Source organism: Piliocolobus tephrosceles, chromosome 16 (assembly GCF_002776525.5).
Source record: "Piliocolobus tephrosceles isolate RC106 chromosome 16, ASM277652v3, whole genome shotgun sequence".
Lineage (NCBI taxonomy): Eukaryota > Metazoa > Chordata > Mammalia > Primates > Cercopithecidae > Piliocolobus > Piliocolobus tephrosceles.
Window position 1 is genome coordinate 37,119,826 of NC_045449.1, and position 64,238 is coordinate 37,184,063.

Consider the following 64,238-nt stretch of genomic DNA (forward strand, 5'->3'; position numbering starts at 1 on the left):
CTTCCTCAATTTCCAAAGGTCACTGATTTCAAAGGTCTTGGCAAGTCTGCCCTGAGCGCCTCTTTTCCCATCTGTGGGTTTCTAGCTCCTCCTAACAGCAAGAGGGATTTGTCTCTGAAGGTTGCCAAAGGGAGTGGCAAGAACCTCTCAGAGAGCAATTACATTGAAGAGCCCTCCCTGGAGAACAGGCTCTTTCTCTTCCAAATTGGAAAATCCTCACATTGTGCCAATTAGTCCAGAGGGAACTTGGAACTTTACCAGCCGAAACACTCACAACTCTTAAAGGGAAAATGAGCAAGGAACAAAGGCAACCTTCAAGGGGCCGTGGCAGGAGCCAGGTGGCTTTTAAAGAAAAAGCACAAGGTAAGAACGAGCTGTGACCCTGGTGGAACACAGCGTTAAATCCATCTCAGAAACAACCATCACTGATTAAAGTTAAATTCGGGGCTTTTTTCTCCTGAGAAAGTGTAGATTTCATTGCCAAATGCTACAGCCAACCCCAGTACCCTGGAGGTGAAATGTCTATTTTGAAAAAAGATATAACATCAGAAACATCTTGCTGCCCATAAGTGAAGGGATTATATGACCCACTGAAGGTTAATTATTTATTATAGTAACAGGATAGCCCCAGCCTGGACAACATAGAGAGACCCTGTCTCTACCAAAAATTTAAAAGTTGACTGGGTGTAGTAGTGCTCACCTGTGATCCCAGCTACTTGGGAGGTTGGAGGATCACTTGAGTCCAGGAGGTCGAGGCTGCAATGAGCTGTGATTGTGCCACTGCACTCTAGCCTGAGTGACAGAGCAAGATCGTGTCCTACCCCCCCCCCCAAAAAAAATGACTGTTCAGGCACTGCACAATGACTCACCTCTGTAATCCTAGCACTTTGGGAGGCTGAGGCCGGTGGATTGCTTGAGCTCAGGAGTTTGAGACCAGCCTGGACAACATGGTGAAACCCCATTTCTACAAAAAATACAAAAAAATTAGACGGGCATGGTGGCTTATGCCTGTATTCCCAGCTACTAGAGGGCTAAGGTGGGAGGATCCCTTGAGCTCAGGACGCAGAGGTTGAAGTGAGCTGAGATTGCGCCACCGTACTCCACCCTGGGTGACAGAGTGAGACCCTGTCTCAAAAAAAAAAAAAAAAACAAAAATGGCAAACATGGTTACATGTTCCTTTTTAATCATATTGGCTTTGGGATGCTGTGTAAGATTTATTTTGAAATATATTTGCTGCCTTTCTTACACTTAGCCAAAGACAACATCCAACTTTGTTTGCTGTCCCCAGGTGAACAGTAGCTGATTGACTGGAGGAGTCTGAAGGTATGCAGGCTGGCAGAAGGAAGCTGGCTTGGATGAACATCTTGCCATATGGAGTCACAAATTGAATGGCCCCTTTTCAGCTTGGTTGAGAGCAAGCTCCTGAAGCTTCAATCTGGGGTCAGTTTGGGGAAAAGAAGAAATTTTACAGAAACTGTCCAGGACACATCACATGTAGGTTGGAAGAGGGACATTGACAGGGGCAATCTAGTCCAGGGTGAGCTCTGTATGCCAGAGGACACCAGACCAAGGTATGTCATTGATGATACTATTTAATTTCAGAGGGAGTCAGTCGGATGCAGCTCTTGCTTTTGAGTTTAGCCCTAATGTTCTCAGCTGACAAATTTCTTTTTTTTCTTTTGAGGTAGGGTCTCACTGTCACCCAGGGTGGAGTGCAGCAGTGCCATCACAGCTCAGGCGGTCCTCCCACCTCAGCCTCCCAAGTAGTTAGGACTACAGGCATGCACCGCCGTACTTGGCTAATTTTTGTATTTTTTGTAGAGACAGGGTTTCACCGTGTTGCCCAGGCTTGTCTATAACTCCTTGGCTCAAGCAATCCTCCCACCTTGGCTTCCCAAAGTGCTGGGATTATAGGCATTAGCCACGGTGCCCAGCTTGGCTGACAAATTCTAATGGCAGAAAAAACGAAATACCAAGATTGTTTGTAAACATCACAGCAAAATATTGCATTTATTTCACTGCCCCCTGAAGTGACCACGTTTTTGTTTTGTTTTGTTTTGTTTTGTGACAGGGGTCTCACTCTATCACCCAGAAAAACCTTAAAGAAAAATCACCTTAAAGAAAAAGCACAAGGTAAGAACGAGCTGTGACTCTGGTGGAACACAGCGTTAAATCCATCTCAGAAATAACCATCACTGATTAAAGTTAAATTCGGGGCTTTCACCCAGGTTGCAGTGCAGTGGCATGATCATAGCTCACTGCAGCCTCAACTTCCTGGGCTCAAGTGATTCTCACCCCCCACACTCTTAAGTAACTGGAACTACAGGCATGCACCACCATGCCCGGCTATTTTTTTTATTTTTATTTTTATTTGTAGAGATAGGATCTCGCTATATTGCCCAGGCTGGTCTAGAACTCCTGGGCTCAAATGATCCTCCCACCTCGGCCTCCCAAAGTGCTGAGGTTACATGTCTGAGTCATTGCACCCAGTCAGTGACCACTTTTGAGAAACAAAAAAACAAATTCCCAATCCTAATGTATCATGGATCTGAGCCCCAAAGCATTGTGTCTTCAACAGATTTGATTTACTTTAACTAAGTACATTCTTAAAAATAAATAAATAGAGAGAGGGTCTCCCTATGTTGCCCAGGCTGGTCTTGAACTCCTGAGCTCAAGTGACCCTCCATGTTGGCCTCCCAAAGGGCTGGGATTACAGGTGTGAGCCACTGCATCTGGCTTTAATCAAGTACATTCTAACACAACTTCTTTTAATTTAGGGTTTGGGGTTTTTTTTTTTTTTCTTTACTTTTTTACATTGGTGTATTAATTTTTAAATATTTTCTCAGCAGTTGCTTTTTCCTAATTCAGATGAAAACAGGACCTGGCTTGGGCTTTAGCAAATTAAAACAAGTTATGCTTCTACGAGCAGAGTTAAATGTGTTCCCAGAGAGTTGCCAGTGCCACTTTATTTTTGGTTACAGTTCTCTCAAGCTTACCTTTTAATAGCTCTTGAAGTAGGGGCAGTAATCCTTGGGAACAAGACAAACCAGTTTTCTCCCCTCTACCCCACAACTCCCTTTTGCCTTTACCTGAAACAACTGAATTAGAAGCTGAATGTCATGAATCCTATAGTTTTACTTGAAATTTCCTGCTGCTGACACTGATGTTTTCTTTTTTGTTAGAATCAGGAACACTTAAAAAGTCAAACCTCCTCATGACCTGATCTCAAAGTATATTTGAATTTTTTTTTTTTTTTTTTTTTTTTTTGAGATGGAGTTTTGCTCTTGTTGCCCAGGCTGGGGTGCAATGGCGCAGTCTTGGCTCACTGCAGCCTCTGCCTCCCAGGTTCAAGTGATTCTCCTGCCTCACCCTCCTCCTGAGTAGCTGGAATTACAGGCACCTGCCAGCACACCCAGCTAATTTTTGTATTTTTGGTAGAGATGGGGTTTCACCACGTTGGCCAGGCTGGTCTTGAACTCCTGACCTCTGGTGATCCGCCCACCTCAGCCTCCCAAAGTGCGGAGATTACAGGCATGAGCCGCTGCACCCGGCCTGTAATGTTTTTTTCCCATGGCAATATTTCTCAGCTACTCTGGGCTTATGAAGAAGAGTATAACAATGCCTTTCCCAGTTTTAAAACCACATTATATTTAGTCAGAATTAGGCAAGGCTGTGAGTGATAGAAAACCCAAACCAACGGTAGCTTAAGACAGAAATTTATTTCTCTCCCGTGTAAAGCAAGAAAAGGAGTACAAAGGTGGAATGGTGGCTCCAGTCCTCAAAATCCTCAGGGACCTCGGCTCATTCTAGCATATCTTCTTACCATGATCCCAAATAGTTGCATTCACATTACAGCCAGCAAAATAAAAGATGGGGAAAGGGAACAAAAGGCACACCAAAGGGGACGGTTTCCAGCTGCTGCCAGAAGAATACGTCTGTTTATATCCTGGTGGCCAGAACTTAGTCACGTGGCCACACTTAACTGCTGGGAAATGTAGTATTTTTTTTTTTTTTTTTTCTGGATGGCTGTGTGCCCAGTTAAAAATTCTACCTTGGCCGGGCGCAGTGGCTCATGCCTGTAATCCCAGCACTTTGGGAGGCTGAGGTGGGCGGATCACCTGGTCGGGAGTTCGAGACCAGCCTGGCCAACATGGAGAAACCCCGTCTTAACTAAAAATACAAAAAATTAGCCAGGCGTGGTGGAGCATGCCTGTAATCCCAGCTACTCAGGAAGCTGAGGCAGTAGAATCGCTTGAACCCGGAAGGCAGAGGTTGCAGTGAGCCAAGATCATGTCATTGTACTCAAGCCTGGGCAACAAGAGTGAAACTCCATCTCAAAAAAGAAAAAGAAAAAGAAATGGGACTGGCACAAGTGCCTCTTGCCTGTACTCTCAGCACTTTGGGCAGCTGAGGTGGGAGAATTGCTTGAAGCCAGAAACTCGAGACCAACCTAGTCAAAATAGTGAAACCCTGTCTCTACAAAAAAAAAAAAAATTTTTTTTTTTTTAAAAAGAAGTAGGGCCGTTAGGAGTGATTTGTTCATGAGGGTGGAACCCTCATGAAAGGGCTCTCACCAGACACCAAACCTGCTGGCTTCTTGGTTTTGTACTTTCCAGGCTCCAGAACTGTGAGGAATAAATTTCCATTGTTTATAAATGCCCTAGTCTAAGGTAATTTTGTTATAACAGCAGGAAGGGACTAAGACACTATGTAGCTTCATGACACCCGACACAAGGCATTTAGAAAAAAAGGGTTTTCTTCTTCACAATGAAAGGAAAAACTTAGTACTTCGCTTGTGACACCGGATGTGTGTGTGTAGCAGGGGTTCCTATGCCAAGCAATTCTCCAATTCCCTGGAGACAGCAGCTGGGTATCCTACAATTCAATTCAATTCTGACATGATCTATCTGAGGTTAGTACCAACCCCACAGTTGGTTGCCAATCAAAGGTCCAGGTTGTCACCTGGTGTTTCTGACAAGCTATGAGTCAGAGGGTTCCATGATCCCTTTCTTGAGTTTAATCATTTGCTAGAACAGCTCACAGAACTCAGGAAATGGTTGTTAATCCATTCTCACATTGCTATAAAGAAATACCCGATTGGGAGGCTGAGGTGGGCGGATCACGAGGTCAGGAGATTCAGACCATCCTGGCTAACACGGTGAAACCCCATCTCTACTAAAAATACAAAAAATTAGCCGGGTGTGGTGGCAGGCACCTGTAGTCCCAGCTACTCTGAAGGCTGAGGCAGGAGAATGGTGTGAACCCGGAAGGTGGAGCTTGCAGTGAGCCGAGATTGCACCACTGCACTCCAGCCTGGGCGACAGAGCGAGACTCCATCTCAAAAAAAAAAAAGAAAGAAATACCTGAGACTGGGTAATTTGTAAAGAAAAGAGGTTTAATTGGCTCATGATTCTGCATGTTGTATGGGAAGCATGGTGCTGGCATCTGCTCAGCTTCTTGGGAGTCCTCAGGAAACTTACAATCATGGTGAAGGTGAAGGGGGAGCAGGCACCTCACACGGCCAGAGCAGGAGCAAGAGAGAGACTGAGGTGCTGAGAAGCGTTTGAACCAGAGCAACTCCATCTCGAATAGGGACTGGATGAAACAAGACTGAGACCTTCTGGGCTGCATTCCCAGGAGGTTAAGTCATTCTTAGTCAGAGAATGAAATAGGAGGTCAGCATGAGACACAGGTCATAAAGACCTTGCTGATAAAACAGGTTGCAGTAAAGAAGCTGACCAAAATCCACCAAAACCAAGATGGCAACAAGAGTGACCTGTGGTTGTTCTCACTGCTACAGTCCCAGCAGCATCATGATAGTTTACAAATGCCATGGCAATGTCAGGAAGTTACCTTATATGATCTAAAAGGGGGAGAAACCCTCAGTTTTGGGAATTATCCATACCTTTCCCAGAAAACTCATGAATAATCTACTCCCTTGTTTAGCTAAAAATGGGCAACCAGCAGCCCTCAGGGCTGCTCTGCCTATGGGGCAGCCATTCCTTTATTCCTTAACTTTCTTAATAAACTTGCTTTCACTTTACGCTATGGACTCTCCCCAGATTCTTTCTTGCATGAAATCCAAGAACCCTCTGTTGGGGTCTGGATCTGGACCACTTTCTGGTAACATCTTTCTGGCAACCACCAAGGGACTATACTGAAGAGACCCCTGGCCCACAGGAAACAGACTGCAGCACCAATTGGCTGACTTTGGGTAAGTGATGGAGTACCCGACAATGGATGGGACTGGGTTAGAGGCCCAACTTAGGGGAGTTTGAGTCTCTCCTAGGACAGAGAGGGTTAAAGGCCCCTCTCAAGAAAAGGTAAGGACGTTTGACCGGACCTGGGTTCGAGGCCCAAATTAGGAAGGTTAGAGTTCTTCTTAAAATTTAGGTGGTAAAGTGCCCCTCAGCTAAGTACAGGTTTGGCGCTATGGGATGTTAACTGCTCTTCTATTTGGATTAATCTGCCTTGCACTCTGCTGACAGCTGTGGGTGACAGGATTAGGCATGCACAGGACCATGGGACATGGAGAACTATTTTTTTTCCCCAAAAGGGGAAACTTGAGAGCTGATGGGACTGCTGGAGAAGTTCCCTTCATGACTAACAAGCAGCCGCCTGAACTTTTGGGTCAGTGTTGCTGCAATGGATAGATCTTCTCTGGCCTCCCTTATTGCCTCACCTTCCCCACCCTGCTGCCACCAACGCTTTTCTCGCTTTCTCACCCTTTCCTATCTTTTCTGTTACTCAGGGTGATCATCTTGCCAGACCACATATGGAAACTCCTGGTCGGAGGTTAAATTGAAGATGACAGGGCCCAACCCGGGGCAAGTTTGAGCTTTGCCAGTTCAATGTTGGGTGCTAAGCAGAGGGGCTAATGTCTATGTTTTATCACACATATTTTACTCTGGCTGGAATGAAAAATGTTAATTCGAGTCCCCTGTGTAGCCGATTGGATGGCAACTTACAATATTGAGAGGCTTTTGCCTGTGGTTCCATGATTTTCCTTTGTGTTGCCGCTTGGCCCCCAGGGCTTTGATGCAGCAAGCAAGGTTGCTAAGACTACTCAGGGGACTGCTCAGGGAAAGAAAATCCAGAAACCTGATGATGCAGAAGTTAAGAAGAAATTACTTAGGCAGATAGTGAGGATACAGAAGTCCTCAGCAAGGTTTTCCTTTTAATGAAAAGCAGTCCCAAATCATTTTCCTTTCTAACAAGGAGAGTCTATAAAATCAAGCTGCAGACGTAGATGCCGGCAGTCATGCCAATCATGTTCAAAATGGCGGCTCCCTCTTCCCTTCCCTGCCAGCCATGTGTAGGTTAAGGAGCAGACAAGATGGCACCGACCAAGAGGAAAGTTCACTTACATAGTAAGATTAGGGTGGGGCAGTCAGCCTTCCCAGTGCACTATGTAAACATCATAACTGACAGAACCAATTTGTGAGTCCTGGTAAATCAGACATCACCTCCTCAAACCTGATTATAATATCTGGCGCATCCACCACCAGCCAGTCTCTCACTAGAGAGAGAGCTGTTTTCCTTTTTCTTTTTTTCCTTTCTTTTGCCTACTAAACCTTTGCTCCTAAACTCCTTGTGTGTGTCCATGTCCTAAATTTTCTTGGTGCGAGATGGTGAGCCCCAGGTATTTACCACAGACAACATCACCACTTCACTGACATGTCAGCAAAAGGGTAAGGATTTCTTACCAACCTTCTGGCTTCTCTGTGGGTGTGTGTGCAAACTGGTTGAATAAATGGTAAAAATCAGTTTTTTTTTTTTTTTGAGACGGTATTTCACTCTTATTGCCCAGGCTGGAGTGCAATGATGTGATCTCGGTTCACCGCAACCTCTGCCTCCCGGGTTCAAGCAATTCTCCTGCCTCAGCCTCCCATGTAGTTGGAATTACAGGCATGCGCCAACACACCCAGCTAATTTTGTATTTTTAGTAGGGATGGGGTTTCTCCATGTTGGTCAGGCTGGTCTCGAACTCCCAGCCTCAGGTGATCCACCCATCTCGGCCTCCCAAAGTGCTGGGATTACAAGTATGAGCCACTGCGCCCAGCCCAAAATTCACTGTTTATTGCCTCCACAGTTTTAATTAATGAGAAAAAGGATTCACGAGGCTAGTCTTAAGCTGTAGCAAATCTGGTATGCTTTGTGTGTTTTTATGTATTGTTCTGTCAGAAAGAGGGGCACCTTAGCATGGAACACAGGCCTAGGAACCCATAAGCCCACTGTTCAAGATGATTCAGCAGATTGGTTAGTTATGTCCTTGGGAGCTTGACCTTGTAACCACATGACAGTACTTTTTCTTAGTTTCTGCCATCCAGGGAACAAGAAGTTTTGAGGTTCATGTTATAGTTAGCCCTAGAAATTATCTTGAGCAGTTAAAAGCTTTTGCAGGCTCAAAATTGGCTGCTCTGAGCCGTTCTGGGAAGTGTAGTGGAAACCACCCAGTCCTATAGCTCAGCAGCTAAGGCTTTGCCGTTTTACAATGGCAGTCTGGGTTCAATTCCCGGCTTAAGGAATGAGTCCTGTCTGGTTTGATATCTGCATAACTTTCACCGTTTGTTAATTCTCTTCCCCTCCATGAACAGCCTTGAATTTTCCTTTCTCTAAGCACGCAGGAGGTTACCTTTGGTAAAGTGCAAAAATCAGAAATATTGGTTGTTTTGCCTGGCTAGAGTCTGGTAATAAAAGATTTATAACAACCTTTTATTTTACTTTTAATTTTATTTTTTAATTTTTTGAGATGGCGTTTCACTCGTTGCCCAGGCTGGAGTGCAATGGTGTGATCTCGGCTCACTGCAACCTCCGCCTCCTGGGTTCAAGCAGTTCTCCTGCCTCAGCCTCCTGAGTAGCTGAGATTACAGGCATGTGCCACCATACCCGGCTGATTTTGTATTTTTAGTAGAGACGGGGGTTTCTCCATGTTGGCCAGGCTGGTCTCGAACTCCCGACCTCAGGTGATCTTCCTGCCTTGGCTTTCCAAAGTGCTGGGATTACAGGCGTGAGCCACCACACCCAGTCAAAACAACCTTTTTTAATTTGTATTTTTTATTTATTTATTTTTTTAAGATAGAGTCTTGCTCTGTCACCCAGGCTGGAGTGCAATGGCACAATCTCGGCTAACTACAACCTCTACCTCTCAGGTTCAAGTGATTTTCCTGCCTCAGCCTCTTGAGTAGCTGGGATTACAGGCACCCACTAACCCACCTGGCTAATTTTTGTATTTTTAGTAGAGACAGGGTTTCACCACGTTGGCTAGGCTGGTCTTGAACTCCTGACCTCGGGTGATCTGCTTGCCTCGGCCTCCCAAAGTGCTGAGATTACAGGCATAAGTCACCACGCCTGGCCCAAAAACAACCTTTTTTAAAAAAGAGAACTATGGTTAAAAGTCAGCTTAATTAAAAGTGGATATTCAAGCTCTAACAGCCTATTCCTTAGGAAAAATAGGAGGCACCACAGACCCCATTTTGGGAAAAATATCTGTTGTCTTCATGGAACCCCAGGAAATAAAATTGGATAGATTCCTCTCAAAATCTAAGGCTTTATCCTGTTTTGCATTGCCTTATCTGATGTTTTTAACTTTTTGGGGTATCAGAAATTACTTTGCATTATGAGAGAGCTTTGATGTATAACAACTAGGTAGGAATATACTTTTGGGGATAGCTAATGGCATTTTTGGGGGAATACGTGTCTGTTTGCATGTTTGGATTAGAGAAGCATGCTCTTGGCTACCTAGAAGGTATGGAAGTGACCCCACCCCCACTGAGAGAGAAGACTCCCATGGGAGATGGACTGATTCTCTCTTTTGGGGATCCAGGATCTGGTATAAATATGGGATCCTTAATTTTTGGGAATCTGTTTTGCTTCCAGCTGTGCCTGCTTATTAGGCTGTAGAAACTGCATGCTTTCCTGGCTGTGTTCCTCCAAGGGCTCCACCCTGAAGCCAGTAATCCAATTAAGAAATTGGCAAATGAAAAATCTTTCAACTACTGCATCTTCTTTGTATTTGTATGTGTTATGTGTATAATGTTTCTATATGAAAGAGCTTTGATTAATTGGCTTAAAATAATAAGTGCTTAAATCAAATATTTTGTCTGAAAAATGAAAACTGTAATGCCTTTTGGTTCACATGACTTTAGTAAGTATTGGGAAACACAGTTTTAAAAATTATTGGTAAAACCAAAATGTTTTCAAAATTTAGGCATTTGGTCTAAATTATGCAGGTTAGATATTAGGTTTGCTAAATGCTTTAAGATCATAAACTGCTTCTTTGACTTTCAAAAATTGTTCAATTTGCCTACTTTGGAGCATTAAGTTCTAGATAAAACCTGGGGACATGTGGAACTAGCCATACTCCCTGGCTATGCTGAAAAAAGTCAGATCTTATTTGTACTTCTCTCTGGGTCCTAGGCTCCACACACACCTGGTACATAATTAAATCACTTATTGGCCGGGCACGGTGGCTCACACCTATAATCCCAGAACTTTGGGAGGCTGAGGTAGGTGGATCACTTGAGGTCAGGAGTTTGAGACCAGCCTGGCCAACATAGTGAAACTCTGTCTCTACTAAAAAAAAAAAAAAAATTTGCTAGGCGTGGTGGTGGGTGCCTGTAATCCCAGCTACTCGGGAGGCTGAGGCAGGAGATTCACTTGAACCTGGGAGCTGGAGGCTTCAGTGAGCTCACATTGTGCCACAGCACTCCAGCCTGAGCAACAGAGCGACACTCTGACTCAGAAAATAAATAAATAAATAAATCACTTATTAACCAGGTTTTTCACCAAAAGTAAAAGTTGTTAAAAGTTAACATTGCAACATGTAACTAAGACTACTGAAGAAATAATTTTGCATGTAAGGTGTATAAGGAAAGTAAAATGTACTTTTGGTAAAAGATTATAAGGCATGAGAATGTGGATTTTTCTGCCAAGATTAAAGCGTTAAAGGATTGTATTAAATTAGGATAAATCTAAAGGTTTGGACAAGTTAACGAAGGTTTGTGAAAAATTATTCTTGTAAAAGAAATTCTATGTGTGAAAATATTGGCTAAAGTTAAAGGGATATTATTCAGTTTTTCCATAAATTGAACATTAAAATAAAATCACAATGAGATTTTCTCTCAGAGGATTGATCTGCTCTTTAGCAAAAATTGTAAAGGTTATAGAAAAGATCTATGAGAATCTTACCTTATGGTCAGACATTAAAATTGGATAGATTTGTCTATAAGGTTTTATTAAGAATTGGGTTTGACATCAATAATGCACTAATGCAATGGTAAAGTGCGGCTCATTTGGTATAAAACCATGCAGGAAACAATGTCAACTATGAAATGGTGTTTGGCTTTCTTTGGGCTGTATATGTATAAATATGTTATCGGTATGTGTTCAAAAACTATGCAATTCTAATATAACAGTGCATGTTATTAATAGTTATAATTGTTATGTAAAATTGTTTATGCCATAGAAGTAACCAAATTTCCTAGTCAGTTGTGGCTTTAACAGTGGCTGTCCTAAGATGTTTCATCATCCACAAACAATTGTGGTCTTGTTTTGATCCTCTTTAAAAGGTGGTTTGTAATCAGCTATAGGGCCCTAACAGGTGTTCTTGAATGCAAGTTTCTGGTATCTTTGGAGATTGTGACATTAGAATAGAGGAAAAAAACTTTCAATGTTCATGGAGAACTGAAATGTTCATGAATATCAAGTAGAACAGAAGTTAACTGCATGGACTGAACTAATAGAAGAATGAATTAACCTTCTTTGACTTTTTGCTTAAAATGTTGCTGATCCTTTGTTTTGTTTTTCAGAGTTAAGGAGAATTTTCTTTGGATCTGTTTATAGCTTTTAACAATTGAGTAAAGAATACCTGTGAACAAAATTTGAAGCATATTTGTTTCTCTCTACCTGATTTATCCAGAATTTAGAAACTATTTGTTGAGTATTCTTAATTTGTGGCACTATAGTTATCTGCATAAGTGCAATAAAAATTTGTTTTCTTTTATAACAGGACACAATTGGAGATACTGGTTATTTTACCAAGGCTTTGACTGGAATGGTGTACTTTCCTTTAAGTAATCAAAATTGACTTATAAAGCCAATAAAGTCCCTTGGGAAAACTGGCCTCATACCTTGCCTACATAGTCCCTGTACAGGGTTCCTGACCTGTGGTAAGTGAAGAATGTCACTTTCGTACAGGTCCAGGGGCCCCAAGTTGTCTTGGGACCTCAAGAGGAGAGGAATTCACCCAACTCATAGGTATTTGAGGGTATAAACACATGGCTGGGCTTGACTTTTAAAAAAGTCTTATCTGAGATTCCTGATAGAACAAAGTCCATTAAAGCCCATTTTAGTTCAGACTCCATGGCTCACACCTGTAATTCCACACTTTGGGAGGCCAAGACAGGTGGATCACCTGAGGTCAGGAATTCGTGACCAGCCTGGCCAACATGGTGAAACTCTGCTTCTATTAAAAATATAAAAATTAGCCGGGTGTGGTGGCAGGTGCCTATAATCCCAGCTACTCAGGAGGCTGAGGCAGGAGAATCATTTGAACCTTAGAAGCAGAAGTTGCAGTGAGCCGAGATCATGCCACTGCACTCCAGCCTGGGCAACGGAGAGACACCTTGTCTCAAAAAAAAAAAAAAAAAAAAAAAAAAAAAGCCAGTTTTAAAGCCTATGTGAACAATAATTCTTCTTGTTGCTCTTTATAGAAATAATCAGGCCAAGTATAATAAAGCAAATTGGTCTTGCTATGATTTATTTTTAATAAAAATGGGAGACTAGAGAGAGAAAAATTACATTTCAAAAAATTGTTCTTAGATTCTAGTCTCATCAATTATTTTTTAGATTTTTCCTGCGATTTAGACTAACCCTGCTTATTTCTGTGAACCAACCAGTGATCTCTGGCTGCAGTTCAGAAGAAACAAGAGGGATGGGTAATGTAAAAATCTGGATGAATATTCTAATTCTGTTCACATATTGGAATCAGTTAATGTCCCCATATCAGCTTGGTTTCAACAGTTGCCCAGTTCATGGAAAGTCTTCTTATTTAGTTTAATGAGATAATTTTACTTATTTTGCTTTGCTGTTGTGGAACATATTGTGGTTATACTCTTTGTGTAGAGATGCAGGATAAGCTTACTTAAAGTTTTCTTAAATTGAACACTTATTAATTTTCCAGATATCACTTTTTCTCAGGGTTATGAATGGGCCTCACCTTGCCTATGCTTTCTGACTGAGCGCCTCTCTACCCTGGATGCAAAAGACCCTAACAGCCATATCATTGCCTCTATTCAGCCTTAAGAAGTTACAGAAGATACATCTTTATCCCTCACAACCCTTAGGATTAAGTGTTCTCTTATAAAAGGGAGAGGAGAAATATATCAGAGGCATTTGAACCAGAGCGACTCCATCTTGAATAGGGGCTGGGTAAAATAAGGCTGAGACCTACTGGGCTGCATTCCCATGACTTAAGGCATTCTAAATCACAGGATGAGATAGGAGGTCAGCATGAGATACAGGTCACAAAGATCTTGCTGATAAAACAGGTTGCAGTAAAGAAGCTGGCCCAAACCTGCCAAAAATAAGATGGTGATGAGAGTGACCTCTGGTTGTCCTCAATGCTACACTCCGACCAGCGCCATGACAGTTTACAAATGCTATGACAATGTCAGGAAGTTACACTGTATGGTCTGAAAAGGGGAGAAACGCTATGTTCTGGGAGTTGCCCACACCTTTCCCAGAAATCTCAGGAATAAACCACCCCCTTGTTAGCATATAATCAAGAAATAACCATTAAAAATGGCAACCAGTAGCCCTTGGGGCTACTCTGTGCCCCCAATTTATTTTATTTTCTTTTTTTTTTCTGGAGACAGAGTGAGTGCCATGTCATCTCATTGCAACCTCCACCTCCCAGGGTTTAAGCAATCCTCCCACCTCAGCATCCCAAGTAGCTGGGATTATAGGCATGTGCCACCATGCCTGGCTACATTTTTTTATTATTATTTTGGTAGAGATGGGGTTTTGCCATGTTGGCCAGGCTGGTGTCAAACTCCTAGGCTCAAGCAATCTGCCCACTACAGCCTCCCAAAGTGCTGGGATTATAGGCATGAGCCACTGCACCTGGCCTCATCCCAAATTATTTCTTGCAGGAGATTCAAGAGCCCTCTCTTGGGGTATAGATGGGGACCCCTTTCCAGTAACAGTGCTACCCAGTTTTAAACAGCCAAATCTTATGAAAAGTCACTCATTATGATGAGGACAGCAACAAGGGGTTCGTGCTAAACCATTTATGAGAAATCAGCCCCCATGATCCCATCACCTCCCACCAGACCCTATCTCTAATACCAAAGATTACAATTCAACATGAGATTTGGGCAGGGACACATATCCAAACTATATCACTCTTCATTTGCTAGATTACCAGATTGTTATAAAAGGATACGACTCAGAAACACCCAAATGAAAGAGATGTATGGGGCAAGGTATGTGAGAAGGGGTGTGGGACTTCCATGCCCACTCCAGGCATACTACTCTCTTGGCACCTCCACATCCTCACCAGTCTGGATGTGGCCCTTTTGGGTGTTTATGGAGGCTTCATTATGTAGACATGACTGATTAAATCATTGGCCATTGAGATTAACCTGATCTCCAGCTTCATTTCCCCTCCCCTAGAGATGGGGGTGTGGTGTGGGGCTAAAAGTTGTAACCCTCTAATCACTTGGTTGGCTTCTCTGGCAATCAGTCTCCCACCCAGAGGGGGTTTCCAAAAGTCACCTAATTAGCATAACCTTTAGTGTGGTTGAAAGAGGCTTGTTAGGAAAAACAAGATGCTTTTTTCACTCTTACCACTTAGAAAATTCCCAAGGTTGTAGGATCTCTGTATCAGAAATGGGGTTGAAGTTCAAGTATACATTTCTTATTACAAATCACAGTATCACACAAGGTGATCCAGAATAAATTCTAATAAGGGCATTGCTGACTTTCCCCTGCTTGCTTTGTCAATAGCTTCAGGATTTGCATTGTGCTATGATTTGAATGTAGCCCCAAAAAGCATGTGTTAGCAATGTAATCCCCCAATGCAACAGTGTTGGGAGGTGGGGCCTAATAAGAGGCAACTAGGCCGTGAGGAATCTGCGCTCATGAATGGATTAATGCAGGAGGGGGCTCCACATAACAGGATGAGTTCAGTCACTTTATTGCATTCTCTGTCTCTCAATGTCTCTTCTCCTGTCACAGGCTGACACAGCAAGAAAACCCTCACCCGATGCTCATCCCTTAGTCTTGGACTTCTCAGCCCCTAGAACCATGAGCCAATAAATTTCTCTTGATTATAAATAAATATTATAAATAGAAAGTCTCAGATATTCTGTTATAGCAGGACAAACTAGGTGCTATTAAAACAACACGACTAAGAGAAGTCATTTTTCCTGCTTTAGTAAAACTATTTATCAAGATTCTAAAGAGGCCAGACACAGTGCCTCATGCCTGTAATCACAGCACTTTGGGAGGTGAGGTGGTTGGATCACTTGAGGTCAGGAGTTCTAGACCAGCCTGGCCAACATGGTGAAACCCTGTCTCTACTAAAAATACAAAATTAGCCGACCGTGTTGGCATGCACCTGTAATCCCCACTACTTGGGAGGCTGAAGCAGGAGAATCCTTGAACCTGGAAGACAGAGGTTGCAGTGAGCCAAGATTGCACCATTGCACTCCAGCCTGGATGACAGAGAAAGATTCTGTCTAAAAAAAAAAAAAAAAAAAAGATAATGAAAAAAAAAAATGTAACCCAAGATTTTCAAGTAGACCAATGCTAATGTCTAATAGACATAACTCTTTAGATGATACAAGGAATATGCTGCATCTGGCAAGAGTTCATCTAATGTCTCAGAGTGATGCAAGAGACAGGTGAACCATAATTTATTAAGATAGGCTCATCAATATCTGGGGTGGATTGCATGGTGAAAGGGATATCTCATATCACTTAAGTCCCAAAGGAAACTGGATGGAAACCATTAACTGGAAATGCATTTCTCAATTTCTTAGTCAAGCTCCAGGTTCTCAGTGTGATACTCCCAATTTAGTTCAGTTCGACAAATATTTACCCAGTGCACTGGACCAGATGCTAGAGATGTAAAGCTGAGTAAGACACATTCTGCTCTTGGAACCAAACTGCCTAAGGCCGGTTCCTGGAATTCTTTAAGTGAAAGGCATGGCTCAAACATTACGGCATCAGTGAAGTAGTAGTATAGGTTTTGTGATCAGTGAGGACGCATGAAATAATGCTCTAGTGGGGGTGAGCTGAAGCCCAGCCCCATTACTACTCTGTCTCATTCCCCACTGAGAGATTTCACTCTCCTTATTCTTAAGGAGAAAGGTCCAAAGATCTCATCTTCTGAAGCTACTTCCTGCTGAAGTTACTTCCTACCTAACCTTGCAGGGCATGGAGATCTCTCCCTGACTGCTCTAAAAACCTGTAGAGACTAGGCACTGTTGAAACCTGGAAGACATAAACTTTAACTGTCCATACTCCTATTGAATATAACAAACAATTATTTTAAAAAATTAAATAATACCCAGTGATAATAACATGCTTACGCTCAGTTTGTTAATTCTTGTAAGAGATCAGATGCCATTAATTTAAGTGAATAGGCCAGAGAACCAGTCTCCTGTTGCCTGAAATATAAAGCAAACAGATTTTTAATAAGAGGCACTTCCAAAAAATGGAAGAAACAGAAGAAAAACAAACGTTAATAGTGGGCATAATCCATCCAGATGTTAGACTCAAAGTATCTTAGTTACAGAGGAGGAAGGCAGTGACAATCTGACATGTTCTTATCACGTGTATCATAAGGAATAAGCTTCAGCTTGTAGGGCCTTCGGAAAAAGGTAGTAGCAATGCTACTGAGTTTGTAAACCAAAAAGTATCTGAGACAGGTCTCAATCAATTTAGAAGTTTATTTTGCCAAGGTTAAGGATATGCCCGGAAGAGAGGTCTGCGCCTTTCTCCAAAGATGATTTTGAGGGCTTCGATATGTAAAGGAGAAAAATGGACTGGAAGGGAAGAGGGAGGGTATGGTCACATTACTGAATCACATGTTGCAAGAGAAAAGGAGCAGGTAGGGGAATAATCAATTAGGTATTTTTCTTGCACTCAGTAAGACAGAACTTTGCATAAGATAAGGTGAACATAGAGTAGCGACCTATGGAGATACTTAACCTTTTATCTGTAGCTCTCTGCTTTGGAACAAAAGGAAAGGCAGTTTCTTGCATGACTCAGCTTTCAGCTTAACTTTGTCCTTTTGGTATAGTAAATTGGGGTCCCAAGGTTTTATTTTCTTTTCACAAGTTTAAGTTAGAAAAATGGAAAAAAATTTCCAAACATTAGTTGGGAGACTTGTAGCCCTGAAAATATTTAAGATCCAGTTCATATTATAAAAATCATATTTAAAAAACTCAAAAATAACAGAAAAGGCTAGAACCTAATAGCAGGTATATTATAATATTTTTCTCCAGTCTTTCATTTTTAATCAAAGACAAGTCATGGTAGGACTAATGTGTTTGCAAAGTAAGTTTTAGTCATATTATACTTGGCCTGATTATTTGCATAAAGTGCAGCAAGAATAATTATTTGTCATATAGGCTTTTTAAAAAATTGCCTTTGCTAAAACTTTGTTCCATAGGAATCTCAGATTAGATTTTTTAAAGCCTGGAGCCTAGCCATGGATTTATCTCTGCCTGCAAATTCCTGTATGAATTGGGTGAATTCTCCTTTGGAGGTCCCAGGATAACTTGGAGCCCCCACACTCAGTCCCCACTGGGGCACTGCCTAGTGGAGCTGTGAGAAAAGAACCACCCTCTTCCAGATCCTAGAATGGTAGATCCACCAAGAGCTTGCACCATGTGCCTGGAAAAGCCCCAGGCACTCAACGCCTGCCAGTGAAAGCAGCTGTGGGGGCTGGACCCAGCAGAGCCACAGGAACGGAGCTGCCCAAGGCCTTAGGAGCCCACCGCTTGCATCAGCATGACCTGGATGTGAGCCATGGAGTCAAAGGAGACTATTTCCCACCTAGATATTACACACCAGTGCTAAAAATTTTTTTCAGGCCGGGCGCGGTGGCTCAAGCCTGTAATCCCAGCACTTTGGGAGGCCGAGATGGGCGGATCACAAGGTCAGGAGATCGAGACCATCCTGGCTAATACGGTGAAACCCCGTCTCTACTAAAAAATACAAAAAACTAACGGGGCGAGGTGGCGGGCGCCTGTAGTCCCAGGTACTCGGGAGGCTGAGGCAGGAGAATGGCGTAAACCCGGGGGTCGGAGCTTGCAGTGAGCTGAGATCCGGCCACTGCACTCCAGCCTGAGCGACCGAGCAAGACTCCGTCTCAAAAAAAAAAATTTTTTTCAGAATGCAAGGCAATTTTTGATGCCCCCAAGAGTCAAGATGATCCAGGTAATGCAAAGCAAAATGAGCAAAATGAGCAGATTTTGAGAGGGATCTGTCCAATTATAATTTTGGGGGTTATGTTAGGGAAATAGGAGCATAGCAGAGCCAGGGTGATGCCATTTTGAGTTCAGCTCATCTTGAGACTAACAAGGCGCATTTCATGCTTGTCACAACCCACAGTCATGAGATATTTACAGTTCAGGAAATAGCTTGAAGATCCCTGCAAAAGACACATTCTTACAATGATGGAAAGTCCAGATGTTCCAATATTCATAACAATACATGCTTTTAAGATTGTTATGCTTTGGCAGGGCGCAGTGGCTCATGCCTGTAATCTCAGCACTTTGGGAGGCCAAGGCAGGTGGATCTCTTGAGATCAGGAGTTCGAAACCAGCCTGGCTCACATGATGAAACCCCATCTCTACCAAAAAATGCAAAAATTAGCTGGGCATTGTAAGTTCAGCCGAGAGAAAGGACAAGAGAGAGAGACCCAAGTTCAGGCAAGTAAGTTTATTGAACCTGCTGACTGCTCCATTACAGAAAGAGGAGGCAGCCCTGAGTTTACAAAATGAGGGGTTTGGCCGGGCGCGGTGGCTCACGCCTGTAATCCCAGCACATTGGGAGGCCGAGACGGGTGGATCACGAGGTCAGGAGATCAAGACCACCCTGTGGTCTAACACAGTGAAACCCCGCTCTACTGAAAATACAAAAATTAGCCGGGTGTGGTGGCGGGCACCTGTAGTCCCAGCTACTCAGGAGGCTGAGGCAGGAGAATGGCGTGAACCCGGGAGGTGGAGCTTGAAGTGAGTGGAGATCACACCACTGCACCCCAGCCTGGGCGACAGAGCGAGACTCTGTCTCAAAAAAAAAAAAAAAAAAATGAGGGGTTTATATTGGGGAGAGAGACCCCGGGGTCGTTTGTTGGTTAACTCTGCCACATATCACCTTGTGATGTTTATGGTACTGGAAGGTGTAGGTAAAGTTTGTTTATGCTTCCCACGACCTCCCCCTATGGGGTCCGGATGGTTTGTAATTGGGGTTTGCTTTATAGCAGCAATTCCTGATAGGTAAAGTCTGCTGGGTTCACTGCAGTGCCTCGGAGAAAGGCTTAGAAATGTAAAGAGGCTTGGGGCAGCATGGAGAGGAGTTGCAGAGTAGGGAGGGGCGGGCAGCACCAAGAAGCTTTTTAGGGCAGTTTGTCTCTAACAGTCATCATGGCAGGATTGGAGCGGGAGCTAACAGCAGGGAGAAGCCTGGCAGAGGGGCAGGCACTTTTGAGCTTAAAAGGGCAGGGAGGCCTTCCTGAGCCCCCGGGAGTGGGGACTTGTGGTGCCTCTTCTGAGTGGGCCCGTGGACCAAGGACCAATCGGCATACACTTCCTCCCCTCTGAGATCCATAAAAGTCCCGGGCTCAGCCAGAGCCGGGCAGAGGATGGAGAGATGATGGGATGACCAGTTGCAGAGAGGAGCTACCCACTCTGCTAAGAGCTGGAGATGACAGGATGATCAGCTGCAGAGAGGAGCTACCCTCTCTGCTGAGAGCACAGACTTCAGGACGACCAGTTGCAGAGCGGAGCTTCCCTCTTGAAGGCCTCCTCTGTGCTGAGAGCTGAACACCTGAAGAGATGACATGTCTATAGAGGAGCTACCCACTGCAGGTCTCCTCTGAGCTGTTGTAACACTCAGTAAAGCTCCTCTTCATCTTGTTCACCTTCCACTTGTCTCTGTACCTCATTCTTCCTGGACTCAGGACAAGAACTCAGTCAAAGGGGCCACCAGCCACAGAGGTTTCCAGCCAGAAAAGTGACACCCCGAAGATCCCATAACACTATCTCAGAATCACAGGCCAAAGCCTCTTAAATGTCTTAATTTTATAGTTAGTTAACGGTTTGTGTTCTGAACTTTCCTCAGTGTTTAGAAAACCAATACAGACCATCACACCAGACCTCCCTCCCTGGTGCCTTCCTGTGAAAGAACACATTCCTCCATATATCATAGCCTTGAGCCCGACACATCACATCCCCCCATATGCCTCCACTTCCTGGGCCCGACACAAACACATTCCTCCATATATCTCAACTTTAGAAGAAAAACAACACCTGGAGAATCTCCGATAAGGTTACAACCGTTTGTAAAAGCGCAGGAACCAATAAGAAAACTGCTAAAAGTATAACTTAAAATGTAAACCAATTGTAATGCTGTAACCAGAAGAATTCCCTTGTTTCTCTGTAACTTTACATATCCTGTTTACATCCGGCTATAAAAAGCGAGCGCACGCATTGTTCGAGGCCCTCTTGTATGTTGTGGAACGGAGGGACCGAGTTCGAACTTGCAATAAAGATCCTTGCCGCTTGGCTTTGACTCTGGACTCTGGTGGTCTTCTTCGGGGAATAAACGGTCTGGGCATAACACCTGAAAGCTATCTGGGTGTTTCTGGCACCCTGTCTCAGGCAGTCTCCCCAAACCAGCAGGACTACACATTCGGACAGACTCCCAAAGAGAGAGAGAAAGATTTTCTTGGGACTTAAACCCAAATCAACTTAGGCCAGGGGATGGGTGTAACTCATCCCACTGCCTGCTGGGTTGACCAGACCCGGATGGTCAACCCTTTTAATTCGTCCTGTGTGGATGTTTATTCAAGTGACCCAGACCAGTAAATCAGGAAAATCACGTCAACCCATCCCTTATGGATGTCTAATAAGGCCACCCAAACCAGTAGGGGTTAGAAGAGGAGGGGCAAAGCACCCCAAGTGACAGAAAAACTAGAAAAGGGATAGGAGAGAAAGACAGAGAAAAGGGAGAAAAGTGTTGCCTTGTGGGGTGGGCGAGGAGTTCCAAGGGGGTGGAGACTGATCTACTGTGGTGACATTGATTCAAAAGTTCAGGTAGCTGCTGTCAGCCACTAAGGGATATTGTCCAGCAGTCCCATCAGCCCTCAAGTCTCCCCACTAGCGGGAGAAAAATCTCCCCAATTCCTCTGATCCCAGATGAGCCCTCAAAGAACAACTTACCAACCATGGGTTCTTGGGTTCTCAAAGCAATAGAAATTGACCTGAGCCTGAAAAAGGTTTCCCAGACAAGGTCTCCTTGGAGTTTCTGTCCTGAGGTAAGGGAGGCATAGAGAGCCAGTAGGACTTTTGTTGTTGTTGTTGTTGTTGTTATGCAAAGCATGAGGATTGACAGCAGGGTAGGATATGCAGGCAGGGCTGAGCAAAGCCCTTGAGGGGTGGGGTATGCAAGGCAGCATATCTAGGCACGATGACTATCTTGAGTAATGGGCCACCTGGTGGTCTGGCCTGCAGCAACAAGGCTGCAAATCAGTTGTTCAGCATCCCTTTCCTAGGTGGGACACTCCGCAACCTTCATTATCTCCTAAGACGCATGCTGGGATTCTCTTTTTGTTTTTGTTTTTTTTTTGAGACAGAGTCTTGCACTGTTGCCCAGGCTGGAGTGCAGAGGCGAGATCTCGGCTCACTGCAAGCTCTGCCCCCTGGGTTCACGTCATTCTTCTGCCTTCGCCTCCTGAGTAGCTGGGACTACAGGCACCTGCCACCACGTCCGGCTAATTTTTTGTACTTTTAGTAGAGACGGGGTTTCACCGTGTTAGCCGGCATGGTCTCGATCTCCCGACCTCGTGATCCACCCGCCTTGGCCTCTCAAAATGCTGGGATTACAGGCATGAGCCACTGCGCCCGGCCCCATGCTGGAATTCTTTAAGTGAAAGAGGAGTGAGGTAGTGGTATGGGTTTTGGGATCAGTAGGGATGCATGAAAGAATGCTCTAGAGCAGGTGAGCTGAAGCCAAGCCCCATTTCTACTCTGTCTCAAGAAGACTGAGGATTACAAAGTACAGGTAGAGTGCTTAGAGAGTGAGCAAAAGGGGGTTCTACCTTGGTCTGGGGGATCAGGGAGGGCTTCTTGAGAGATTTGTATTTATTCTGAGAGCTGAAGAGAAATCAGAAAGTAGCTAGGTGGAAGGGGCAGGAGGTTTCCAGAAAGCTGGGCACATGGAACATTCAGTGTTGAGGGTTGAGGACCTGGGAGAGAAAAGATTTCTTCCCCTTTTCTTGCTTCTAAAGAAGAGGCAAAAGTGATAAGATGTCACTTCTGAGATTTCATTATAAAAGATCGTGACCTTTACCTTGCACATTTGCCCATGCTCTCTCTCTGGCTCTCTCACTCTTTCTCTCTCTGTGTCTGTCTGATGAAGCCAGCTGCCATATTGTGAACTGCCCATGGAAGGGTCCACGTGACAAGTAATTAAGGGAGTCCTGCAGCCCAATAGCCTATGAGGAACTGAATTGTGCCAATAACCTCATGGCTGAACTTGGAAGCATATTCTACCCTAGTTGGGCCTTGAGATGACTGTGACCCTGGTCAACCCTTGATTGCAGCCTTGTGGAGATCCTAAAGTAGAGGACCCAGCTAAGCCACAGCCGGACTCCTGACATACAGAAACTGTCAGATAATAAATGTTGTTTTAAGTCACCAAGTTTCTGGGTAGTTATTTTATTTATTTTAACTTTTAAAAAATTAATAGGGACAGGGCCTTGCTACATTAACCAGGCTTGTTTTGAACTCTTGGCTTCAAGCAACCCTTCTACCTTGGCTTCCCAAAGTGCTAGAATTACAGGTATGAGCCAGCAGGCCTGGCTTTCTGTGTAATTTTTTACACAGTAATAGATAACCAATATATTTATCAAATAAGGAGTCCCTGGATTTCTCACGGACTTTGCATCTTACTAAAGTTTTGGGTTCATCCTGAAGCTGGGAACACAACAAATTCTGAGCACTCATGTCATTAAGAAGGAAACAGTCCCTAAGTCTTAAGGGACACAGGAAATAAGTTCCCAATAATTATTATCCAAGAGCTGGGCATTCACCGCCCTTAGGCCTCTGAAGAGCTGTGAGGACCATATAGCTCCATCACATCCAGACTTCCTGAATAAGAATTAAGTGGACAATCTGAAAAATAACCAGATGATCAATTAGATGATTCTATAACTGCCCTCATTCAAACATACATACACATAAAAAAGCAAACACATAAACATGGGGAAAAAAACACCTGCAACTAAAATGGAGGAAATTAACACAAAGTACAAAAGATAAATGAGGGACATTCCTTGAAAGCTTTGCACTAGGAAACTACAGATACTTTTCTCCCTCTCAAGGAAATTAAAGCAAACCAGGAGCCTATGAAATAAGAAATGTAAATGAGATGAAGAGATAAGGTGAAACAGCAGCTGGCATAACTAGGGAAAATAAGTTAGGGAGAAAGATAATTATAGAAGTTAAGAATCTTTTAGAAACTCAAAGTCTGGCCGGGCGCAGGGGCTCACACCTGTAATCCCAGCCTCCACGGGCAGACCACAAGGTCAAGAGATCAAGACCATCCTGCCCAACATGGTGAAACCCTGTCTCTACTAAAAACACAAAAACCAGCCGGGTGTGGTGGTGGGCGCCTGTAGCCTAGCTACTCAGGAGGCTGAGGCAGGAGAATTGCTTGAATCCGGGAGGCGGAGGTTGTAGTGAGCTGGGATCGTGCCACTGCACTCCAGCCTTGGTGACAGAGGGAGACTCCATCTCAAAAAAAAAAAAAAAAAAGAAATTCAAAGTCTAGAGTGACATTACCGAAAAGGAAGTAATGATGTTGGTGGGAGTCTAGAGAAAAAGTATCTAGAATGAAAGCTAAAGGACAACAAAGTGGGAAAAAGATCTTAAAACAATATTCAAATAAATACTGGAAAGCATTGCTGAACTGAAGATCAGAGCCTGGGGATCCAAAAGCTCACGACACATCAGGCAAAATTAATTAAAAACTAAACATCAATGTAACCATCAGAAGTTCCCGATTTACACAATTTAACAAAAAGATTTACAGCATCCACTTATTAGACTGGTTGGCCAGGTGCAGTGGCTCACATCAGTAATCGCCGCACTTCGGGAGGTCAAGGAGGGCGGATAGCTTGAGTCCAGGAGTTTGAGATCAGCCTGGGTAACATGGTAAAACCCAGTCTCTACAAAAAATACAAAAAAAATTGCTGGGCTTGGCAGCAGGCCCCTGCAGTCTCAGCTACTTGAGAGGCTGAGGTGGGAGAATCACCAGAGACCTGGAGGTTGGGGCGGCAGTGAGCCAATATCATGCCACTGCACTCTGGCCTGGGCAACCAGAGTGAGACCCTGTCTCAAAATAAATAATAAAAAAATAAACAAAATAAACTCATTATTTACAAAGGTGAAAAGAGGCGAATTGGTTTCAAATTTCTCAGCAACATTAGATGGTAACACTAAGAATGATGTGACTGAGAGTTCTGTATCTGATCAATTGATGCTCACAAGTATAGGCAACAGAAAGACATCAAATATGCAGATTCCAATTGTGGAGAATTTTGAAGCCATTAAAATAATAAAGCTTTGTATCAATCAGGATTCAATCAGCAGCTGAGCACAGTAGTTCCTGCCTGTAATCCTAGTACTGTGGGAGGCTGAGGTGGAAGGATTGCTTGAGGCCAGGAGTTTGAGACTAGCTGGGCCAACATAGCCAGACCCTGTCTCTACAAAAATAAAACTTAAAAAAGAATTAGCTGGTGGCCGGGCACAGTGGCTCACACCTGTAATCCCAACACTTTGGGAGGCTGAGACAGGCGGATCACAGGCTGGGAGTTGGAGACCAGCCTGGCCAACATGGTGAAACCCCATCTCTACTAAAAATATGAAAATTAGCTGGGCATCACAGCACGTGTCTGTAATCCCAGCTACTTGGGAGGCTGAGGCAGGAGAATCACTTGAATCTAGGAGGCAGAGGTAGCAGTGAACCGAGATCATGCCACTGCACTACAGCCTGGGTGACAGAGTGAGACTCTGTCTCTAAATAAATAAATACATAAATAAATTAGCTGGGAGTGGTAGCACCCACCTATAGTCCCAACTACTTGGAGGCTGAGGCAGGAGGATGGCTTGAGCCCAGGAGTTTGAGGCGGCTGTGATCGCACCACTGCACTAAAGTCAGATAATCCATGGAACTGGAGTGACAAAGTAAGACGGTGTCTCAAAAATAAAAAAGAATTCAATTAGAGAAGCAGAACAATGTGTGTGTGTTTGCATGTGCACAGCTGTGTGTATTGGGGAAGGTGTACCAGGGATTTGATTTATGCAGTGTGGAGCTGGTTAAGAAGTCTTCATAAGGCTTTTGTCTCCAACTCTGATGCTGGAGATTGAAGTACACAGGGCAAGCAGTCAGGAAGGAGCAAGGAATGTAAAGTGGAGAAGGACAAGAACAATGTGAATCCCACAAGCAAGAGATGGAGTCCATGGTACAGAAACACATGTCAGTTCTTGGGTCCCTCTTCACAGTGCTAAGCACACTCACCTGGCCCGGGAAGCAGGCATGCTCTAGGAGGATCTGAGGGAAGCGGGAGCAGCTGAGCTCAGCTGAGCTGAGCCAGCAGAAAAACGACAACATGCATGAGTGAAAAATGGTTGCTGCTTCCCTTCACCTTCCACATTTTCCCAAGAATTTCTCTTGCAGACCACCCTAATCAGAAACATACAAGAAAGGTAATTCTGAAAAACTTAACTCAGCTGAGGCGAGTTGAAACATTACAAAAACACTACAGTCCACCCCTTGTCAACCTGGCACCCACAACACTGCCTTAAACCATACTTAATCTCCAAATGAAGTCAATAACAAAGTCATACTCTGCTTACCATGACACAATTGTCCCTCCTACACTCAGAAATACACATCTTTTTCCCCAGAAGAGCATCAGAGTCCATTTTTCATCTTTGGATGATGTTCATTCTTTTACTAGCTGTTTCACATTCCTTCCTTGACATCTTGTAATATAAATATTTACATATAAAGTTAGGTACAAGCATTTTGGGAGGCCAAGGCAGGAGAACTGCTTGAAGCCGGGCATTGAAGACCAGCCTGGGTAACACAGCAACACCCTGTCTCTCAAAAAAAAAAAAAAAAAAAAAAAACCCAGGCACAACGATGTGCACCTGTGGTCACAGCTACCTGGGAGGATCATTTGAGCCCAGGAGATGGAGGCTGCGGTAAGCCATGATTGCACCACTGCACTGCAGCCTCCGTGACAGAGCAAGACCCTGTCTTAAAAAAGAAAAATAAAAAAGGTTAAATACTATTAGCACATCAGAGATGAAAAAGGAATGAGAGATAAAACCAAAAATATTTGGTTCACCAGATGTGGTGGTGGCTTACGCTTGTAATCCCAGCATTTTGGGAGGCAGAGGCAGGCAGATCACTTGAGCCCAGGAGTTTCAGACTAGCCTGGGCAATGTGGTAAAACTTCATCTCTACAAAAAATATAGAAATTAGCTGGGCATGCTGGTGCATGCCTGCAGTCCCAGCTACTGGGGGTGCTGAGACGGGAGGATCACTTGAGCCCTGGGAGGTGGGGGGGTCAAGGCTACAGTGAGCTGTGATTGTGCTGCTGTACTTCAGCCTGGGTGACAGAGCATAACCCTGTCTCAAAAAAATTTTTTTTGTTGTTAATATTTATTAAAATAGATTCACATCAACAGAAGAAAGAAATACTCATAATTATTACAGTCCTCGTTCCTACAGTGGGTCACAAGGTCAGAGTACTTATGACTGCCCTCATCTATGATTTATTCCATGTATCTTTTGGCCTCGGCAAGCACTTCAGTTGGTCTGGCTTTTTGCCTGATGGAATGACTTAAATCTTCTTTTGTGAAGGGTCTGGGCCATTAGCGGTCTTAATTGGGTTGTTGTAGCGCTCCATTGATCTTGATCAGAGAATATGGCAGTACTAGGGGGTGCCCCAAAGGATCTCCTGCATTCTCCCTCCTTACGTCCATTGTGTAGGAGTAAACCCATTTCCTCTTGATAGTCAGGATCAATCGCTGCAGACAGCACTTTGCATGTTGATGCAGTGCCCAAAGAGGCCAGATGGTGGCTTCAAGCTCCAGTTCCATGGATTATCTGCTGTGTCTCCTAGAGAAAACATTTCTCCTGTTGTAACTAAGACGTCTGGACCAGCAAAACCTAAAGTTGCGGGGATGGGAAGCAAAAATGTTACCACTGGTTCACTAGGGTTAACAGTGAGAGGAGTCGCTTTCACTTTTATTCCTTGATTACTGGACTCATGAATCTTGGGTATGGGAGAAACAAGGCTGTTGATTTAGAGTATATACCACATACTGGAGGGCAGTGCTTCAGCTCTGCAATCTATCCCCACCTAGCTGGCACTGTAGCTGAATTTTCAGCCATTCAACCATCTGTCAAGACAGTTGCTTTAAGAGGATGGGAAACATGGTGAGACCAGTCAATTTCACATGTATAAATTCACTGCTGCCTTTCATTTGCTGTGAATACCATGGTCATGGATAAGGCACTCCGTAGGTCCACAGATGCTAGTTTTGGCAGAAGCATTGTAGGAAAGGAAGGCACAGCTATGTCCGGAGCAAGTGTTAACTCCATTGAAAACACAGTGCTGCCTGCCTCATAATAAAAGTGGTCCAATGTAATCAGCCTAACACCAGGTAGCTGGCTGATCTCTTCAGCAGTGATGCCGTATTAGGGGCTCAGTGTTGTTTCTTCTGCTGGCAGATGGGGCACTCAGCAGTGGCTGTGACCAGGTCACCCTTAGTGAGTGGAAGTCCATGTTGCCAACCCCATGCCTAGCCTCCATCCCCACCACCATGGCCACTTTGTTCATGAGTCTACAGGAGGGGCTGAAGGAGGCTAATAGCCACAGAATGGGTCAACTACCCACCTGATTATTAAAATCTTCCCTTGCCCTAGTTGAGTATTCAGATGGAAAACAATGATCTTCATACTCGGCCATTCAGAGATCTAGTCTCGTAACTCTTCCTCAGAGCTTCTTGTCATCCATTTTCTAATCAAGTTTTTTTTCTTTTTGAGACAAGGTCTCATCCTGTCACTCAGGCTGGAGTATAAATGTGGCTCGTTGTAGTCTCAACCAACCTCCTGGGCTCAAGTGATTCTCCTACCTCGGCCTCTTACGTAGCTGAAACTACAGGGGTGCACCAACATGCTGAGTTAATGTTTTTATTTTCTGTAGATACAGGGTCTTACCATCTTGCTAAAGCTGGTCTTGAACTCCTGGACTCAAGGGATTCTCCCACCTCAGCCTCCCAAAGTGCTGGTATTATAGGCATGAACCACTAATCAAGTTTCTTCCAAGTCCCTGAATACCCAGCTAAACCAGCAAACTTATTCTTCTGTTTATTTCCCCTTCCAGGGACAATGAAGAGCTGAGTGCACTGTTCTAAGTTAGATCTGTACACTGGGAGGACTTCCCTTCACACCATCTTTCAGGGCTGTCCTGGAGTGCGGCCATGGTTCTATAGCTATGCACGTTCAGGTGATGCATGCATTCTGTGGAGCACTGTCTGTAAATCAAGCCTGAGAGTTGCCTTCCCTTGTCAACTGATCACAGGGATTACCTAGGAAGGTAGGGGGGTGGGTTGAGGGAGAATGTTATACAGCAGGAATAAGAGTCCTGGGCAAGTCTAGGAATTTACTATAGGGTCTTAGGGCAAGACACAATTAACCTGCCCAGACAGCCATGGAAGGGCTGCTTCTAATGGCCAAAAAGGTTTGAGGTCCCCTGGCTTCATTGAAATCTGCCCAGGTGACTCATCTCAATGTTTAGAATTACATTTCTTCCCAACCAATGCACTAACTTTTAACAGAAGAGACTCTGTGAGGTTGGGAATTCAACTTGTTTTATAATTCACTGCTTTGTTGGATGGTTCACCAAGACTCACAGGGCTCAGTAGCAGGTTATACTAATAGCTAACTTTTTGGAACAAAAGATGCACATCACAAGCAGCAGGTAAAAAGGATACACGTTGGTGATATCCAGGGGTATCCAGCACAGGCTTCTAAAGTTCTTCCTTTCCACGGGCACACTGGAGTTCTTGCTAACCGTGAACCACAGGGACATGTGTAGTCTCTGCCCCAGGAGACTGTTTTTAGTCTCAGGGTCTGAAGGGGCTGGTCACGTAGATATAACCTGCTGTTAATTCTTTTCTCACAGTCTGTAGCAATAAGCTTTGGGTTTTTTTTTTTCTAATTTTATTTATTTATTTATTTATTTATTTATTTACTTTTGAGATGGAGTCTTGCTCTGTCGCTCAGGCTGGAGTGCAGTGGCGCAATCTTGGCTCATTGCAAGCACTGCCTCCCAAGTTCACGCCATTCTCCTGCCTCAGTCTCCCAAGTAGCTGGGACTACCGGTGCGCACCACCACACCCGGCTACATTTTTTTTTTTTTTTTTGTATTTTTAGTAGAGACGGGGTTTCACTGCGCTAGCCAGGATAGTCTTATCTCCTGACCTTGTGATCTGCTCGCCTCGGCCTCCCAAAATGCTGGGATTACAAGTGTGAGCCCCGGATGTTATTTTAAATTTCAGCCCTTGGCCAGGCTTGGTGACTCAAGCCTGTAATCCCAGCACTTTGGGACCCCAAGGCAGGTGGATTGCTAGAGCCTGGAAGTTCGAGACCAGCCTGGGTAACATAGTGAGACCCCAACTCTACAAAAAATTTTTTTAAATTAGCTGGGCACGGTGGTGCACACCTATGGTACTAGCTACTCAGGAGGCTGGGGCAGGAGGATCACCTGAGCCATGATTGTGCCACTGCACTCTAGCCTGGGTCACAGAGTGAGACCCTGTCTCAAATGAATAAATAAATAAATACATACATACATAAATAAAATATCAGCCCTGCAACTACAAGAGGTGGTACTTCTTTCACACAGTCCTAGAAGCTATTAGATCTCCTATGCAGATCTTTTTTTTTTTTTTTGAGATGGGGGTCTCTCTGTCACCCAGGCTGGAGTGAGTGGCTTGATCATGGTTCACTGCAACCTCAACCTCCCTGGCTCAAGTGATCCTCCTGCCTCGGCCTCCCAAGTAGTTGAGACTACAGGTGTGTGCCACCATACTCGGCTAATGTTTTCATTTTTTTGTAGAAATGAGGTCTCCCTATGTTGCCCAGCCTGTTCTTGAACTCCTGGGCTCAAGTGATCCTCCTGCCTCGACCTCCCAAAGTGCTGGGTTTATAGGTGTGAGAGCCATGGCGTCGAACCTCCTTATGTAGATCTTGAGCTATAAATAAAAAGTTAAAAGTCCTGAGCTAATTATTTTGATTTTAAGGAAATGTGGCAATCTTTGGACTAATTACACTTTTATGAATTTATTCTAAGAAAATAAGGAGGTACAAAAAATCTAACTATCAGGGTGAATCAACAGGGCACTGTGTATAATAGCAACAAACTAGAAATTATTATACTTGTCGGATGCAATTGGGAATTTTGTAAATAAACTAGCGTATAACCAGAAAGTAGAATGCTCCACAGCCATTAAAAATGTTATAGAAGAACATTTATTGACATGAAAAGGTGTTTTGGATATACTGATATGTCAAACAAATAGTGAAACAACATACAGTAATGATTCATTTTGGTAAAAAATATGTATGTATATATAGCAAAAAAAAAAAATCTGCAAGGACATATGCTAAATTGGTAACAGTGCTCACCCCGGGAAGGGGGTATACAGGTGTTGATTCATTCTTTGTGTACCTGTATTTCCCAGTTTTTCTATAAATCACATCATTTGCTTCTGTCATGAGAAAAAGTAATAATCTATTATCATCCTTCATTTTGATTAAAACAAATCCATTTTTTAAAAAAATCTTAGGTTTTTTAAGCAGCAGAAATAATTTCCAAATTGCCTCCAGAGACAATGATTTTTATCCTTGGCAGCAGCTGGTCAGAACCTTCTTGATCACTCAGTTAGATACAGGGAAGAATGGCGCTTCCTAAAGCTTCAGCTTCCTACAGCTTCAGCGGCCTCAGCTCAGCTCTGTGCCCCAAGGCCAAACAAACCAGCTCATCTCCAGCCCCCTTCATCCTATTCTTGCTGAGTCACCAGTCTCATCATCTTCAGAGCCATGTCCCCTTGGTCAGAAGGAACCTAGAAAAAAACAACACCCGAGTTAGTGCTCTTGGTGCTATTCCTGGGACTGGGGTCAGAGGCAACATCCTGAAACCTTGCTCCCAAAAGGGAGCCAGCTCTGTGACAGCAACCTGTGCAGACACCTGGGCACATCCCTGAGAGAGGGTCCTTCCTGAAAATGACTCCTGCACTGGATGAAAGCTCTTCTGGGCCCTGACTGGGCTGGGTGGCAGGGACCTGGAGAAGTCAGCATTTAAGGCAAGATCCTTCTACTCCATACGGGGCTGATCTGTTGATTTCTTGGTAAGGATCATGCTCATGATACTGAGACCTAGCCTGTTCAAGGAAGAAGGAAGATTCTAAACATTTTAAAGGAGTCTGTCTAGAAGGGATCCCGGATTGAGAATAGATAAATGGCTGAGAAGGAAGCTCACAGGAGAGAGCCACAAATAATAAAAACAAACAGGGCCCTTTGGATGGGACCCGATTTTCGCATTGTTATTCACTTTCTTTTGTTTTCCCCCAGATTTTTAGAATAAATCCCTTAAATTTTCCTTCCCACACAGCATCAAAAGGGGGAAGGACAGAGGCCTCAGTTTCTCCCCTACACAAAGGGGGTTGGAGTATATGGTCTCCCTGTTCTGCAATTCCCTGGCCCCATGATTCTCTATGGCACACCCATCCTTGACTCTTCTGCCAAGAGTCCCCAGGAAGCACAGGCACGGTAGGGCATCCTAAAATGTCATTTAATTAATGAAAGGGGAAGTGGTTTGGGGACGACTTAACAACAGTCTCCAAGGGCTATTTTAAGCCTGTCCCCAACTGATCCGTTGTTCTATATGTGACAAACCAAGAGGAAACGGGCCTGAACTCTAGTACATGAGAGTGTGGTTGGCTTGTTCCATGCCCTCCTACCAGCCTCGGCAGGGACTTCTCTCTAGTGCAGGTTGAGCATCCCTCATTGGGAAATCCAAAATGCTCCACAATTCCAGCCTTCTTGAGTGCCACCATGAGGCCACAAGTGGAATATTTCACACCTGCCCCATGGGGGGTTGCATTCAAAATGCAGGCACACAACACACACTTTATTTCTGCATCCCCAAGGGGGTTACAGTACAGTAACCTTTTAGTCAAAACACAGCATTGTAGGTAGAGACTGAAAGCTGCTGTTGCTTGCTGTTGCTGTTGTCTAGCAGCTGACACAGGTATTCTGGTGATGTTACTCTACTGTGCTGCTCAGTTACTCTGAACACACTATTTTTCCACTGTATTAATGGTATGTTATATTTCTTACTGTGAAGTACTTATATGTGACTATGTGCAAGAAAAAGATTGCTTATTGGCAGCATATAAATTTGGAGTCAGAAATGATATGACGCCCAACAGCCACAGATTGGTTGAAGAGCCATGGGTGGCTGAAACAGCCACCCTTTGCTCTCTAATAACTCAATGCACACAAATGTTGCTTCATGCACAAAAATATTTAAAACATTGTACAAAAGTACCTCCAGTCTATGTGTACAAGGTGTATATGAAATATAAATGAATTCCATTGCCTAGACTGGGGTCCGATCCCCAAGATATCTCATTATGGATATGCAAATATTCCAAAATCCAAAAAAATTAAAAATCTGAAACATTTCTGTTTCCAAACATCTCAGATAAGGGGTACTCAATCTGTAACACTGCTTTGCTCTAAGACTTCTTAATTTTTTTTAAGTCAGTATTGAAGGTACTCAGATCCTGAGAGCCATAAATAATGCCCTCTCCCTCTGTGCCCTGCTGCCTTGTTTGTTCTCCCTTTAGATTAAGTCTATTTGTTTGTTTGTTTATTTACTTTTTGAGACAGAGTCTCGCTCTGTCACCCAAGCTGGAGTGCAATGGCACGATCTTGGCTCACTGCAACCTCCGCCTCCCAGGTTCAAGCGATTTTCCTGCCTCAGCCTCCTGAGTAGCTGGGATTACAGGTGCCCACCATCACGCCCAGCTAATTCTTGTATTTTTAGTAAAGACAAGGTTTCTCCATGTTAGCCAGGCTGGTCTCGAACTCCTGACCTCAGGTGATCCACCTGTCTTCACCTCCCAAAATGCTGGGATTACAGGTGTGAGCCACCACACCCAGCCTAGATTAAGTGTCTTTTAAGAGTGGGCTGCTTTCTCTGGCTTCTTAAAGGAAGCCGCTGTCTCTTCTCCTCACTACTCATTCATTTTCTCCAGTCTTTACATTCTGGCTTCTGAGCTTGCCGCCTCACCAAAATATCTCACCAACGCAGGTGCCAAGGATATTGGTGTAAGCACATCATCACTCACGTTCCAACCCTTCCCCTGAGTTCTCACTTGGCACTACGGGCCCCTCCCTGCTTTGGGGATGCCACGCATCCCTGGTCTCCCTTCTCACTTATCTGGCTGCTCCTTTCTCAGTCTCATTTGTAGGCTCTTCTTCTGCCTTCTGTTCCATAGGCAATTCAAACTCAGCTTGTGCAAATTGCCTCCATCCCAAACCACGATGCTAGAACAGGAACCTGCAAGCCACCCTTCAGTATTTTTCCACCCCAAAAGATTACCAAGTCCTGCCAATTTTCCCTTCTTTACACTTTACCAAATCCATCCACTTTCCTCCTTTCTGGATTTACCTGACAGCCTCATCGACTGGTCCTTGGCCCCAGGCGTGCCCCATGCCCTCTACTGCTAGAATGGTATTTCTTGGACAAATCTCTTAATTTCACTCCCTTGCTTAAAACCCCTGCTTGGTGCCCTGTCTGAACTCCTTAGCGTGGTATGAAAACTCGCCGTCTGCAGTCACCTCCCTCCAGTGTCCATTCCAAGGCCTCGCCGTCTGAGGCTCCTCTGGACCTTGTATTCACTGCTCTCCATGCTCCCCACCTCCTCCTCTTTCTTTAAATCACTCCTACCCATCACGTGGGGGCACAATCTTCCAGATCTGCAAGCCTGGGCAGGGCACCCTTCCCTGGGCCAAGCCCCCTCTTAGCATTGCTCACCCCATGCTATTGACAGTCTCCTTGCCTGTCTGTCTCTAGACCACAAGCTCCTTGAGGACAGGGACTGGGCACCACTTACCCTTGTGCTCGCAGTGCCTAGTGCTAATAGCGGAATTTTGTTAGGAAACTCAAAACACTCCCAAGCCCTAAGTATTTCTTTCTTAATTTTTCTTTTGCTTTGTTTTTTTTTTGGAGACAGGGTCTCGCTCTGTCAGGCTGGAGTGGGGTGGCATGATCTTGGCTCACTATAGCTTCTAATTTTCAGGCTCAATCAATCCTCCCACCTCACTCAGCCTCCTGAGCAGCTGAGACCATGGGCATGCACCACCGCACCCGGCTACTTTTTGTTCTTTTTTGAGACAGAGTGTCACTCTGTTGCCCAGGCTGGAGTGCAGTGGTGCTATCTTGGCTCACCACAACCTCCGCCTCCTGGGTTCAAGTGATTCTCGTGCTTCAGCCTCCCAAGTAGCTGGGATTACAGGTGTGTGCTACCACACCTGGTAAATTTTTGTAGAGACAGGGTTTCGCCATGTTGCCAAGGCTGGTCTTGAACTCTTGAGCTCAAGCGATCACCCGTCTCAGCCTCCCAAAGTGCTGGGATTACAGGCATGAGCCTCTGTGCCTGGTCTAATTTTCATATTTTTTGTAGAGACAAGGTTTTTCCATGTGGCCCAGGCTGGTCTCAAACTCCTGGGCTCCAGCAATCCACCCGCCTTGGTCTCCCAAAGTGCTGAGATTACAGGCGTGAGCCACCACATGTGGCCCTCGGACCCTTGTACTTCTTACAAGACCCGCCTGGGCAGCAGACAGAGACATAGAACTGCCTGTGGCTTCCCTCTCAGGATGATTTTTAAGTCTGGAACGAAAGCTGTCTCTTACCATGTGACCAGCTTTCAGAATCCAGTAGAAAGCCAGGTTCTTGTAGGACTTAACAAAAGCAGACGTTTCCAAAGATTTAGGGTCACTGTGCAGGGCCTTCCACTTCAGCTGACTGAATTTAGGCAGTTCTGGCCACTTCAGTTTCCGCAGCCAGGCCTCCTGACCTGGTGAGAAGGACAAAGAGAAAGGCCTGGCATTAATAGCTGGGTAGAGTAGGAAAAAAGTCTAGGTCCTAAAAGGTGGTGCTTCCCAAACTGCAGTATGCATGAAACTCACTCAGGATCTTGTTAAAATGCAAATTCTGATTCAGAAGATCAGGGTAGGGCCTGAGCATCTGCATTTCTGACTCCCAGTGAAACCTAGGCTGCTAGGAGAAACCTAACAGCTGCAAAGCCTGACTGTTTTTGCCTCTGTATCTCTCACTGCCATCTGCTCTTTAGGAGGGAACTGGGGACCTCTGGAGGCAGACAGGCCCGTGAGGAGGACTGAGAGATGTCAGGAATGAGACAGTGATAAGGATCACCTGGAATGTTCATGGAGCAATGCAGCAGCTTTCCAAATTGTCCTTGGTGTCCCTTGCTTACCAGTCACAAAAATATTCAATCCTTCTGGTTTGACGAGGCACATCACATCGGTCAGACCTTGTGCCTCAATTAGCCTGCCAGGTCAGAGAACCTGTCTCTGAGCCTCCACCAGGCCCTATTTAATTTGGAAGTGAGCAAATTAAATAGGTGGTAGGTGATAGGGCAGTAGTCGGGATTCCACAAAGACCATTTCCCCTGGGTCTTCAGGGTTACGGTCATTAGGGTTTAGTTTGAATTCACTCTGCAGTGGTCAATATCGACTGTGATGTCGCACAAAAATAAGGCTCTCCCTTAATTAAACAGTGCACTTGCCCAATAACCAGGAAAATCTCTAAGTTTTGTGGTAGAGACAGGTGCTGTTCTTTTCTTTAATCATACCTAAGGGCCCCCAAACCCGGATAGGCCCAGGATTCTGAGGGGTCACAGCCACATGCAGCTCCCCACTCTTTGAATAATCAAGGTTAGGAGCAGAAAAATGTAATGGGAAATGGCCTACCTCCTGGCATGTCAACATCATCCACCCCAAGACTGACATGTCCAAGGCCAGTTCCCTTCCAGTTGAGCCCATAAAACTGCCTCTATGTGCCCCTCAGAGTCAATTCCTACCCATGGTATCTACGATGAGATCAAGCTGTCCATTATACACGGTCACGTTGATCCCTGCCTCCAGCAGCTTGTCCACAATGCTAATGGCTGGCTTCATGAAGTCCTCCTCCATGTTCACAAAGACGTTGGTAGCCTGGCCTGCACATGGGGAAGGAGAAAGAGGGAGTAGCTTGGAATCTGCCAAAACAGGAGATACCTTTCAGCCCAGAGCATCTTGGGCTCCAGCACTGAACAACCACTGAACGCACAGATGCTTCACAAACAGGGATGAACCAGCCCAGAAATTTGTGCCAACTGGTCAGGTGTAAGGCACACATAAGTAGCTCATGTGGTCCATTCTCTTGAGAGCTTGAGATGATAGCAGGTGCCATTTTTAATGAGGAATTAATACCTGGAATAGGCTACTGTCCAAGGAAACAGAGAGGGAGAGACCTAGGAAATACTCATTAGGCTGGTACACTCAGGGAATAAACTATGCTTTGGGCCAATGTCAGTTTTCCTGTTTTTTCAAGTAACACCAGGGCCAAGTTTCAAGTCCTGAACAAGTGGGCCTACCTTATAATAAATCAGATCAAACCTAAACCAATTCAGAGCTGGCCCTCGGGAAAGCCAAATGAATAACAAGCCCCAGGCAAGACAGGAGTTAGTGAGCACGGCACTCTCGCTGGCTCCTGCCCTCAGCATTATCAAACCACTGAATGACAGCAATAACAGTGGCAGCCACCATTATTTGCTACTCACTGCCAAGGAGGCATTTGACAAGCAACATACCATTTTCTTCTTCATTATCCTAGGAGATAAGAAGTCTTTTTTTTTTAATTTAATATTTATTTATTTATTTATTTATTTGAGACAGAGTCTCACCCTGTCACCTAGGCTGGAGTGCAGGGGTACAATCTCAGCTCACTGTAGCCTCTACCTCCCAGGTTTAAGCGATCCTCCCACCTCAGCCTCCCAAGTAGCTGAGACTACAGGTGCACACCACCACACCCAACTCTTTTTTTGTTTTTTAGACAGAGTTTCACTTTTATTGCCCAGGCTGGAGTGCAATGTCACAATCTTGGCTCACTGCAATCTCTGCCTCTCGGATTCAAGTGATTCTCCTGCCTCAGCCTCCCAAGTAGCTGGGATTACAGGCGTCTGCCACCCCACCCGGCTACTTTTGTATTTTTAGTAGAGCCCGGGTTTCTCCATGTTGATCAGGCTGGTTTCGAACTCCCGACCTCAGGTGATCCACCCGCCCGACCTCCCAAAATGCTGGGATTACAGGCGTCAGCCGCCACACCCGGCCACACCCAGCTCTTTTTATTTGAGCTAATTTTTCTTCATTTCTAAAATTCTCTCAGCAGTCAGGAGTAATGAAAAAACCAAGGATAGAATGAGCCCTCTGGTGACTGCAGGTTGGGAGAGGAGGACCCATGTCCCCTGAGAAAGCTCCCAGCAGCAGCAAATCGTAGGCTCCCAGCAGCAGCCACAGGACCACTGATCCCATATCCTTGGGGTATCTTGAACACACATGAAACAAAACCCTCTTTAGCTCGGAGTGTTTTCCCTTCAGAAACCTGAGATCTCTGCTTGCTCAAGGCCTCCCTATAGGAATAAAGTAGGAACTTATCCAAGATTTCTACCTGGCCCTGGTCTCTAAGGATTTCATTATTTCCTCACCACAGTCTTGAGACCAGAATGCAGTAATGCCCGGCCACATCTAGCATCAGGATGCCTGGGGAGGTCAGCAAGAGAGAGCTGGTCAAAATCTGCCCAAGCACTTGGGCTGTCTGACATCCTGCAAGGACCTTTGGCACGAAATCTCATCTGCAACCAACTGTGGCCTTGGATGTAGCTTTTTTATCTTAATTTTTTATTATGAAAAATTTCAAATGGATACAAAAGAGTAGTGTACAAAGCTCCGATGTACCCATACCAGGCTTCAATAATTGTTAACTCACAGCCAATTACGCATTATTTCCCTCCCCACTCAGCTCCCTGCCAACCCCTTATTTTTTTTTTTTTTTTTTTGAGACGGAGTCTCGCTCTGTTGCCCAGTCTGGAGTGCAGTGGCCGGATCTCAGCTCACTGCAAGCTCCGCCTCCCGGGTTTACGCCATTCTCCTGCCTCAGCCTCCCGAGTAGCTGGGACTACAGGCGCCCGCCACCTCGCCTGGCTAGTTTTTTGTATTTTTAGTAGAGACGGGGTTTCACCGTGTTAGCCAGGATGGTCTCGATCTCCTGACCTCGTGATCCGCCCGTCTCAGCCTCCCAAAGTGCTGGGATTACAGGCTTGAGCCACCGCGCCCAGCAACCAACCCCTTATTTTGAACCAATTTTGACAAATGTTTTTTTCCCCTTTTTTAAGAAACAGGGTTTCTCTCTATTGCCCAGGCTGGAGTGCACTGGCACAATCATAGCTCACCGTAGCCTCAAACTCCTGGGTTCAAGCAAGTAGTTAGGACTATATGCCACATGCCACCATGCCTAGCTAATTTTTCTTTTTTCTTTCTTTTTTTTTTTTTTTGAGACGGAGCCTCGCTCTGTCGCCCAGGCTGGAGTGCAGTGGCGTGATCTCGGCTCACTGCAAGCTCTGTCTCCCGGGTTCCTGCCATTCTCCTGCCTCAGCCTCCCGAGTAGCTGGGACTACAGGCGCCCACCACCACGCTTGGCTAATTTTTTGTATTTTTAGTAGAGACGGAGTTTCCCCATGTTAGTCAGGATGGTCTTGATCTCCTGACCTCATGATCCGCCCACCTCAGCCTCCTAAAGTGCTGGGATTACAGGCATGAGCCACTGCGCCCGGCCCATGCCCAGCTAAGTTTTCTATTTTCTTGTAGAGATGAGAGTTTTACTGTGTTGCTCAACTGTGGCCTCAAGCAATCCTCTCAACTCAGTCTTCCATAGTGGTGGGATTATAGGCGTGAGCCACTGCATCCAGCCCTCACAGCCCTGACAAGTCATTTACTGTCTCTATATTTGCTTACCTACAAAATGTGGAGAGTAATATGGTTTACCTGTAACCTATCATCATCAACAACAAAACCCATCCTACAAATTCAGGTCTCTGAATTTGCACCTCTTTTCTCCCCATAACTCTACAAACGGCACTTAATTAGGTCGCATAAGTACCTCCCCAGGATTGATCCTCAGGAATAATTTTGAGCTTCTTTCTGATGGGGCCATTCATGAGCTGGCTTAAGGCGTCTTGTTGTAGATGTCTCACATGGCGCTGACAAAGACGAACTAAAACCAAACTGGTAGACGGTGAGTCAAAGGACTGGAAGTAAGGCCAAGAGGACATTTTTTTTTTTTTTGGAGACGGAGTCTCGCTCTGTCGGCAGGCTGGAGTACAGTGGCCGGATCTCGGCTCACTGCAACCTCCGCCTCCCAGGTTCAAGTGATTCTCCTGCCTCAGCCTCCCGAGTAGCTGGGATTACAGGCACACACCACCATGCCCAGCTAATTTTTGTATTTTTAGTAGAGACAGGGTTTTGCCATGTTGGCCAGGATGGTCTCGATCTCTTGACCTCGTGATCCACCCCCCGCCCGCCTCAGCCTCCCAAAGTGCTGGGATTACAGGTGTGAGCCACTGCACCTGGCCATGAGGACATCTTTACCAAGTCGCTGGGGATGCTGCACAGTGAGAGGGAGAGTTTTAGATTCAGATGGAAAAGGGAAAGCGTCACCTTGATTCACCCCCAGTGGGAGGAAGAAAGTCAGAAACACATTGGAAGTGGAGAGGCTTTAGTATTAGGTTGGTGCAAAAGTAACTGCAGTTTTTGCCATTAAAAGTAATGGCAAAATTTCTAAATTTCAATGGCACTCCAGCCTGGGCAAAATTGGTTCAAAATAAGGGGTTGGTAGGGAGCTGGGTGGGAAGGGAAATAATGCTTCATTGGTTGTGAGTTAATAGTTTTTGAAATCTGTCAAAAACCATGGTTACTTTTGCACCAACCCAGTAGTATTGATTGTACACTCTATAGACTTGGGGGCCATTGGGATTCTCCAGAATGACCAAAGAGAATCACCTAGGAAGTGGAACCTAGGGTATCCTGTAGCCTTTATACACTTCTTGGTTGGCTGAAAGACGACTAGATTCAGCCTTGAATTGATGTTGTAATTTGGTGTATGGAAGCTGGTTTCTAAACTTTAAAAACATCATGTTATGTGACAGAAGCCAGTGCAAAAGACTATTGTGTGATTGTATTTATATAAAACGTTCAGAAGAGGCAAATCTAGAGAGACAGAAGGCAGATGAGTGGTGGCCTGGGGCTGGGAGTGGGAATGAGAACTGTCTGCAAGCAGACACGTGGGATCTCTTTGGGGTGACGGAAATGCTCCAAAACTGGATTGTAGCAATGACTGCACAACTCTGGGAATATACTGAAAACCACTTACAATGAGTTAATTTTATGGCATGCAAATTATATGTTAATAAAGTTTTTTTTATAAACAGGTTTATTTTTGCATGGAGGCTGAGGCAGGGACTAATAACTTCAAGGTTCACTCACCTAGGTGGCTCTGTGTGAATTCTAGACTCGACTCCACTGTAGGCGTGGGAGTGCTTTTAGTTAAGATGTTATAGAAGTTCACCCCGTCTGTGTTCTGAAATATAAAGTTTATTTGGCTGTTTGTTTTGTTTTCCTATCATCAAAGCTGCCAAACAGAAAGGCACATGGCTCTTTATCTTATCCAAAGACAGCTTTAATTTTGTAAATTTGCTTGGATCAGAAAGAAATACAGCTTTGGCTAGGCCCGGTGGCTCACACCTGTAATCCCAGCACTTCGGGAGGCTGAGGCGGGTGGATCACTTGAGCCCAGGAGTTCGAGACCAGCCTGGTCAACATGGTGAAACCCCTCTCTACTGAAAACACAAAAATCAGCCGGCCGTGGTGGTGCTCAGCTATAGTCCCAACTACTCTGCAGGCTGAGGCATGAGAATCACTTGAACCCAGGAGGCAGAGGTTGCAGTCAGCCGAGATCGGGCCACTGCACTACAGTGTAGATTAGATGACAGAACCAGACTTGGTCTCAAAAAAAAAAAAAAAAAGAAGGAAAGAAAGAGGCCGGGCGGAGTGGCTCTCGCCTGCAATCCCAGCACTTTGGGAGGCTGAGGTGGGTGGATCACCTGAGGTCAGCAGTTCAAGACCAGCCTGGGCAACATAGTGAAACCCTGTCTCTATTAAAAATACAAAAATTGGCCGGGCGCGGTGGCTCAAGCCTGTAATCCCAGCACTTTGGGAGGCCAAGGTGGGCGGATCACAAGGTCAGGAGATCGAGACCATCCTGGCTAACACGGTGAAACCCCGTCTCTACTAAAAATACAAAAAACTAGCCGGGCGAGGTGGCGGGCGCCTGTAGTCCCAGCTACTCGGGAGGCTGAGGCAGGAGAATGGCGTGAACCCGGGAGGCGGAGCTTGCAGTGAGCTGAGATCCGGCCACTGCACTCCAGCTTGGGCAACAGAGCGAGACTCCATCTCAAAAAAAAAAAAAAAAAGGAAAAAATAAAAAATAAAAGAAAGAAATGCAGCTCTGAAGTTTCAGAAACCAGCTGTGTCAGCCCACTCTCCCTGGAGTGGTAAGCATCTCATACGAGCAGTGATCAGGCCCCGCAGGGAAAAAACCAAGGCCCTAGGTGTTAATTTATAAGGAGAACAGAGCTGCAGAGGGGCCTACGTTCCCAGTCCTTAGCCAGCACATTCTTTCCTTCTGGTTCTCTGGAGTCAGAATGTTGCTTGGCAAGGGTCCTAATAAGGGAATGTGTTGTCTCCACACACTTACCTCTGCAAGACAGTCTTTTTTTTTTTTTTTTTTTTTAATAGAATCCATACATTTAGTCAAGGACAAGCAAGTCTTGCAGGCCTGGGTGGCTTTCTGACTCTGTAAGGAGCCACTACATCACTGCTCAGACCTAAGAGATGTATTATCTAGCATGCAATCATTTGCAGATATGTGGGGAGGCTCAAGATAGACCCCAAGTTTGACAACACCAACAACGTACCCTGTACCCACCAGAAAAAGCCAAGCAGGCTGGCCTCTGAGTTTGTCCCCTTTTTACCTGTTCAATGATCATTTCTGCTTTCCCCCACAGCTCTGTAGCCTCTCTGTAGAGCCCCTTATTTATGGCATTCAGGACTTGCTCTGCAATCTCGGACACCTCTGCCAGACCTTTGTCTTCGAGAAGAGACTGGAATGCAAACCAAGAGCAAAAAGACCCACTTTACTTGGGAACATCAATCTGGTGCTGCTGCAGTTAGGGAGGGGTAGGAGAAAGAGGGGAAGGAAGGAGAACAGAAGCTCACATATCAAAGTGTATTGTTACCAGCCACATGTTTATTGGAGGAAATACAGCAAATTGTCAACTGAACCTAAGAAGGTATTCACAATGATCTTTCAACGTTTCTGCATATCTGAAAATTTTTGTAATAAAAATTTAGGGAATTGGAAAAATGTGTTTCTTATATCTGGAAAAAAGTGATGTGTGCCGATTTTCTTTCAATTTGTCCCTGAGGCGAGCTCTTGCTTTGGGTCTCCAACTCTGTATGGATGAGTAGTCCCTAAAGAGCAGTGTCATCCACATAGGCAAACTCATCCAGCATCTCTTTTCCTGGGGTCACAGCCGGAAGAGATCGGCTGGATTGTTTACCCGCAGGGCGCAGATGTATATCTACTTACCATGCTGTACAGGTAAGGTCCCCAGGAGAGCACCGAATCTAAAGGAAACCACAAATGTACAAATCAAGTATATCATACCTCTGACTTTCCAAAGACAAACCTAACTGTCTTCTCTCCAAAGAAGAAAGAGACAGAAGCAAGAAACCCATTAGCTTTGGATTGGAAGGCTCCTCAAATCACTTGTACCCATGCAGGAAGCGGGCTGATGACACAGTGGCTAGAAGGTGGGATGAGGGTGTGGGGGCCTGTTGACTCTTAAGACTAATGGCACATTAATTTGGCCTGATACTGGCCCAGCAAGTGAGTCATTGCCGGTGACAGCATCCCCACAGGCAGGCTGTAGGTATGCAGGTGGAGGCTCTTATCTGTGGACCTCTAGGCCTTTTGATAGCTTAAAATATTTCTCCACCCTCACATTTCTGCTCTGCATCTTATTTGCTCCTCCAGTTTGGAGATATTAGCTTCTGCCAAGGAGCTAAATAAGGAAGATGACTAATGAGTTTGCAACAACGCAAGTGGCTATATTGCCAATTGGCTCATTCCCATCCCACAAACATATTGAGAATTTACTAAGGGTCTGGAGGCAGCAAAAGCTTAAGATATAACTGTGAGTAACATAATGCCTGTCCTCAAAGAGAACAGTAGTTGACCTTGGTTTAGACAAGCTCACAACTATTAAATACTGTATCACTAGGTAAGACAAGTGCTATTGAAAGACATGCCAACAAAGAATCGAGGACCTCAACTTAAAAAGCACATTTGAGTATGTCTCTCCTTAGCTTAAAAGTATTCAGTGGCTCCTTAAGGCAAAGTGTCTCAAAGTAGGTTTCAAGTAGTCTTAGTTCAGCAGGAATTAAGTCCATGTTGCCCAGTCTGGTCTCGAACTTTTGGGTTCAAGCAATCTGCCCGCTTTGGTGTCCCAAAGTGCTGGGATTACAGGTGTGAACCACCACGCCTGGCCTGGACTGGTATTCTTTGAGAGCACACTGTGAGAAATGCAGGCACACCAGGACTTCTGTGGCCTAGCTATTAATCACTTCCTGGGCTTAACCTTCAAACTTGTGCCTTAGTTTCTTGAAACAGGTTTGGTTGCAGTTCTCCAATGCATCCCACTTCCTGTTTGATCTGGGCCAGAGATTGGTAAACTTTCTGTAAAAGGACAGATAGTAAATAATTTTGGCCCTGTAGGCCAGCCTATCTCGGTTGCAACTACTCAACTGTGTTCTTACAGTCTCCAAACAGCCACAGACAGTAAATGAACTTTTACCGGCCAGGTGCGGTGGCTCATGCCTGTAATCCCAGCACTTTGGGAGGCCGAGGCAGGCAGATCACCTGAGGTCAGGAGTTGGAGACCAGCCTGGCCAACATGGTGAAACACCATCTCTACTAAAAATACCGAAAACATTAGCCAGACGTAGTGGCGGGAACCTGTAATCCCAGCTACTCAGGAGTCTGAGACAGGAGAATCGCTTAAACCTGGGAGGTGGAGGTTGCAGTGAGCTGAGAACGCACCATTGCACACCAGCCTGGGCAACAAGAGCAAAACTCTGTCTCAAAACAAACAAACAAACAAACAAACTGATTTACCAGAGCAGGCGGCAGGGCAGACTTGACTCATGGGCCCTTGTTTACCAACCTTTGAAGTAGGCCTGCATTGTTCAATAGAACTTTCTGCAGTAATGGAAGTGTTCCATATCTGTGCAGTCCACAATGCTAGCCAATAGCCACATGTGTCTATGGAGCACTTGGGTGTGGAGAGTGCCGCTGAAAAACTGAAATTGTATTTAAAAATTATAATTAAATTTATATAGTCACATGCGGCAAGTGGTTACCATACTGACGTGGTCACATGCGCTTAGTGACCGTGCAGATCAAGACCTTCTTGAAGATCAGGAGCATATCTATGTGTCTTTGCCTAGCACCTAGAACAGTATCAACTACTTAGCAAGCAATTAACAGTTGTTCATGGAAATTAACAATACTTCTCCTTCAAAAACCAATGTTTCCGGTATAGAGGGGTAATACTTAAAGTGGATCTGGAGGGATGGATTACAATCCAGACAAACAGATTCATAAGGTAAAATGGGTCACAGCAAGGAGGAAAAGGTAGATTCCAAACAGGAGGAAAAACACTTGCAAAGCCAGGAAGCAAAGCTTACTGATCTTGGAGAGACAGTGTAGCAAGGTGGTTAGGTTGCTTGGATTCCAGTACCTGCTGCCTGGATTTGAATCCCAGTTTTACCATTTAGCTGGGTGACTCTAAGAAAGTTGCTTAACCTCTCTTGAGTCTCAGTTTCATCATTTACAAAATTAGGATAACAATAGCATCCATCCCATGGAATTGTTGTAAGGATTACATGAAGTTAGCACATGCAAAGTACTTAGTGCTATTGTGAAACCGAGAAGACCCCATGAGGAAGTGAGAGGGCCAGCATCGTAATTTTGAGTCATAAACAACTCTTATCTGTGTTCCCAGTGAGGATGCTCAGTTATGAAACAGCACACCTCTGGGTTGCCAAGACCCGATGGAGACTTTGTCTCCATCAACTTGAACAAAAGAGCAGTATCTAACAAGAAACTCTCATGTTTCTGACCTAGGCTTTTGCAGTTTTATGATGTCCTACGAGATCCATCCAGGAAGGAAAAACAGATAAACAAATAGCAGCCCTTGTCTTCATGCTGACTCAGTTTTATGCTACTTCAGTCCTACCCTGCAGATGGCAAACATGAGGGCAAGAAACAACCATTCCAAGTTGTAATGGTTTTTGGGAACATGGCTCTGTAACAAGCGAATCCCTACCTTTTAGGGGGAAATATTACATTTTAAAAATGATTATTTTTAAAAAACCGAGCCATAATCACAAATCACAAGTGTACCTTCAGAAAAGTTTTGATGAATGCACATGCCCGTGTAACCACCCCTTGCAATCAAGATATAGTTCCTTCATGTCCCTTTCATGCTTATTTCCCACCCTTGCCCCTAGGCAGCCTCTCTTCTGATTTCTAACTCCGTAGTTTGGTTTTGCCTGGGGAAAATCACGTTTTGTTAGGTTAGAACAATGGTTCTCAATCAGGGATGGTTTTGTTCCCCAGGGAGACATTTCTGGTTGTCACACTGGGGTGGTGCTACTAGCATCTCTTGAGTAGAGGCCAAGGATGCTGCTGGTAATATCCTACAATGCACAGGACAGCCTCCCACAAAAAGAACTATATGACCCACAATGTCAATAGTGCTGAGAAATCCTGTGTTAGAGTGAACGCCACCAGGATGATTGTTTCAGATGTCTGGAACCACACCCTGGGTGTCTGCAACATAAACAACTCTTATTTATGCTCGCAACACGGATGCTCAATTACGAAACTGCACACCTCTGAGTAACAAGACCAGATGATAACCTTGTCTTGCCATCAATATGCGTAACAGATGGAAATTTCACCCCAAACGCTTATGTCAGCATCAGGGAAGTAGAGGGGGCAGGATGACAAAACAGATTTGCCTTTGTACTGAGCTGCACAGACCTGGATTTGAATCCTGACTAGGCCACTCATCCTATGTTGCAGAGAGCATATTTCATGACCTCTTTGAGTCTTCAGAATGCCTCCAATTGTAAAATTTGATCCTTTTGTTGTGATAATTAAATTAAGAAAACTCAGTTCAGCCCTTAGTGGTCCATGGTAGGTACTCTGTCCCTATATTTCTTGGATGCAGCAAACACTTTCTCTAAGAGCCCAGAACATTCTGCCGCTTAGCTCTTTGATCTGGACAACACAGCCCAAAGTCCCAGGAAAGGATGGGCAAAGAGGAGTGAAGAAATGCCTGAAAATGCCAGACTTACCAACAGGGGAGATCCAGGAATCGCCCAAGGCAACCCCAGCAAAGTTGCACTTGATGGTCCCTTGCTGAACGGCCTGAAAGAGGAAACAAGAAACGCCCTTAGGCCAGGTGCAGTGGCTCACATAGTAATCCCAACAGTTTGGGAAGCTGAGGCAGGAGGATCGCTTGAGCCTAGGAGTTCAAGACCAACCTAGGCAATGTAGTGAGATCCCATCTCTACAAAAAATTTAAAAATTAGCAGGGCATGGTGGTATGCACCTTATAGTCCCAGATACTCAGGATGCTGAGGTAAGAGGATCACTTGACCCCAAGAGGTCGAGGCTAGCATGGACAACATGGCAAAACCCCATCTCTACAAAAAATACAAAAATTAGCCAGGCACGGTGGTGCTCGCCTTTAGTCCCAGTTACCCAGAAGGCTGAGGCAGAAGGATCGCTGAAGCCCAGGAGGCAGAGGCTGTAGTGAGCCATGATCATGCCACTGTACTCCAGCCTCCAGCCTGGGTAATAGAGCAAGATTCTGTCTCAAAAAAAAAAAAAGTCTGAATATTTGAGATGAAAATTTACAGAAATAGAAAGTTGAGAACTACTGACTGAAGAAAGCAGGCTGAAACCAGTATGTATAATATGATCTCATTCAGCTAAACAATTCTATATAAATGAGCACAAGAATATTTAGAAAGCTCTATACCCAGGTGCGAACTATAGTGATCTCCATCAGGTGGGAAGGTGAAGTTTTCATCTTTAATTTCTGCTTGCTGTAGTTTCTAATATTCTGTAAAGTACATATGCTGCTTCTGTAAGTTTTTTTAATTAGTAAATCTTTAAAAAGTCCCTTATTTAAGTTCACTGATATTCAAACATAGGAGATAGAAGAAAATGTGAAAGTCTTTTACGTTTCCTCATTTGTGCCCTCACACTCACCAACTGACTGCAGTTAAGTGTGTCATGTATCCTTTTACCCTTTTGTTTGCCATCACAGCGTGCAAATCTATCTCCACATACGGAAGTGTTTTTGACTTACAAACAAGTTTATCTCATATTGTTCCACAATTAAATACCCAAAGGACAACTTTCCATACTCAGTACATATAGCTCTCTGTATTCTTTCTTGTAGAGACAGGGGTCTCACTCTGTTGTCCAGGCTGGTCTCTAACTCCTGATCTCAAGCAATCCGCCCACCTCAGCCTCCCAAAGTGCTGAGATCCATCCTTTTTTTTTTTTTTGAGAAAGAGTCTCGCTGTGTCACCCAGACTAGAGTGCAGTGGTGCAATCTCAGCTCACTTGCAACCTCTGCCCCCTGGGTTCAAGTAGTTCTCCTGCCTCAGCCTCCCTAGTAGCTGGGATTATAGGCATGCACTACCACGCCCAGGTAATTTTTGTATTTTTAGTAGAGATGGGGTTTCATCATGTTGGCTTGGCTGGTCTCCAACTCCTGACCTCGAGCGATCCACCCACCTTGGCATCCCAAAGTGCTGGGATTACAGGCATGAGCAGGATTACAGGCATGAGCCACCGCACCCTCCTGGATCCATTCTTTACACTGGCTGCAAAGCATTTCATCTTGGAAAGATGTACCTACTTTATTTAAGCAATCCTTTACTGACAGCCAACCAGCTGTTTTCAGTTTATGAACATTATAAACAATGGCATAATAAACATTCACTGACATATACATATGTATAAGTATTCCCATAGGATAAAATTATTGGGTCAAATGACACATACATTTAAAAAACTGACAGACATTGTCAAATTGTCCTTTTAAGTTTAAATTAATTTGTATTCCCATCAAAAGTGCACAAGAACACTTATTTCCCTGACTTCTTACCAAAACTGGGTGTTATCAGTCTTTTAAATATTTACAAATCTCATGGACTTGGCTTACTAATAAAAGTTGAAGATGTTTCATATGTCTAAAGGCTGTTATATTTCTTTTATAAATTGCTTGTCCACATTTGTCTTTGCCCATTTTTCCACTAGGACATTTTTTTTGTGTGTGTGTTTTTTTTTTCCTGAGACATGGTCTTGTTCTGTCACCCAGGCTGGAGCGTAGTACCATGATCACAGCTCACTGCAGCTTCAAATTCTTGAACTCAAGCGATCCTCCCACCTCATCCTCCCAAGTAGCTGGGATTACAGCCAGCAGCCACTGTGCCCAGTTGATTTTTTTTTTTTTTAAAGAAACAGGATCTCGCTATGTTGCCCAGGCTGGTCTGGAACTCCTGGTCACACACAAGCGGTTCTCCTGCCTGGGCTTTCCAAAGTGCTGGGATTACAGGCATGGGCCACTGCATTCTGTCCTAATTTTTATTTTTAAGTTCAGATTTTAATCTATCCAGAATTAGTATTTTATACAAGGCAAGAATACAAGTTTTCTATTTTCCAAAGTGATAGACATTTGTCTCCATAACATTTATTGACATTCTACCCATGCCTCAATGATTTGAAATGTTATCTTATATTTATATATGATCATATACATACAATACAAATATGATACACATACATATATATGTGCGTGTGTTTCTGGATTCCGTATCCTGTTGCAATTAATCTATTTGTCTGTTGCTATGTCAGTACCACATTCTTTTACTCACTCAAGCTTTATATCTGTTCCAGATCTAGTAGGGCAATCTTCACTCTTCTTTTAAAAACTTTTCATGGTTATTACTACAGATTTAATCTTACTCTGCATGTACATGGCCCTATTCAAAGTGTATTTCATATCACGTGTGTATATAAAAGTAACATAATTGATTTTCTGTCCAAAACCATAACAACAAAGTTATTTTCCATTACCTTATAAAGCTCTAGACCAATGCCAGCTGCCATTTTTCCTCCATAGGACTCTGAGAAAATGTAGAATGGAACTGTCTAGTAAGAAAAGGAATTTGCACAGAATTAACAAACTTGATTGCTTTTTGAGTCACGCAAATTAATTTCAAATTTCTATTGCACGTAATGGCCAGAAAAAACAAATCTGCTTTGTCTTCCTCCCCCATCACTCCAATCTGATTATTGCATCTGACTAGAATGCCCACTCCAAGGTTATTCTTTCAAGTTAAATATCAACTTTAAAGATGACAGAAACAAAAATGCACAACCCAATCTTGGAAATAAAAAGGTTTTCTCAGAAATCAGCTAGGCATTAAACTCTGGAGGCAGTTCAGGTTTATGCTGATGGATGTAGAGTTGCTATTGCCAACCCTTTACTTAGCTGTTCCTGAGTCTTTGCTTACCTGGAATTCTTTGTGGCAATCGAAGAAGGTCTTCAGGAGAACCATCATGTCTGAAGCCACCATAGCTAGGTCCTTGGCATAGGTACCACTACCATTCACGTAACTGAACCCAGTGCCCACGGGATTATCCACAAATAGGAGACTGGCGGCCTGGAGCTATGTGCCACAGAGGAAAACGAAATGTTGCAATCAGTTGTTTGGTCACCAATTATCTTTGGATCATTTTCTACTGGCTCAGCAAAACCCACATACGTGAGGATACCAGCGTGGTGATGATATCCCTGTTGCCAAAAGAGATTTTTAAAAATAAAGGACAGGAGCATAGGGAATAAATAAGGGAAAAAAACAAAACAAACAAAAAAACAAAACAAAGAAAGCCCCCCCCCCACCCCCCCCCCAAAAAAAAGAGGGGGAAGAAAGAAAGAAAAAAGGGAATCAAATAATCTGGACTGTTGCTTTTCACACAATACAATGTACTAAATGTAACAAACTAGTGCAGAAAGAGGCATGCAGAGACAGTCTATGCACTAACTCGAAGAAGCCAGAGGACACTCAAAGTCTGGACACACATCAGTTTTCTTGGAAATGCATCCAATTTCCACATTGGCCTGGCTTCTCTGTACACTGCAAGAACAGAATTTATTCTAATACCTTTTCCAAAAAGGTTGAGAGTTACAAAATTTACATATAAAAGATCCTGAATAATGACACAGTCCAGCCATGTGCCATGCTGATGAGGAAATTAAAGCCCAGAAAGAGCCCAGAACGTGTCTAAGGTCACAAAATTGGACAGGCAGTGGCAGCATCAGGACTGGGACCATGGTCCTCACTCATATGGCCCTTTTAGTCCCAGAAGGCTTGGAGACAAGTTGGGATGGGGGGTGAAGGTAGGGGATGACTCTACAGCCACTCCCGGAAGTGAGATTTCTGTTGGAATCAAGTACAGGAAAGGCCCAGGCCAAGAGGAGAGCATGTACAAAGACCATGAGGCAAGAGTAGGAAACCCTTAAGAAAGACAAGAAAGTGGCCGGGCGCGGTGGCTCAAGCCTGTAATCCCAGCACTTTGCGAGGCTGAGGCGGGCAGATCGCGAGGTCAAGAGTTTGAGACCAGCTGACCAACATGGTGAAACCCCGTCTCTACTAAAAATACAAAAATTAACTAGGTGTGGTGGCACACGCCTGTAGTCCCAGCTACTTGGGAGGCTGAGGCAGCAGAATTGCTTGAACCCAGGAGGCAGAGGTTGCAATGAGCCGAGATTGCGTCACTGCACTCCAGCCTTGGTGACAGAGGGAGACTCCATCTCAAAAAAGAAAGAAAGACCAGAAAGCTCAGCTCCCAATGTGAGAGGGAGGCTGGAGGAGGAGCACTGAGGAAAGTGGAGAACATTCATAGCAATAGTTACAGCCAGGAGAGCTGGAGCACAGAGAGAGGAATAGCCACAAGCCCTGAGTGGGGCCCACGCTGTGTAGCAGTCCTAGGGCGGGTGTGCAGTTCTGATCATGGGCAGCCTGGGCGTCAGGGCTAAGCAGGTGGACAGTGGGAGTGACCTAAGGCTGTAAAGGGAGAAGGATATGGGAGTTGACCACAGAGGGCTGAGGGAAGGAAGAGATGCTAAGAATGAGGGGGGAGGTGTGAGCAGGAGAGCGAGAGACATCGAAAGAGGAAGTCAAGATACAAGTAGGAGGAGAAAAGAGAGAAAAGGACTGGGAGCTGTGGCTGGAGGGTGCAACCCTGGTGTCTGAGACTGCAGAGATGGCCAGCATGGGTAACGCAGGGTCCCGAGTATCTGCTGTAGTAAGTTTTCGAAGGCAGCAGGAGAGAGGGCTTGTCTTGGAGAAGGCGAGGCAGCCTGGGGCAAGATAAGTTGTCCTGAGAAATGGGAGAAGCTGGGCCAGAGAGGAGGCCTGCGGACAAGTGCCCATGGCCTCAGTATTCACAGGACGAGGAAAGGGATAGCGAGGGATTGCTACATCTGTGGCCCCTCCAAGAGTTGGGCAGGGCCTCTGAGAGGCCACGGGGCAAGGTTTAGCTCAGGACCGTCCTCACTGTACCCAGGTGGTTTTCCGGGGTTTGAGATCACTGTCAAGGGGCCCAATTTCCTCAAAGTTTCCAAATCCAGTGCTGGAACCGCCTGGACCGCCCTGTGGAAGAGAGAAGAAACAAACAAAAATTTTAGTCAAATCTTAGTCTTTACAATGAATGACCACATTTGCTATAGACGGTTTATGAGTTAGTGATGGCTGGGTCAATTTGCGTAAAAGACACAATTTCTCTGGTGAACCAGGGACTTCCACACGAGCAAAGCTTCCCTAGTAACTGCTGAGGCTTTTCTCTTTGAAAGGAGCAGAGCTGAGCTAAGAGGTCCTCAGTGGAATGTTCTTGACTCCTGATTTTTTCTTTCCTTTTCTATTCTTTTAAGACAGGGTCTAACTTTGTTACCCAGGCTGGAGTGCAATGGTGCAATCTCAGTTCACTGCAGCTTCTACCTCTGGGGTTCAAGTGATCCTCCCGCCTCAGTCCCCTCAAGTCGCTGGAACTATAGGCGTATGCCAACACACCCAGCCTGACTAACTTTTGTGTTTTTTGTAGAGGTGAGGTTTCACCGTGTTACCCAGGCTGGTCTCGAACTCCTGGGCTCAAGCAATCCTCCGGCCTCAGCCTCCCAAAGCGCTGGGATTACAGGTGTCAGCCATCACGCCTAGGTGCCTCCTGATTTTCTGAGCTGGAGCCGTGGCCTGCCGCAGACCTTGCTGACCTGAAGGAGCTCTACCAGGACTAGACAATGGGCCTTCTGACTCTTCCTCCACCACCCCCTCCCCAGGAGATGGGAGACTCTTCAGAATCCCTGTGGATTAATAAAGGACCCAGACTTAGGAGTAGTTTGATCAAGCAGATTCTCTGGATATAATGCAGCAGATTCTAAAGCCCCAGGGCAGGGAGAGTTTGATACTGTGAGCGTCCATGGGAGTGGGAAAGGCAGGATTCTGAACTGCAGCTCGGTGCTGGGGGCAGTTCTGTGGGCTCTGAGGGCTTCAGAGAGAAAAGAAACTAAGAGGCAAATAGGACAGGTTGGATGGGCTTTCTTTTTTTTCTTTTGAGATGGAGTCTTGCTCAGTCGCCCAGGCTGGAGTGCAGTGGCACAATCTCGGCTCACTGCAAGCTCCGCCTCCCAGGTTCACGCCATTCACCTGCCTCAGCCTCCCAAGTAGCTGGGACTACAGACACCCGCCACCATGCCCGGCTAATTTTTTGTATTTTTAGTAGAGACGGGGTTTCACCACGTTAGCTAGGATGGTCTCGATCTCCTGACCTCATGATCCGCCCGCCTCGGCCTCCCAAAGTGCTGGGATTACAGGCGTGAGCTACCGCGCCCGGCCTGGGTGGGCTTTCTAATTGAGACAAGAGGAGGCCCTTTGGGAGGTGGTCGGGGAAAAGATGGTCAGTGCTTTTTCTGGACAAATCCAGGGGCCAATTGAGGTGGGGAGTCTATGAGGAGGGCCCTGTCAGCTAAGGCAAGGGAAAGGGCTGAGGACCTAGAATAAAAGGATGTAGCCTCTCTGTGCACTAGCAGGATGAGTAGGAAAGGGAGATACGAAAAGATGGAACGGGGGCCAGGCGCGGTGGCTCATGCCTGTAATCCCAGCACTTTGGGAAGCCAAGGCGGGCAGATCACTTGAAGTCAGGAGTTCGAGAGGAGTTCGAGTCCTGCCTGGTCAACACACGAAACCTTGTCTCTACTAAAAATAGAAAACTAGCCGGGCGTGGTGGCAGGCGCCTGTAGTCCCAGCTACTCGGGGGGCTGAGGCACGAGAAACAGTTGAGCCCAATAAGTGGAGGCTGCAGTGAGCCGAGATTGCACTACCGCACTCCAGCCTGGGTGACACAGTGAGACCTTGTCTCAAAAATAAATAAATAAATAAAAGTTAAAAGGGAATAGCTCGGGCAAAACAGAAGCCAGGGCAATTTGTGTAGGGAAATCTGAAAAAAAAAAAAAAAAAGACAAGATAGAGTCAGGGCTAAAGGGCAAATAGCAACAGCATGAGGGCCCCAAAAGGAAAGACTTTACAACATTAATGTTTTGAACCTGAACCAACCTAACTCTGATAAAATTGGAAGGCTATAAATCCCCCAATCATATGCCCTTTGTATCCTAAGATTTTCTAACACAGCAGTAAAAAGTTGACAAAGCAGATAACGATGTTAACCGCAGTCCTATTCAAAATAACAACAGAAGTAAGGGTGCAACTCCAGTGTGCCCCAGTAGGGGAACAGGTTAGGCAACCACAGCACATCTACAGCATGGAATGCTACACTGCCACTTAGAATCATGAACTATGAAAAACGATGTGGCAACATTGAAAAATATTCATAATGCAATATGTAATAAATTAAAGCCAGAGATCTACCCTCCAATGAAAGCTGGGTTCCTTTTTCCTCATGGACTTAATTAGGATGAGGTAGGATCAAAGCAAAAGGGAAAAGCTGGAAATCCTAAGGTTTGGGTCTCTGTGGGAGAAATCTCAGTTCTCCTCTGCTTCTGGTAAGCCATGGAGACAGCAGATGACCTCTCCCTCTCCTCTCTCCTTATCCCCCTCTCCTCAAAAGGCAATGAGATGCTGGCTGGAGGAAGCCTCTGTTCTACATGAATATATCCTGTTGTAAAACCCGTTTTTTGTCCAGAACTTTGGGATAGGGTGCTAGCATGGCCCAGGGCTAACCAGAAACTCTGAGACACAGTCAGTGTGTCAGTGGACCAAGTGAAATGCTTCAAAGACTTGAACGTATCCCTAACATAGTTTGCTAACACACTCAGAAGACATGACTTCAATTCTCAAAGATTCCCCCCAGAGAAGTCAGCACACATGTCCTCAGCAGGCTGCTAAAATAGATCTTCTTTTCATCTAAATTAATTATTTCTTCTGTAAGCTTAATCTTTTTTCTTCTCTCTTGGGCCTCTGGGTAAGTGGAGAAGAGCAATTTAATCTCTTCGGTTGATAAACTTCAAATAGCATCTCAGCTCATCAGGTGCAGTGGCTCACGCCTGTAATCCCAGCACTTTGGGAGGCCAAGGTGGGCAGATTACCTACGGTCAGGAGTTCGAGACAAGCCTGGCCAACATGGTGAAAGCCCGTCTCTACTAAAACTACAAAAAAAAAAAAATTAGCCGGGTGTGGTGGCACACGCCTGTAATCCCAGCTACTTGGAAGGCTGAGGCAGGAGAACTGCTTGAGCCCAGGAGGTGGAGGTTGCAGTGAGCTGAGATCGTGACACTGCACTCCAGCCTGGCTGACAGAGGGAGACTCTGTCTCAAAAAAAAAAAAGAAAAAGAAAAAGAAAAAATAGCTTCTCAGCTCAAAGGTCAACTAAATGTCGCAAACCCAATGGCCTCCAGGAGCCCGGCAGAGGCTGTGGAGCAGAGCAAATCAGAGGGTGGCAGAGGGGCACCTTCCTCCAGCAGCTCCCACCCTCTAGGAAAAGGGGCCACCAACACACAGCTTTGGGGACAGTGAGTTCAGGCCCTAAATTACTGTATGTTGTGATTTTTGGAAAGAGGAAGCAAATGTCCTAATTTTAAAATGTTAACTAATTTCACAATCCCACTCTGCCATCAACCAAAAGGATAGCTTGCAACTTCTGAAATTCAGTGTTTGTTTCAAACTGTTTTCCTAACAGCTCAGAAAGTATCCCTGGGACAAAGGAGAAGCCCCAGCCTCAGCACTTCTGCTGTTGTCTGCTTTGTCTCCCCTTTGTAAGCTTTCATTTGAGGGTAAAAAAAAAAGTTCTGCTGATGAACAAAAAGTTTGAAAAACCACCAAAATCCCCCAGATTAGACAGCCAAGGCCCAGAGAAGGAAGTATCTTGCCATGGCTCTAAGTGGCAGGTAGGCACTGAAAACCCAGGGCCTCTGATGGCAGGCCTGAGCTTGTCCACGGCCTGGCTCTCCCTGCCAACTGTGCCGCACCTTTGTGTCCAGCCACCGGAGGTGAACGGGGCTCCCTGGGCTGACACACAAGGGTTCTTCTTCTGCAGCATTATCATATCTGCACCTGGGGCTGAGCCTCAGCTCTATCCCTCAGAGGTGGCACAAGTGATAATTCCAAAAGAGAAAGGCCCCTCCCTGAAAACTGCTCATTTTCACTCTATCTCACCAGAAAGTCTGCATTGATCAACCTGGGAGGCAAAACCCAGGTGGTGGGAGGCTGCCTATAAATACCAGCATTGTTGGAAGATGTCCCAGTAGCATCCTATGGAGGTGAGCACCAGGGTCCCTATTTACTGATGAGGGGCCCAGAGCTCCAGCTGGGCCATGCCCACATTTTCCAGAGGCAAGACCATGTTCCTTAATTCCTTCCTGGTGAGTGGTCTTCCAGGTGGGGGTGGGCCATCACTGGATGCATTTCAAAAATGCCAGAAAAGAGCCTCTGCCTGTCCCTAAAAATCTTTCAACCAGCTCCCTGCCTTCCATCCTACAATCAGAGCTCAAGGTTAAAATGCAAACACACTGAGGGAAAGGGGGAGGGTGCAACAGTCACATGAAGGTGCAGAAGGCTAGTAGCAGTCCCTTCAAAAGATCAGCTTTTCTTGGGGTAAGAAGTTAGGGTCCAGGAAAGGATTGTGGGGAGAGGAAGGCAGGGTCAGGGTACCTCAGGTCTTTGCTTTGAAACCTTCCATAAAACTTTCTTTCTTTTTTTTTTTTTTTTGCTTTTGAGATAGGGTCTTGCTCTGTTGCCCAGGCTGGAGCACAGTGGCACGATCTCAGCTCACTGCTACCTCCGCCTCTCGGGTCCAAGCAATTCTCATGCCTCAACCACCTGAGTAGCTGGGATTATAGGTATGTGCTACCATGCCTGGATAATTTTTGTATTAAATATTTTTAGTAGAGACAGGGTTTCACTATGTTAGCCAGCCTGGTCTCAAACTCCTGGCCTCATATGATCTACCTGCCTCAGCCTCCCAAAGTGCTAGGATTACAGGCATGAGCCACTGTGCCCGGCCTCAAAACACTTTCTTCCACTATGTTATCAAATGTATCATCAGGAGTTTTCAGTGAGCCTTCTTGCAACCATCTGGAAATATAAAGAGACTCTGACAAAAGGCTAGAACCCCCTCGCCCTCTGATTTAGCCTCCTTGGCTATACCATTGCCTCAGCCTGCCTCAGAAGCACACCGAACTCCCAGGCCACACTGCTGGACCAAATCGGCCCTTCACTGCTGAGACATGAGCCCGAAAAGCATGCAAAGAGCCACATAGGGAAGACTTGGCCTTGACCTCAGGCCAGGTTGGGAAACTACTTTACCTGAAGCCACATGACCAGGGGCAGTTCTGAGAAGTTCTTGCAGGAGTTGGTGGCATAATAGAGCCACCAGAACATGTAGGCATCCTTGCGGACGGTCACGTAATCCCATACTTCCTTGCCCTCCTCTGTGGGCCAGTCAATGACAGCTCCTGAAACAGAAGCTCAATTTCACTTTCCAGAAAAGTGCCTAATATACAGGTAAATTCCAAGCCTGGCAGAGACAGGCATGCTAGGTTAGAGATTATTTGTTTTATAGTTTGGTAATTTATCCACCCCAATACATTGCAGGAATAATGAAAAAAATCTCGGTTATGAAAAAAGAAACCAAACTTAATGGTGGCATAGGAGGCCAGGGGCTTTCACTTTTTCCTCTACACCTTTCTGTAATGTTTGGATTTTTAACAATAAATATGAAACACTTTTTTTTCTTTTGTTTTTTTGTTGAGACAGAGTCTCGCTCTTGTTGCCCAGGCTGGAATACAATGGCGCAATCTCGGCTCACCGCAACCTCCGCCTTCCGGGTTCAAGCGATTCTCCTGCCTCAGCCTTCCGAGTAGCTGGGATTACAGGCATGTGCCACCATGCCTGGCTAATTTTGTATTTTTAGTAGGAACGGGGTTTCTCCACGTTGGTCAGGCTGGTCTCGCACTCCTGACCTCAGATGATCTGCCCACCTAGGCCTCCCAAAGTGCTGGGATTACAGGAAATACTTTTATAATTCTGTAAAAACAAGAGAGATTTATATTTTGAATAAAAAAGTAAAAATCTCAGAATGCAATATACTGGTTTTTATATCGTATTTAATACATGAATAAGACGCCAGGCTTGGTGGCTCACTCCTATAATCCCAACACTTTGGAAGGCCAAGACAGGCTGATAGCTTGCGTGCAGGAGTTAGAAACCAGTCTAAGCAACACAGCAACACCCCATCTCTACAAAAAATACAAAAATTAGCTGGGCGTCGTGGCACACGCCTGTGGTCCTAGTTAATCGCTTGAGCCCAGTGGGTTGAGGTTGCAGTGAGCTGTGATCACACCAGTGCACCCCCCAGCCTAGGCAACAGAGGGAGACCCTATCTCAAAAAAAACCAAAAACCAACTAACCAAGCAAACAAAAAACACGAGTAAAGAAGCATCACAAATTAGTGGAGCTGAGAATATTCAATATACAGTAATGGAGCAACAATTACCTTTTTTGGAGAAAAAAAGAGAAATTTAGGTCCTCTCAATACTATAAACAAAATAAGTTCCATGTGGATCAAGTACTTAAATTTTAAAATTTAAACACTAAAAATAATACAAAAATATAGTTATATATATTTCTGATGTCTGGATGAGGAAAGAATCTAAGCAAACCCCGGAGACTGTACAAAAGAAATATCGATGGAGGTGAGAACAGAAACTTGTTGTATTTCTACACAACAAAATTTCTGTACATCAAAAATAAAAAGGCACACAGCTACAACAAAGAAAGAGCTACAACAAATATGAAAAAGGGCAATTTTCCTAACTCATGTAGATGACCTTTTTAAACTGAACGATATATATCTGTGTATGTGTGTTTAAATATATGTATCCTATAATCCCCCTACTCCAATTTTCCTTACTTTTCTAGCATCCACAAAATATGTATTAGAAAAAAGTAGGCTAAAAACATTTTCTTTGTCACTTTTTGCTAACGTAACAATTTCCAAGTTATAGTATCTTTTTTTTTTCTTGTTTCTCAAAAACCACTCTGGGAAAAAAAAAAGAAAGTAGGGAGGCTGATGTTAAAAGATGATGGGAGGGATCCCCTCGGTGACTGGAGTCTGCCTTCTACTTCCTCCCTTCTCAAATTTCAAGGCTCATTGGTAAGTAAAAGAGCACTGGTCCCAACAGCCAAGAGACAGGAGTAGAGAGGAAGACAATGAGACCACGTCTTGTAAATAAGAAAGAGCCAGGGTGGTGGCCTGTGTCTGTAGTCCTGGCTACTTGGGATGCTGAGGTAGAAAGATCACTTGAGTCAGGCAGTTCCAGACCAGCCTGGGCAACATAGTGAGACCCTGACTCAAAACAAAACAAGAATGGAGATTAAGAAAACCAGAAAGTGTCCTGAGGAGCGAAACAGATGGCTAAAACATTACAGACTTAACTATAAGGTTCTATATACAAGTAACACACGATTATCTTGTCCTTGACAATAACAGATAAGGCTGGGCTCCCTTGAGAATGACAGATAAGGCACAGGTCCCTTTTGATCTAACCCCAGGCACTTCTCCGTTGCCTGGCAGTGACTACTGGTAAAACTGGCAGAGCAACTAATTTTACAAAATCTCCCAGACACTCTGGCCAAAGGGCCAAATGATCCCCATTTTACAAAAGGGAAAACAAAACTGTTCAACAACTTGCCTAAGGTGACAAGGCAAGCTTGTGGCCAGTTCCAGTTCTCAGTTCTTGCTTCAGACTAGGAGAGGTTTTGCTGAATGAAGAGTGAAAATCAATTTGCAAGTCATCCTATTTTATTAAACACAAATCTGTTTTTTGCCAAAAAAGATCGCTGTGGGGGAAGATGTTATCTTGTTTGTTTTGATCAAGAGAAGAAAGGGCCTTATCTCAATGAAATGTCCCATTCGTGGTAGGATTTAAGGGTACTTTTGACCGCAGATTTCAGCTCAAACTAAAAAGACCGTATATCCTCATTTTGCAGCCAATCGCGGCCTTTGAATCAGGGAAACCTCATTGACCAGCAGTTTCCCCAAATTATACATTTCTGCACACAGCTTCTATCTAGGCGTAGGAGAGAACGGAAGCACTCAGACCACCCAGAGCCAGAAAAGGATAGAAAAAGCACTTAGAATTTGTTAGGAAAAAAAAAAAAAAAGAGTGAGATTTAAAAGCAATATAATTACACAAGGTAAGAACCGGGGAAAAGAGATGTGTTTTCAAAAGCACAACCCCACTAACAAACTCTCACGCCTGGGGAAAAAAGAAGCACGGCAGCTGGTTCGCCTCTTGCTTGAACCTACCTGCGCTCAGGCCCAGCAGCAGCGGCAGCAGCAGCAACCACCCTGGGACTGGAGAGCGCCGCAGTGCCAGCTCCATGACGAGTACCGCACGGCAGCATCAGCAACAGGCTGGACCCGGCGCCCCATCATGTGACGGAGGCGGACGGGGCGGGGCCGGGCCGGGTGGGTCGGGGGCGGGGCCGGTGGGTCGGGGGCGGGCCCTGAATGGGCCGGGGGCGGGGCCTGGGCGGACTCGGCAGCTTCCTGAGAGCCGCACGCCCTCTGCCCAGCAAGCCCACCAGGACACCTGCAAATGCGCAGGGGCCGTTCTGTCCACCTGGCCAGGTTCTCTGTCATTTTAGGGAGAGTATTTCGGAAAAGAGACATTTGATGCAGATGTTGGATTTAGGTTGTGTGACCGGATATAAATACTAAAGGCAATAACCACCGCCCTTTCTACCCCTCCCATCTCTTCTTTCCCTCAGCAAAAGGACTGATGTTTTCCAACACTGCTACATCTGCGAAAAGTCAGATTAAGCCAGCTGGTCGTTGCAAGCAGCGGGGTTTCATTTTCAGATATGTATTTTTAAAATTATTTTTCCTTTAAAATTATGTTATAAACGTTTTGGAAATATGAACAAAAAAGTTAGACATAAATATTGTTGGCATTTGTTTTCCCATAGTCTTTTACATCATTTTTAAAACACTAATAAAGATTTTTATTTCGGTTTTTTCTTTTTTGATAATTTGTCATTAGCATTACTTTGTATTGTTACATTATCTTCACAACAGTCATGTTAAAGAGAGAATCGAGGGTCTGGGGACGGGAAAGGAAGAAAAAGTGGATGATAGATATGTTTTCCTCTCTGTGTGTGTGTGTCTGTCTGTCTGTCTGTCTGTCTGAAGGTCATTTTTATGTTAGAGGGTACTGAATAACTCACCTCACAGAGCTAGGAGACAAGCTACAGCAGGGGCTGTAGGAGAGGCTACTTCTAAATACTGTTTCAAAAGTACATGTAACAAAGCAAAAAACAAAAATGTGGCCACTTCTCTTTTCCTGCTCCTTTCTCCCTCCCCTCGCCCTTGCCCTGCCATAAATAGAAGTGCTTTTTACTCTGCAGCCATTGTCTGGACAGAGCCCTGACCCCGCCCTGCCGGTGAGGTGCCCCTGCGCTGAAAGCTGCGGCAGAGAAAAGTATAACGCAGGGTTCTGTCATGCTTTAAGCACGGGATGGTCCCGAATGCATAAAATCCATAATGGCTGGGCAACATATTGAGACCCCCTCTCTACAAAAAATAACAAAAATTAGCTGGTGTGGTGACACGCGCCTGCTGTCCGAGCTACTCAGAAGGCTGAGGTGGGAGGATCACTTGAGCCTAAGAGTTTCAGGCCGCAGTGAGCGGAGTTCCATGCCATTTGGAAGATACATAAAAGTTACATGCTTAGTTAAAAATAAATAACTATGTAGCAAACATTATCCTAAGCTTTTCCTGTCTGAAGCTTCCAAGTTGGTGTGTATCACAGGGCTTGAAATACACTTACCACCCCACTGCAGTTAGCATTTTAGGGTTTCAATTTTTTGCCACAAAAATAACACTACAGCCAAGGCGTGGTGGCTCACACCTGTAATCCCAGCACTTGGGAGGCTGAGGCGGGCAGATTACTTGAGGTCGGGAGTTTGAGACCAGCCTGGGCAACATAGCGAAACCCCGTTTCCACAAAAATACAAAAATTAGCTGGGCGTGGTGGCACTTGCCTGTGGTTTCAGCTACTCAGGAGGCTGAGGCATGAGAGTCGCTTGAACCCAGGAGGTGGAGGTTGCAGTGAGCCGAGTTGGTGCCACTGCACTCCAGCCTGGGTGACAGAGTAAGACCCCATCTCACGCACGCACAAAAAAATTGTGCATCTTATAATATGCTAATATGACTTCAAAAGGAAAAAATATAAATAAAATGTCACCTCTAGTTGATGATATTCATATTGAAGTGTTTAGGGGGAGGCCTACCAATGTATACAGTCTTCTCTGAAATGTATCCAGATGCTGGCGCAGTGACCCATGCCTGTAATCCCAGCTCTTTGGAAGGCCAAGGTGCGATGATTGATTGAGCCTAGAAGTTTGAGACCAGCCCAGACAAAATAGCGAGACCGTGTCTCTTAAAAAAAAAAAAAAAGGTATCCAGAATATAAGATGGATTGATGGATAGGATAGAAAGAAGGTTGCCTACATGGATAAATACATGATAAAGCAAGTATTACAGTAACATTTTCTTTTTTCATTACAGTTTATAATCACAGGAACAAAACAAACAAAAACCACATGTAGAAACCAGATTAAAGCTTGTTATCCTTACAGGTAGTGGCGAAATTCCAGTCTTCAGGATTGGAGTGGTCTTTGTTTAAGAAAAATACCTCCTTGGTTCATGGAAGTTGGAGTTGGGAACTGATGGCATAGGAGCTGCAGCAAAGGCAACAAAAGATAATTGCCAAACTGCGGCCCAGGAGAAATGTTGTTTTGCTCCTAGGAGAGGAAAGAAGAGAGAAAGATGAAAAGAAGTGAAGGCTATATATAGAGAAAGATTAGCCAAACAGAGCTGAGGCTGGAAGAAGAGCCAGTGGAAATTTCTCTGATGAGGAGTGGCTATGTAACCCCCCCGTGGGTTCTTTTTGCGTGCAGCCCAGAGAGAGTCGGCCAATTTATGAAGGCAGGAGAATGGCAGTGGGGAAACAGTTTAATTCATGCAGAGCTGGCTGAAAGGGAAACTGGAGTTTTATAATTACTCAAATCAGTCTCTGAGGATTTGGGGGCTAGGATTTTTCAAAGATAGTTTAGGGGTGGGGCAGGCGTGGCTAGGCAATGGGGGCTTGCTGCTGATTGGTTGGGTTGGAGATGAAATCACAGGGAGTTGAAGCTGTCTTCTTGTGTTGATTTGCTTCCAGGTAGGGCTGCAGGAGCAGTTGGTAGGTCCAGGTGGAGCCAGGTGTCAGACATGCAAAAAAACCTGAAAAGATACCTCAAAAGGCCAACCTTAGGTTCTGCAATACTGATGGTGTCTGCAGGAGTAATTGGAGAAGTTGCATATTTTGTGACCTCAGGAATAGTGGCTGACAATCCTTAGCAGAATTCAGCCTCCTCTATTTTCTTAGCCTGGTGGTCATTTAGCGTAAAGTTTGGGGAAGGGCTATTATCATCTAACCTATAACCTAAATACCTCCCAAAATTAGCTTGGCCCAGAGGTCCAGGAATAATCAAAGGCAGCTTGAAGGCTAAAGGCAAGATGAGAGTTGGTGAGATCAGATCTCTCCCACTGATATAACGTTCTCACTGATACAATTTATGCAAAGGCTGTCAGCTACAGAACATTTTTTAAAAGTTATGCTTGTGGTTCAATTTGAAATGTTTTGCATTTCTACAATGTAAACCTGTCCTCTTGGGGCAACTAAGAACTATAATAGGACTTGGCTGGGTGCAGTGGCTCACGCCTGTAATCCCAGCACTTTGGAAGGCCAATGAGGGTGGATTGCCTCAGCTCAGGAGTTCCAGACTAGCCTGGGCAACATGGTGAAACCCCATCTCTACTAAAATACAAAAAATTAGCCGGTTGTGGTGGCGTGTGCCTGTATTCTCAGCTATTCGGGAGGCTGAGGCAGGAGAACTGCTTAAACCTGGGAGGTGGATGTTGCAGTGAGCGGAGATCACGCCACTGCACTCCAGCCTGGGTGAGAG

The 64,238-nt window shown here is 44.9% G+C and overlaps 1 protein-coding gene across 1 annotated transcript; it reads right to left on the bottom strand.

The window, feature by feature from the left end:
• Window positions 1–30,827: 30,827 nt before the first annotated feature.
• SCPEP1 (serine carboxypeptidase 1) lies at window positions 30,828–60,667 on the bottom strand. The gene is made up of 13 exons (XM_023204570.1): window positions 60,535–60,667; window positions 57,531–57,679; window positions 52,284–52,373; window positions 50,232–50,387; window positions 49,792–49,866; window positions 46,992–47,064; window positions 43,156–43,193; window positions 42,539–42,667; window positions 40,992–41,085; window positions 39,610–39,723; window positions 36,494–36,631; window positions 35,304–35,467; window positions 30,828–31,443 (listed from the first exon to the last, which is right to left on the bottom strand). Exons 1-13 carry the CDS (start codon window positions 60,608–60,610, stop codon window positions 31,381–31,383), a joined length of 1,359 nt encoding a protein of 452 aa, XP_023060338.1. The 5' UTR covers window positions 60,611–60,667; the 3' UTR covers window positions 30,828–31,380.
• Window positions 60,668–64,238: the final 3,571 nt, after the last annotated feature.

Bases quoted from the DNA above. Each gene is read 5' to 3' on its own strand.
- SCPEP1 (XM_023204570.1), bottom strand. From the start codon at position 60,610: ATGGAGCTGGCACTGCGGCGCTCTCCAGTCCCAGGGTGGTTGCTGCTG. The intron at 57,680-60,534 runs GTAGGTTCAAGC...CTTCTGTTTCAG, and splicing joins GCTGCTGGGCCTGAGCGCAG to GAGCTGTCATTGACTGGCCC. The intron at 31,444-35,303 runs GTAAGAGACAGC...GTTTTTTTCTAG, and splicing joins TTCTGAAAGCTGGTCACATG to GTTCCTTCTGACCAAGGGGA.